The sequence below is a fragment of the Phascolarctos cinereus genome, unplaced genomic scaffold (assembly GCF_003287225.1).
Source record: "Phascolarctos cinereus isolate Bilbo 61053 unplaced genomic scaffold, phaCin_HiC Scaffold_4;HRSCAF=312, whole genome shotgun sequence".
NCBI lineage: Eukaryota > Metazoa > Chordata > Mammalia > Diprotodontia > Phascolarctidae > Phascolarctos > Phascolarctos cinereus.
The window spans coordinates 196,034,457-196,106,545 of record NW_027555847.1 but is presented as its reverse complement, the minus strand read 5'-3'; positions in this window follow the sequence as shown (position 1 = coordinate 196,106,545).

Below are 72,089 nucleotides of genomic sequence, written 5' to 3'. Positions count from 1 at the left end.
AATCCCTTCCTCCCATCTCGTCCCACAATTAAATTGATGTAGTCACAGGATTTAATTACACAGAATAAGGTTTTAATTTGTTAACAACTTCCAGCAGTAGCCATGGTTGTCACTTTAATTCATTGATCCTTACTTTCCTCAACTATAAAATGTAAGCAATGATACTTATACTACCAATCTCACAGAGATTTTTGCAAGGGGTGGAGGGAAGGTATCATAAACTGCAAAGTTCTATGTAAATATGAGTTACTATGCCCCTAACCCTATTATTTTTTCCTGCAAACAAGTAGTTTTTCAGGATGAAGATATATTCTTTCAACAATTGAGGAATATGCAGGGTTTTTTTTCTTTGTCAAAGCCCTGCAAGGTGGAAATTTAAGCTTTTTCTAATGGTATATTTTGATAATTTTGAAGCATTTTTATTAGAAATAGGGGTTAACATTCACAAATTGTAATTTTCACCTAAAAATTTAAAGTACAGACATTTGTGGTTTCTTCTTTCTATACCACTTTTCAAGAAGAATCCTCAACTTGCTCCTCTAGAATTTCACTAACTAAAGAATCACTCCCTTTTCATGAGAAAATATCTCACTGGTGCATCCTTGCCATCGTATATGGCTGTGCAATCTAGTGAACAGGTAGAGGCTGTGGAGGGGAATCACTGCTGAGGAGGGAAACTAGTCCAGGCCTGGCTAATTAACCATTCCTAGTTAATCCAAGATTTAGTCTGAAAGGAAGGTAAAAAGATGTACTGGGCAGTGGAAGCCATATTTTTAAAAAGGTTAGAAGCAAACTGAGGTTGTTCCAGGAACAACTACATGAGGCTTAGTTGACTAAAGAGCAGAGGTGATATCAGAGTCCCTGAGAAAAGTAAGTTGTCATCAGGTGGGCAGGTACCTGTGACTGATTCATCGGATGCTTATGTAACATTGATTCTTGCCTAGGCAGGTTAGGCAGTTTTTTGAAGGACTATCTTATGAAGCTTCTAGAGGCATGACTCCTGATTGGTTGAGAAACCTCTGAGCTGAGGATGAAAGGAGCCTAAAAGAAGCAAGTACAGAACTTTTAAATGCTGAACTGGCAATCTCCCCAGTCATGAATATAAGTAAGCTGGCTCCATGCCCCATGATTCCAAAACTTGTAACCCAAGAAACTACCAAGAGCAGACTCCCTTCAGTAAAAAATCACAATTAGTAGATTTGGTCAAGGCTGAAAAGGGCAGTTTGGGTACCTTTAACTACCACATTAACTGTAGTGTTTTTGTTTTTGTTTTTTTTAAATGTTTGTTTTCTGTTTGCCACTTTCAAGGTAACATTTGGCTATGGTTTAGACAAAGTTTGTGTTTTTATTTTTTTAAAAGGGCAGCTGGGTGGTGCAATGGATAGACCACCAGGCCTGGAGTCAGGAGGACCTGAGTTCAGATCCAGCCTCAGAAACTAGCTGTGTGACCCTGGGCAAGTCACTTACCCCTTTTGCCTCAGTTTCCTCATCCGCAAAATTAACTAGAGAAGGAAATGGCAAACCATTCCAGTATCTTTGCCAAGAAAACCCTAAATGGGGTCATGAAGAGTCAGACATGACAAACAACAACCAATTTTTTTTAATTAATTTACCTGTTGACATAAAAAGACAGGTTACATTGAATATCAGCATCCTCAATTATACAGATGCCAATATAAAATGTGAAATTATGCTATTACGCTATTAAAGACTGCTGAGTTTTTGTATAAAGTAAATGGCTACATGAGAATGTGCCAGAAACAACAGAGGAATGTCAAAAGTACCCTTAGACCAAGAATAGGAAGATTCTGGACTTGGAATTCAAGTCTTGTTCATTTAAATCTAGGCTCTGCCTCTTACTACCTCTGTGACCTTAGGCAAGTCTATAAACTTCCTTGTGCCTCACTCAGTGTCCTCAACCCTAAAATGGGTAGGTTGGTCTAGAAAATCTCTGAGATCTCTTTAAGGTTGAGATCTATGTTTATAATATTTGCCTTTTCTTCCATAGCCATAAAAAGATCTAACAGTAAAGTAATATCAGATTTGGTTTGTAAAATTCACAGTAGTACTCTTAGATGCCTCCCCTGCAATTTAAGATGATGAATTTTGTTTTCAACTCCTGCTTATTAAATTTATCCATATTTTATTCTCTACTAATGTATTACTCAGCTGTATGACAATGAGGTAACCTGGTTCTATCCAATATACAATGCATTGAATAAGCTCTCTGGTTACAGGAAAACATGGGTAACAACAGGAAGGATGAAATATCCAGCAGAGGAGTTGTAATTTATAAGTACTCATAATATGAAGTCATGTATGCACCAACTATAGCTATTTTATATCTAGTTAAATCTACAATTTGTTGTTATTCAGTTGTGTCCCACTCTTTGTGACCTCATTTGGGGTTTTCTTGGCAAAGAAGCTGGAGTGGTTTGCCATTTCCTTCTCCAACTCATTTTATAAATGAGGAAACTGAGGCAAATAGGGTTTAGTGACTTGCCCAGGGTCCCATAGCTAGTAAGTATGTGAGGCTGGATTTGAACTCAGGTCTTCCTGACTCCAGGCCCAGCTTTCTATCCACTGTGCCACCTAGCTGCCCACAAATCTACAACACACACACACACACACACACACACACACACACATACACGTGTGTATGAAGATATATGTATATACATATATACGTACATGTGTATGTATGTGTATATATATATACATATATATACACACACACACACACACACACACACACACACACACACATATATTTATAAGTATACTGACATATATATTATGGGCCTTTCCTTCCCAAGATTTTTTAAAATTAAGCATTAATTCTGCTAGTGCTTTCAAATTTAGTAAAGCCTATGACTTTTGCACATAGCTCCCTGACTACTTGAAGATAAAGTGCCACTCCTTCCTTACTTGCTGCTGACTTAAATGAGCCCTTTGATGGCATGGAGTTTCTCACTCTATTAGCCATGCTCCACTCTTACTCATTCCTATCTGTTTCATTACATGAGCAAGATTATTTGACAGGTCCTATGCAGATTTCTTCTCCACCTAGCTTGTCAACTTGAAAAAAGTAAGACTACAACCAGAGCCCAACAAAGTAGTTTGTACCCTAAGCCAGTTTTAAAATTGAGCCTCACTGAGTTTGAAAATTACACCTACTCTGTTCACTGAAGGTTTTGATATTTTACTATATGTAGCATATGTGACTTGATTTATTGCAGTATGAACACCTATGTGCAAGGGAGAAAGCAATTTTCTGGGATTAAAAATATGTAAATGGGGGCAGCTATGTGGCACAGTGAATAGAGCTCCAGCCTTGGAGTCAGGAGGACCTGAGTCCAAATCCAACCTCAAATACTTGACACTTACTAGCTGTGTGACCCTGAGCAAGTCATTTAACCCCGATTGCCTCACCAAAAAAAAGAAAAAAGAAAAAAGAGAAGAAAAAGGAAAAAATATGTAAATGTCTAAAAAGTCCATTTTAAAAGTATACTTTGTTGCATTACCTATGTATTGAGTCTTAGGAAGTTACTTAGCTTGTCACTGGTCTTGACTTTGTTACATGCTTCACTATACGTGTTTGTCCTTTTCTCAATGAAGACATTTCTTGTCATCTGGTTCTTTCTGGGCTTTGTTTTTCTAATTTGTGAAGAGATTGAACTAGGTAGCTTCTAAGACCCTTTCCAGCTCTAGATGTTTTCCATAGTGTATATAAGTCATTGTGACATGCTGAAAAGAGTGCTTTACATAGAATCAGGATAGAATCTTGTTTTGGATATTATTTCTGACATCTCCTAGTATTGTTACAAAAGACAAAAAAAACTAACCTCTCAAGCCTCTGTTTCCTATCTGTAAAATGAGAATAATCCTACCATTGCTGTTGTCTCAGTTGTTTCTGACTCTCATGACCCCATTTGGGGTTTTCTTGGCAAAGATTCTAGAGTAGTTTGCCATTTCCTTCTCCAGCTGATTTTACAGATGAGGAACTGAGGCAAACAGGATTAAATGACTTGTTCTAGGGACATATAACTAGTGTCTGAGGCCAAATTTGAACTCAGGAAGATGAATCCTCCTCGCTTCAAGCCAAGCTCTCTATCTACTGCCCCACCTAGCCGCCCCACAATCTTACTATTAGTACTAACCTAACAAGAACATTATGACAAACTATGTAATATCCATAAAGTACTTTTTAGATCTTAAAGTTGTATATGTATGTAAGCTAGTGTTATTATAGTATATGTAATATATTAGTATATATAATATGTACATATATATATAGAGAGACCCTACCTACCCCAGAGAGTACTTATACTTGGTTACAGTTGTGAAGAAAGATGATGATTTACTCTGAATACTTTGATTTTATTATTGTCAATTGAGCTATATGTTTATGGGACTGAGGTTTTGGAACAATGATCAAATCTTCTCTTCTCTCTCCCTACTTTCTGGTGCTGGGAGAAAAGAACTGGAATTGAATCATAGGGCCTATCCTGCCATCTACTACCTATGTGACCCTGAATAAGTCACTTCCCATTTTTGAACCTTAGTTTCTTCATCTGCAATAAAGAAGGATTGGCTTAGATGACCTTTCAGGTTCTTTCCTGCTACAAGAGTAGTATAGAAATTTCCAGAAACATTCACTAAATTTATTTAAATAGAAGTCCACAGTATGTGAAGGTGCTTGTGAGAATGAAGCAAGTCGTTTCCCAGAAGTAGAATGTGAGGTCCTCTTTATGAAAGAGGAGGAAAAGGAAAAGGCAAATAGATTAAGATATGGTATTTTGCACTACAAATTTTTGTTATTCCTCTCAAGGATAATTTATAGACCCATATACTGAGTCTTAGGGCAGTCTAAAGCTTTAATAGCTGGGATATTTGGAAACTTGTATTTCTAAATGGGAGTCCAAGGACTTAGCAACAGTAAAAGTGAAGTCCTCTAAACCAAACTTTCTGGTGCTAAATGCAAATTAACTCCTCAAAGGCATAACAAGATGCTTGGGAGATCTCTCCAAGTGATGATTAGTGCTAAAGTCCAACTCTATGACAGAGGATTTTGTTTTATGTACTTCTTCAGTACCTTCTATCATGCTGCAAGCTAGGGGAAAAAATTGACCATGTCTCTAAGTTGGAAGCAATAAGACACTAGGATAGTTCAGACTTAGTATATTTACATAAAGACACCTGCAATATGCAGAGGAGTTGAATTCAAGAGTGGAATAACAGCTAAGAAGAATGGTTTACTTTAATTATTTAGTCAACAAGCCAATGGCCATTTATTGACCTATAAATCTCTTTGTGATTAAGTATTCATCTTACTATGTGTCTGAGGCTGCCCTATTCCGACCAAACCCCATGGGTCCTGGAGACCTAGTTTACTTCTGCTGCCAAAAATTTTAATGAAATTGGGTGAGTTCTTACCTCCTTCCCCAAAAGGGATCTCAGATTCCCCATTTTCTAACAACGAATGCTGTTCAAAAGTAAAAAGGGGATATCCCAAGAGAAGGTGGATTTTCTTTCCTTAGAAGTCTTGAAGCAAAGACTGAATGACCACTTGTCAGAAATATTTTAATAGGATTTCCTTTTGGGAGTTTGATTCAACTAACTAACTCCTGGGGCGGGGGGGGGGGGAACGGACCAGGGAGGATGGCAGTGCCCAAATCAATCTGCTCTCTGAGACTTCCTGAATATTTATGTGATAAGGAAGAATTAACCCAGAAGACTGTATCATCATAGTAATATCATCATTCTCAATAAAGCAACAATATTCCACCACTGTCTTACACAGAATTTTTTAAAATGCAAAAGAAAGTAAAGAGGAAAAACAAATGAGAAGTTAATGATAATAGCTAGCACTCCCATACCATTTTAAGGTTTGCAAAGCACTTCACAAATAACATCTTATTTGAACCTCACAAAAACCCTATGAGGTAAATGCTATTCTTATTCTCATTTTACAGATGGAGAAACTGAGGCTGAAAGAGGTTGCATAAGGGTCATAGTGATACCTGTCTTCCTGACTGCAGAGTCAGCACTCTATCCACTGCACCACTCAGCTGCCTAGTTTATTACAGTTTCTCTACCCAACTCCCTCTACCACTTCACCCAAGTAAGCAGACCATTGTTGAGAATTCATTTTATATCGGGTTTAAGAGCAAGAGAAGGAAGCAGCTTCAAGAAGATATGTGCACTGTGACCCTGCTGTTCAGCAAACTCAGATAAACACCAAACAGAATAGAACTTGACTGGAACCATTTTGGAGATAACAGAAGGCTGGCAGGGATGTTTAGCAATAGCTCCATGGCAATGTTGAGCAGAGGAGACAAATAATGAGGAACTACCATGTCAGAAAGTGTTTCTTCAAAGGAGGTAGAGGTAAACAAAGAATAAACAGGCATTGAGGAAGAAGAGAATGAATGGACTTTTCATAATTCTCTCTCTAGCTCTTGGGGAGGTAAATAACTTCTGAGACAACAGGATCATCTCCCAGTGAGCTAAGGAAAAATTGATTGCTGTATAGATATTTTCCCTAGAAAAAGGCTGGGAAGTTTGATCAAATGGCATAATAATAACTCACATTTATATAATGCTTTTTAAAGTTTACACAACCTACATTCTCTCATATGAACTTCTCAACAACCCTGAAAAGTAGTTGCTATTAATATTCCCATTTTACAAATAAGAAAACTGAAGCTCTGAAAGGTCAGATTAACATGCATTTACTAAGTAAATATTATGTGCCAAGCACTTTGCTAACTGCTAAACATATAAATACAAGCAAAAAGAAAAATGGTTCTTGCCTTCAAGAAGCTTACATTCTAACTGGAACAGACAATACGTAAAAGGAAATTTAAAAAGTGGAGGGGGGGAAATGGTACGTGTGTTGGGGGCATAGAGGAAAAAGAAGTTAAGAGAGTCAGGAGTAGAGAGCCTAGAGGAATGAAGGCTTGAATATGGTTGTCCTGGGCAATTTCCTTAAAATGAGCTTCCAAAAGGAAATGACCAATCAGAGGAAAGGGTTGCTGGAGTGTCACCTTCTAGGGTTGTATCATGGTGGAGGAAGAAGTCAGGAGAGTGACTTGCCCACTATCACAGAGCTACTAATATCAGAGCTAGGATTTGGACCCAGGTTTGCCTGACTCCACATCCAATACTCTTCTAGGAAGTCAAGAAAGGAAGAAATCTCTCTAAGCAGGTTGTCTTCAGAGAAATAACAAGATTTAGGATTGGAAGAGGCCTAAGAGGTAATATAGTCTAATTCCAATCCCTTTACAAATGAGGAGAATGAGGCCTCAAGGAATTTCAGTGGGGAAAAACAAAAAGATCCATATGTACAAAAAATATGTGGCTCTTTTTGTAATAGCAAAGAACTGGAAATGAAGTGGATGCCCAACAATTGGATAATGACTGAATAAGCTGGGGTATGAGAATATAATGGAATATTATTGTGCAGTAAGAAATGACAAAAGGAATGGTTTCAGACAGATCTGGGAACCAGTATGAACCGAGCACATTGAAGTAAGTAGAACCTGGAGAACAATTTATACCATAACAATACTGTAAAGAAAAACCACTTTAAAAGCTTTAAGAACTCTGATCATTACAATGACCAACCATGATTCTAGAGTACCAATGATGGAGCATGCCATTAACCTCTTGACAAAGAGGTGATAAACTTAAACTGAAGAAAGAGAAATTTATTTTTGAACATGGCCAATATAGGGAGCTGTTTTGTTTGGTCGTGTATATTTGATAAAAGGATTTTATTTTACTTTCTTTCAATTTGTAGAGATGAAGGGAATTGAAGGAAGAGGGTCAGCAATGGAGTTACTGAAATGAAAAAGAAATAGTAAGAAAAAAAGAAAGTTGAATGTTGAAGTTAATGTATGCATACAAAGAAAAAGCAAAGCTGTGTATAATGGAGATTGTCAGTTTCTTTTTTTTTTTCCTGTTCTACATTGTATATGGGCATGACAAAGTTCCTTACCAATTCTCAACAGACATTCAGTTCATCTAATGACTCAAGGACTTACATGTTGAGCTAGGTATTTTGTCTTTTGGTCTAAAAGCTTACAATGCATGTGTCTAGACCTTGTTCACACCAAGCTCATATATCTGATCAATTGATTCAGTAGGTGTCTTCTCAGGCAGGTATCAGGGCATAGTACCTTGTCACTTACTTTAAATGGGGCAAAGTGATTTGATTAATTGACTTAATTAACCCCACCCTTAAATTTGTTTGAGGTAAAATCCCTATTCTCTGTCCTTTGTTGTTTTCTTGGCTAACTCTCATGAATAAATTCTGACAAACCATTTATTTACCACATCTGTTCATTGCACAGAGTTAATTCTTCTTGACCTCTCTGCAGTATTTGACACTGTTGACCATCCTTTCTTCCTGGCTGCTCTCTCCTTTATAGATCTTCATGGCACTGCTCTCTCCTGATCCTCCTCCTATGTATCTGACTACTCCTCAGCTTCTTTTGCTCATTCATCATCAATGTTATGCCCACTAATTAGGGCATAACAGGGAGTATACTCCAAGGATCTGCTCTGGGTCATCTTGTCTTTTTTCTCTACACTCTCTCATTCATTTCTCATGAGTTCAATTACTATTTCTATGCCATAGTCTCAGAAATCCCCAAACCTGTCCCTTTTCCAAACTTCCCTATTTCTGTTGACGTTACCTCTATCCTTCTGGTCTCCCAAGTTTATAACTTCATAATTTTATTAAACTCCTCACTCCCCTTCACCCTACATACACAATTGGTTGGTAGATCTTTCCATTCTTCCTTTTCAGTATCTCTCACATCTAACAATTTCTAATTCATGGAGTTAGCATCTTAGTTTATGGCTTCATTACCTTTTTATCTCTAGTATTGGTGCCTGGAACAAATTATATGCTTCATAAATGGTTGTGGAATGACCAATTAACTTTCATCTTGATTACTGAAACAGCTTCCTAAATGATCTCTTTGCCTCAAGTTGCTCCCTATTCCAGTTCATCCTATATACGACTGCCAAAGTGGTTTTCTTAAGTGCACATATAGCCATATAACTCCCCTACTCAATCAACTCCAGTGGCTCCCTAGTGACTGTAGGATAAAATGTGAATTCCTCTTGTTGGCTTTTAATCCCCTTCACAACTTGGCCCCAAACTATCTTTCCAGCCTCCTTGGATATTACCCTTCCTCCCAAATTCTGTGATACAGCCAAACTAACCTGGTACTCTGTTCTGCAGATATGTCACTCCATTGCTTGACTCAAAATCTTTGTACTGTCTAGCCTCTATCCCTGGAATGCACTCACACTTCAGCTTCACCTCTCATTATCCCTGGTTTCTTTTAAGACTCAGCTCAAGTGCTACCTTACATATAAAGCCTTTACTGATTCCTTAGCTACTAGTGGACACCTCCCCTCATTATCTTTTATTCATTTTTATGTATTATGTAGGTATTTATATGTATACATGTATATGTTGTCTCCTCCATTAGAATATAAAATCCTTGAGGATGGAGACTATTTCTCTTTTGCCCTTTTATGCCCGATGCTTTGTAGCATGCTTGTTAAATAGTAGGTGCTTAATAAATGTTTCTTGAATCATTATTATTTATTATTCAAATAACATAATGCTCATATTATTTAGATTAGCTTATGGCCCTGTGTAGATCACTTAATGTTTGCTGGCCTCAATTTCCTTATCTGCAAAATGGGGATAGTAGCACTTATCTCCTAGGGTTGTTGTGAGGAACAAATCAAATAATAACTATAAAGTTCTTAGCACATGTAAATGTTAGTTATTATTATACTATTTACCTGGAAAAACATGTCCCACTACCCCCTAGTATACACTATACAGTCTAGTCAGCTTAGTTCCCCCACCTTCCCACAACCACTCACTGTTTATCTCTCTGCCATAATATTTGTTTTTGCCCTCACCTGGATTGCCCTCCCTAGTCCAGCTCCTTCAAGGCATAAGGGTAGGTCTGGCAAGCATGTTCTAGCTCTGTCAAAAGGCAGCCAGAATAGCCATTCTATGTTTAAAGACACTCTGTCTTCAGAGTGGCATTATTTGAATACCTGTCATTTGTCATAATGGATCTTAAGCACCATGAGGACAGGGACCATACTTTAGTCATCTTACCTTCTTGCAGCTCCATAGTACCCAGCACAAATCTTTGTACATAGTAAATGTGCAATAATTATTTGAATCAAATTAAAACAGCACCATAAGAATAAGAGAGAATCATGATTCTATAAGGTAGAGCTGATTCACCCAGAGAAACATACATGAGTCACAAGAATCTGGGAAGCAAAACTCCAAAGTTATTATCATGCTGTTATTCCGTCTCGAGACAAGTACTCTTAGGAGATAGAGGCCAAAATAACAAATAATGTTTCCAGGCAGGAGACATATGCTGATTCCCTCAAAATACGTAATTTTTGAGATGGAGGACAGTCAGAAATGATTCAAAATGATAGAAGTAGTTGCAAAATTACAAAGAAAAAAATTTGGCCTCAAAGACAAAACATGAGGTGACATTTCTCCTCTGACTCTTTGGTAGTAATGGAGGGTCCATGATGTGGAGTACTACATATGTTGTTGGATATTTTTCAACATACTGATTGGTTTTTATTATTTTTTTTCTTTTATTCATCTTTTTCTCTCTTTTAAAAAAACAAATTCTTTGGTATATGAGATAACTCTGGGAAGGAGAGGGATAGAAAGGAAATTAGGTGATACAAAACCAAAATATTTCAATATAATTGATTTCAAATTTTTTTAAAAGAGTAAGAGAAGTGATAGCAATGATAGGAGGTCTCTCCTAGCTCTCTCCTAGCTACCAACAAATATGTTCACTTCCCCGTTTAAAAAAGAAAAATCCTTGACAATGCCATCTGCTCAAGTGATCTTTATGTCTCTCTCTGCTTTCATGCTAAACTCCTAAAAAGGATAATCTTATATCTACTGCCTCTACTTCCTCACCAACCTGTTTGTATCTCGATGTGTTGCAATACAACTTCTAAGCTCACTATTGTACTGAAATTGCTCTCTCAAGGCTCAGATATTACCTTTAAATTGCTATTAAAAACAAAAACCTGTTCTTAGTACTCTCCTTTTTGATCTTTCTGCAACATTCTACACTATCAACTGGATCTGTTCCTCTACACTTGCTATGATACTGCTCTTTTCCTGATTCTCCTACTATCTGACTATTCAAACTCATCTCCTTTGCTGGTTCATTAAATTTGTCCATCTCTCTGTGGTAATACCAACTAAACTCTGATTGTTAAAGTTTATTCCATAATATCTTGTTTGTATAACCTTGTCCATAATGCACATAAGGATATGTCTATTATTTAGAATTTTTAAAACTTTGAATGTTGTCCTTCCTTTAAGTGAATGAATAGACATTTCTTCCTAGAAACATCTATGAGAGCAGAGGTAAGTACTAAAAGTAAAAGCTCTATTGTCCTTTCATCTAAGTGAATAAGCCTCAAGGCCACAACTAGGAGGATTCCTTGCCAATGGTTAAGTTATTTAGAGGTAAAATAACTGCAGCTGAGTTCCTACAGATGGTTTATTTTGCTTGCCTGTGAAATCTATTGCTTGTCACTATTTTGCCTTACTACACAAAACTACTGAAAGACCATTCTCTAGTGCCAAAATTGCAACAATGTTCATTTCAGCTCAAGTGAAGTACATTTTGTTACGGTAATAGTAATAGTTAACATTTACATAGTGTTTGCAAATATTACTCGGTTTATCCTCATAAAAATTCTATGAGGTAAGTGCCGTTTTACAGAAGAGGCAAACAAGATGAAGTGACTTGCCCAGGGTCATACAGCTAGTAAGTATCAGAGGCCACATTTGAACACACATTTGTCTTGTAATTCCAGCATTCTAACTACTGTGCCACCTAGATGTCATTGTTTTGCAGTGCTCCTGTTCCTAGAACTGGGCAACTAGATAGCACAGTGGATAGAGTGCAGGGCCTGGAGTCAGGAAGACTCATCTTCCTGAGTTCAAATCTGGCTTCAGACACTTACTAGCTGTGTGACTGAGCAGTCACTTAACCATGTTTGCCTCAGTTTTCTCATCTATAAAATGAGCTGGAGAAGGAAATGGCAAACCACTTCAGTATCTTTGCCAAGAAAACCCCAAATGGTCACAAAGAGTCAGACATGGCTGAAATAAATAACAACAACAGCTCCTAAAACTATCTATAGATTTATACACCCTAAGTAAGAAAGATGAGCCTTGCCATCTTGCTACCTCATCTAGCAATCACTGCTCTAGGATCCTTAGGAGCTAGAAAGCTGGCACATTTTTAACATGCATCAAAGGTGGGACCTTGTCAGTATTAAAAGAGAAACTTGGTGAGCCATCCTCAGTGCTGTCACTTCATCCCTAATCTTTGATGTTGCAACCCTCACTAGCCATCTGGGGAATATGCCACCACCACCATCAACCCCAAGCTGATTTGAGACCAAAAACCTCTATGCCTGATAGCTGGTAAATACTCATCTTGGACCTGAGTAATGTCCCGCATCATGATAGTCCTCTCACAATCACCAATGGTTGCAAGAAATATACTTTAATCAAACCTCCTTAAGAATATGTGCTGTGTGCTTGTAATATGTTCCTTTCCTCTCTGAGCATGGTGGTTAGCCTGTCACTAAATAACTCTGTGCAATTGCCACTAAACGTAGGAAGTAATATGAATAGGAGAATCTGATCAATTCCCCAATAAAATTATTTCCTGTGGAGCCCTCCAATTAACTTTAACTCAACTGATAAAAGAAAAAGGATACTAAATCATTTTCTATGTTTGAGTGTCTCTCAAGGCTCTGTTTTAGCTCTCTTGTTATTCTATGCACTCTCATAAGGGTTAAAATAGCAACTTTCTATAGATGGTGCCCAAATCTATATACATTATTTAAACCTAATCTCTCACCTGAAATCCAATTCCATCTCTCTAGCTGTCTACTATATATTTTTACCCTCATATACTACTGGCACCTCAAATTCAATATTTTCAGTCTTGAACTTACACTTTTCCTACGCCTTCCTCTCCTCCCAACTCCTTTATTTTTGTTGATGGAATGACCATATGATACTAGTTGTAGCTTCATAATGACAACTGTGGGTTACAGTTTTTATATTCCAAATGCTAACTTGCATAAAGAGATGACCAATTGACACTCTTATTTTTTTTAAAGTGGATAAAATCATAGAAAACAAATATAGAGAAGGGGGAATTGGGAAGCAGAGCATAAGAGTAAAAAAAACTCAGTAGCTATTGAGGACAGGGAAGGCCTAAGAGACTGGGGAGGAGAGAATGTGATTCTCAGATTGAAAGGGAGTCTGGTTCTTTCTGACTGGAGTATACTAAATTCACTGGAGAAAAGACTAATGAATTCCAGTGTAGCAGAACACTGGAGACCAGTCTCAGCTGGGAGAACAGTTCTCAGCACCTGGCTATATGAACCTCTGAGAGATGTAGGAACTGAGTGAGTCTTCAAGAAGTAGACTTCCCCTTATCCTCAAGGAAATCTCAAAGGAAATGAGGAATGAACTAAGATGCTCCTGCATGCTTGTTCAGAAGGAAAGGAGAACAAGCAATTAAATGAGCAAAGAAGGACAGAGATGAGAGGGAGCCAGGAATATGTAACAAGGTAGTGGTTGAGACACAATTTTGAACTCTGTTGTAGCTGCCACTACCTGTCCTAGACTACAAGGAGAGGTATGTCCAAAACAGCCTGATCATTGCTGGACTGTCCCTTGGAGGTAGGTGATACTTTCCTTCCTTCCTTCCTTCCTTCCTTCCTTCCTTCCTTCCTTCCTTCCTTCCTTCCTTCCTTCCTTCCTTCCTTCTTCCTTTCTTCCTTCCTTCCTTCCTTCCTTCCTTCCTTCCTTCCTTCCTTCCTTCCTTCCTTCCTTCCTTCCTTCCTTCTTTCCTTCTTTCCTTCCTTCCTTTCCTTATTCCTCTATTCCTCCCTTTCCCTATCCTGCTTACAATAAGTCTAAAATTTACCTCTTCTTTAAATTTTTTTATATTTCTATTTAATTAGTATTGAATGTTGGCATAAAATGATCAATTACAGATGCTTCTGGTATGTGTGTTGCATTATTATTAATGAGGACTTGTGGGGGAGAGGAGAGAGGGAGAGGGAAAGGGAGAAGACGGAGGGGAGAGAAGGGAGCTGAGAGAGAGAGAGAGAGAGAGAGAGAGAGAGAGAGAGAGAGAGAGAGAGAGAGAGAGAGAGAGAAGAAAGAAGAGAGAGAGGAACTAGTTCTGTCATATGCAGAGAGGAGACAGAGAACAAACTCTGAATTGTTGAGAACCAACTGAGGGCTCTGGGGTTATATGAGAAGCAAATTGCCTTTATATTTTATAAAACCACAGAAAGCAGGATTTTAAAAAAGGTTTGAATATAGTTTCTATTTTCTCTTAGGCAAAATGTAAAGTCAAAATCACAGTGGCTATGAATGGAGACTGAGTGGCCATCTTCAAGTCATATTGCCTTCCCTATTGTTCTATTCAGTGAATGCTCAGAACTTTCCCTCTGTTCAGTAGAGCTCAGTGCAGTGACTAGTGAGCCTCATGAGGGGAGAAGAATGGCCACACAAAACTGGCAAAAGTAGAGGCAGAAGAGGAGTGAAATTTCTACCCCTCCCTCTAGCAATAGTTTAGCAGGTAAACTTACAATCCCTCACAGACACACTGCCACAGGAGGCAATAAAAAGTTGCAACAGCCAGGTTGAATTTCTGACAAATTGAAACAAAGAAAGATTTCCAAACAACAATTCTTAAAGAAAAAATATGTGGCAGCATGTCTAATGTACAAATATTTGGGGCAGAACAAAAGTAAAATATAACCAGGCTGTGCCTCCCAATCTTGTTTTATTTTCTGGCACACAAATTTCTAAACTTCCCATAGAGAAATGGGAAAGAATCCTATACCTACTGATGAATGCAGAAAAGAAAAACAAAAACCAGAGATTTTTACTTTTTGTCTTTGTATACCCAGTACCTGAAACATAGTAGGCACTTAGTAACTATTGAATGAGTGAATAAACATGTTTGACTATGATAGTAAAGATGAAGAAACTGAAAGGAAATAAGTAGTAACAATCAATCAGAGCTAGTTCAGGGAAATTCAAATTAGATTCAGATTTCTCATGGCTATAGAAATTCTTTAAATGGAATCCTAGTTAGAGAAGGTACAAGATGGACATATTGATAGAAGGGTAGGAGGAATAAAATATGTTTAGGACATAGCATCAGGCTTGGTCCCAGCAGCAAATTATGCAAAGTCTCCGAAAAGCCTGGCAGACTCTACTAATATATCCAGGCCTGATGGTTGGGGCTTCCACACTAAAATGTGTGGTTAATGGAAGAATACTGGAATAACACTCTGCAACACAACACATTGCTTTCCCTTGATCTGGACTAGGCTATTGAGCACTTGAGTATTTTCCTATAACCACTTAAATTAATGGGCAAATCTCCCAAGCTTGGCTATTTTCCCTGTTGATTTTATGTGAATAATATAGAAATGCCAGCACTGTACAGCTGTGCAAAGTGCCTTGCTTTTTGACTGAGTAAACAGGAGAATCTATGGAGCTGAAAATCCTTCACAAACCAGTAACTGTCACAAGGTTTTGTTCCCAGAATTGACTAGAGTCCTTTGCAAAGAAAAACAAGCCTCATTTGAATTGGGAAACTGACTGAGAATAGGTGTTAACTGGAGAAGAAAATAACATGAGAGCTAGGAAAAGCAAGTTTAAAAATTTGAGGAAATATTCTGCCCATTCAATCAATCAGTATATGCATTGGACGAACTGTATCCCTAGACATTACGTGTCTGTGTGTTTCTGTTTAATGTCTATTTAAATGATTCTTTTAAAAAATATTACTGTCATTACCCAATGACTCATAAAACCTACTCATAAAACCCTCCCTTGTAATATAAAAGTACAGTTAAGCAGAATTAAATAATTCAGCAAATCTAATAATGTATGCTTCATCCCTCAGCTAGAGCCCACCACCTCTTTACTGAAACGCAGGCATGTTTCATTGTCAGTCTAATGAAAATCATAATAAGTCACTACATTGATCAAAGTTCTGTTGCTTTTTAGTGTGATTTTCTTTTAAAGAGAATAATAATTGAAAGGCAATGGGTATAGTGGATGCATACATTTTATTTGGATTTGTAACTTCAAGTCCTGCTTAGACACTTAGTTGCTGTATGACTCTTGGCAATTCACTCATTTTCTCTGGGCCTCAGTTTCCTCATCGGTAAAAACAGGAGATGGAACTAGATGAGTGGTGTGGAACAACAGGCACATATTGAGTTAGAAAATCACAAATCAATATTATCTATGTTATACTGTATTTTTATTTATTTCGTTAAACCTTTCCCAATTACATTTCAATCTGGTTTGAGCTACACTCTTAGAATCATGTAAATTATTCTCCTAGTTCTGTTAACATCAGTGTATAACCCCCTCCTTGGGGCTTTCTTACCCAATTCATACCACCTCTGGCTAGCTAAGCCCCCAGAGGGTTAGCTTATCCTCCTCACTGGCTCATGAGCCCCAACCAGTGTACTTCCATTTAATCAGCCTGTAGACTTAGTTCTTTACCAAAGACATTTATTCTAATGGTATAGAAAGGATAATAATTACAAAGCATCTCCCACAAACATCAAGGACATACTCTCTTGACAATACACCAGAAGTCCCAGAGGGAGGAAGAGTAGGCATGACCTTAAAGTAGAAGGTCAGTGAAGCACATATGTAGGAGACATAATGGCCAAGCCATCTCACAACTACAGTACTGCACAGCCTTGATTTCCTTTTTCTCTTTGCAAGTTCTCATATAATTATAAGTCACTTTGCTGTTCAGTGAGGCTGGCTCTTTGCAGGGCATGGTGTTTGTACTGGACTAGAAACTCAGCTGTGTTTGCTCCTTCTTCTAGGGTATAGTATCTCAGTTGGGCAAGCCAATCTGCTGCTCGGCTAAGTTGAGCATGTCAGTTGTTAGCTTTGATATCTCCTTACCAAGTACCATCACTACTGCCTGGGATAGGCAGGCTGCTTGGTCACTGTGCTCTTCTCAAGGTATGTTGTCTCTTCTGGTTAGATTTGTTGGTCTCTTGGACTCAATTTACAGTAAAAAGTTGTAGTCTTGTTTCCACCTTCATCCACTGGCTAGACTGGGGGTACAGTACTTTCTTCAGCTAGAATACTATTGAATTCTTTCAGCTAGGGCAAGGATCTTAGCTTTTCTATAAATTCTTTCTGCAATAGGAGCAGAAGAAAGTACAAAGACAAGTCAGGCATAGTTCTTGCACTCCAGCAATTAAAGCATAAGAGTACTATAATGTGCTAATTATATAGAACAGGCAGTAAATGCAAAAGAAGAATTTTTTAAAAAGAATATGTATAGGAAAGCATGACAAGCAAAGGTTTTAATGGGGAGTCAAGACTTGAAATGCAGTAGGCCTTGAATAATGAGTAAGAAAACAAAACTCTGTTACTTAAAAGAAACATAACGTTTTTTAAAAAACCGGTGTAGAATAAAAATGAGAGACTAGAACAAAATTTGCTGTGCATTAGGTGAATCCAAGAAAGGCAGAAATTGCAATTAGGCTATCAGACAAAATCAGGCTATCACAACATAGACATAAAGAAACTACATTATTTTCAAAGATACCATAGACAATAAATCAGTATTAAACTTATATGCTCAAAATATAAAAGCACCTAAGTTCATAAAGGAAAAATTAACTGAATTACGAAAAAGACATAGAAAGTAACACAGCAATAGTAGGAGATTTTGATATCTCTCTTTGATTTGGACAAATTTATCAAAGACAAAGAAAATGAAAATATAGAATTGAACAAATTAGGGGGGGAAAACTAATGCTTAAAAACTTATGGTATCTTCTGAGACTGCTAAAGGATATACTTATTGTTCCACATGGAATTTTCACAAAAATTGACCTTATATTGTGGATAGAGATGTCAGGGAAGGGGGGAGAGTAAACATATCCTTTAAAGATTATAATGTAATTAAAAATACTAAATCAGTCCAGAGCACGCGCGCGCGCGCGTGCACACACACACACACACACACACACACACAGACTTACGAACGAAACACTAAATGATGTGTGGATCAAAGAACAAAACATAGAAACAAGTAATAATTACATAAAAAACAATAATAATAAGGAAACATACCAAATTTCTGGAATGCAGCTAAAGCAGTCCTCTGAAGAAAAGCATAAATGAAAACATACAATAAAAATTTTAAAGGACAAGAATAATGAACTAAAGATAGAAATTTTAAGAAAATTGGCAAGCTAGTGAATAAGCCCAAAAGAAGAAAAAAAGAGGAGATATTGAAAATTAGAAGAGAAACAGATAAACAGGAAGTTTTAAAAACTGTAGAAATGTTAAACAAAATTGAAAACTGGTTCTTAGAAAAGACAAGGAAAATTGAAAAACTTTTAGCCAGCCTGATTAAAAAGAAAGAAAATCAAGTCAACAAAATAGCAAATGAGCAAGATGAAATCACAACAAAATCAGAAGAAATTAAAAAAAAATCAGAACCTATTGTTGTTAACAAAACTAAGAATAAAAGAAATTGAGAATTAATTTGAAAGATATAAAATAACCAAACTAACAGAAAATTAGAGATCTTAAATAATCCAATCTCAGAAAAGGAAATAGAACTAGCTGTAAAGAATTACAAAAGAAAAAGCTTCCTGGTCCTGATGGACTCACAGTATAAATCTATCAAACTTTTGAAGAACAATTGGTAACAATGTTACATAATATTCTCAAAAATTATAATATTTAGCATTTATAAAAAGCTTTAAAGTTTGCAAAGCCCTGCACATATCTCATTCTATCCTCACATTAAGCCAGTGAGTTAGATAGTATGATTGTCCCTATTTTACAGTAAAAAAAAAAAAAGCTAAGACTGAGAAAAGTTAAGTGCCTTACTCAGAGTCACATAGCTAGAGTTATACAAGCTAGTTTGAGGTGGGATTTTAACTCTAGTCTTCCTGATTCCAAGTTCAACACTCTTAACCTGGCAGCCTCATTTCAAAATTGAGAATGAAAGTATTCTCCAGACTCTGTTTATGAGATAAATATAGGCCTAATACCTAAACCAGCGAGGAATAAAGCAAAGAAGAACTATGGAGTAATGTCATTTAGTGAATGTTAATTCAAAAATTTCAATGAAATTTTGTCTGAGTACAGCAATTCATCAAAGAAATCATTTACCATGACCCCACTGGATATCATGAATGCAAGCATTGGTTAGTGTTAGAAAAACAGTCAACATAATTAATTATATTAAAAACAAAAATATCCCAAATCATGTAATTATGGAAATAGATACAGAAAAAAATCAATTGACAAAGTACAACACTCATTTTTGCTTAAAAATAATACAAAATAAAGGCATAAATAGTTCTTTTTTTAACATGATAAAAAGTATCTAAAGCCAAAAGCAAGCATTATATGCAATGGGAATGTTGTAGAAGTTTTGCTAATAAATACAGGAGTAAATCAAGGATGTCCACTCCACCCACTATTTTTAATATAATTCTAGAAATGGTAGCAATTGCAATAAGACAAAAGAAAGAAATTAAAGGTGTAAAGGCAGTCAAAGATGAGATAAAGCTATTACTGATGACATGATAGTTTACTTAGAAAATTGCAGGGAATCAGTAAAGATACTAACTGAGACAGCTAATAGCTTTAGCAAAGTTTCAAACTACAAAATAAACCTTCAAAAATCAATGGCATTTGTACATAATAAGAAACAAAATCCAAGAAATAATCATAGAAAAGAAACTATTCAAAATAACTAAAGAGTGCATAAAATATTTGAGGATCAATTTGCAATGCACAAAAAATACTTGTATAAATTCTATTACAAAGTATTCCTTAAAGGAATAAACAATCACTTAAACAGATGGAGGACTATTCAGTGTTCATGGATTGGCCATGCCAATATAATAAAAATGGCAAGGTATCAAAAAAATAGTTTGTAGAACTTGATAAAATAACAAAATTCATTTAGAGAAACAAAGATCTAAAATATCACTATAAAGAGTAGGAAAAGAAGATATCACTTTTAGACCTCAAACTGTGCTATAAAGTAGCACTCATCAAAACCACTGAGGATTCATTGAGAAATAGAGTAACAGATTAATAGAACAGGTTACACCAGAAAGAAACAGAAACAATGGAACTCAATAACCCAATGTTTGATAAACTGGAAGATATAAAACTCCTTATTTCTTAAAAACCAAATACAAACAAAACACAACAAAACCAAACAAATAAAAAAACCTTCTGGGAACACTAGAAAGCAGTCTGGCAGAAATTAGGCTTAGGCCAATATCTTAAGCCACATTCTACAATTAATTCAAAATGGGTACGTGATTTTAATATTAAAGTTTATATCACAAAAAGAAGCAGATCATATATATATTTAACAACTATGAGTAAGAGATATATTTTTAACAGCTACAAAGAAAGATTAAGGCAATTGCAAAAGATAAAATAGATAATTTTGATTTCATGAAATTTTAAAGCTTCTGTACAATATCAATGCAACTGATATATCTACATATATACACATAAATGTGTATATATATACATATTAATATAAATGTATGTAAAATCAAAAGTCTTTCTCTAATGGATAAGGCGCCAAAGGGTATAAACAAGTACTTCTCAAAAGAATTGCAATTTGTAAAGAAATTACAAATTAACAACTATAGGAAAGCATGATCTAGATCACAAGTAATAAGAGAAATGTACACTAAAACAACTCTAAAGTTTCGCCTCACATATCAAATGGGCAAAGATGACAAAATTTTGGAATAGTCAGTGTTGGAGGGTTGTGGCAAGATAGGCACACTAGTGCATTATTTGTGGAATTGTGAATTAGTACAACTATTTTGGAAAGGGATTTGGAATTATACAAATAAAATGACTAATATGTCCACATTCTTTGACCCAGAGGTTCTACCCCTAGGAACATACTCCAAAGCAGATCAGTGATAAAAAGAAAGTCCCAATATACACCTAAATATTTATAGCCACATTTTTTTCTGGTAGCAAAGAACTAGAAACAAAACAGATGTTCATTGATTGGGCAATGGCTAAATAAATTGTGGTGTATGAATGTAATGGAATGTCACTATGCTATGAGAAATGACAAATATGATGGCTAGAGAGAAGCATAGAAAGATTTATATGAACTGGTATAGAGTGAAGTAAACAGTAACAGTACCAGGAAAGCAACATACAATGTAAATGGAAAGAACAATTATAAAAAAAAAATTGAAAGTAAATATTGAAGAATTACTAGGAATAAGCATGACAAAGCAGAGAAATGAGAACATATTCCCACCCCATTCCTTTACAAAGATGAGAGATCTACAGGTGTGGAATATGGCATATGTTTTCAGATATTTGGGGATTTTTTTATGTTTTGAATGGTTTTGCTGATTTTTCTCCCTCTTTTTCTTTTTCTCTTTTTCTTTAAAAAAAATCCTTTTTATATAGGATGGCTCTCTTAGGAGCCCCCTTAGGAGGGGAGAAGGAAGGAATAATGAGCTAAGTTTAGGTAATATAAAAACAAAATATAACAATAACATTATTATTTTTTAAATCTTAAAGAACTACTTGCAGTGCCATTATATCATGGGACTCAGACCTGGAAGGTACCTTCTAGAATCTCTCATTCAACCCTCTCATTTAACATTTAAAGAAAGTAAAACCCACAGAAAAGAAGTGCCTCATCTAAGGTCACAAAGGTAGTATAAGTACAAGAACCTTGAACACATATTTTCTGTTTCCAAATCCAATGAATGCCCTTTCTACTACACTGTGATATATTTAGAAAGACTACTACTCCCATCCCATTAATAGCTAGCTATCAGTTAGATACAGCAAGTAAAATTTCAGTACACTTGAACCTCTTCACTCAGAAGGCAAGAATATTTGCTCCAATAATTTTATTTTGTGCACGCTCCAGTGGGGTGCAAATTCCTGAACATCAACCCCTCAGGCTATTTTTTCAGGACACAAAGTGAAGGCAAAATCAGTCAATTTATCCAGCTGATGTGAGCAACATAGGCAAATGGGACAATTGTGGCTTAGAAATTCACTTTGGGTCCTGTCAATATGGATCAAATTTAATTAAGAAATTGCCAAATCTCTGTTTCATTTAGTACTCTTTAGGCATAGCCAAAAAGTAAAAAGATATCAAACTGTTCAAAATATTTATGATCTTTATCCATTCATGTGTGTGTGTGTGTGTGTGTGTGTGTGTGATTGTGTTCAGACATTTTTCAGTCATGTCCAACCCTTCATGACCCCATTTGGAGTTTTCTCAGCAAAAAATACTGGAGTGATTTGCCATTCCCTTCAGATGATGAAACTGAGGCAAACAGAGTTAAATGACTTGCCCAGGGTCACACAGCTAGAAAGTATCTTTGAATTCAGGAAGATGAGTCTTCCTGATTCCAGGCCTGCCACTCTATTTACTGTACCACCTCTCTATTAAAGTGAATCTTTTTTTCCCCAAGGTTATCAATACTCTCTTAATTGTTAAATCCAATTAAACTATTCTACATCTTCATCCTTCTTAATTTCTCAACAGCATCTGACCCTATTAATCAGCATATCATCTTGTATAATCTCTTCTCCATGCATTTTCATGAAATTTTTCTCTTGCTCACAAGGCTGACTTTTTACTCTCAGACTCATTTGCTGGATTATTTTCTGTATTTCCTGCCGCATGACCTTGAAGGTCTTCAAAATCTCTACCCTGTACCCTTTTCTTTCCTCTATCTTTTTGCTTTCTTGGTTGATATTAATTTCTATAAACTAAATTGTTTCCTCTACAGGAAACTCCTAGATCCATTTGTCTAGCCTTGTTTTCCTGTGATTCAGTCCTAATTGCCATCCATCTATTGGATATTTCCACCTGAATGTCATATAGACATCTTAAATTCAATGTGTCCGACATGGAACTCATTACATTCCCTGCTCCAAACTCTCCATTTGCCCCCAGGCTTCACTGCTCTACACTTGATCATGACTCAGAAACTCCTCATCCTGGAAAATCATTTCAGCCATGGAACTCACATCTTCCCCTTTACAACCTACTCTAGTCTTCCCATTGCATCTAGGATAAAATATAAACTCCCCTGTTTAGATTTTAGGCCCCAACCTTTCTTTTTGGCCTCATTGGACATTATTTCCCTTCCTACATTCTGAAATTCATCTAAACTGACCTCTCTTTTCCTCACAGATAATACTCCATCTTCCACTTCTTTGACTTTGCATTAACCATACTCCATGGCTGGAAGGAATTCACTCCTATCACCACCTGATAGAATCCCTCACATCCTTTAAGATGTAGTTCAGGGATCATCTTTTGCATGAACAGTTCTCTGATCACCTCAACTGCTAGTTCCCTTTCTCTCAAACTTATCTTGTATTTGACTGCTTTGTATACATTTGTATTTATTAACTTTATATTTATGCTATATGTATATATGTATATATATATATATATATACACATATATACATATTATATGTATATGATTTCCTTATTGGTATCAAAGCTCATTTTGAGTAGGAATCATTTTATTTGTATATATACCCCCAGTGCCTAATAAGTATAGAGCTGGAATCCCATTGATTATCTCATCTCACTTAAAAGTAACTACCTTTGTTGGTAGGAACTCCTTGATCAAATTAACCATAACAGTATAAACAGGACCTGTATACCTCCTTTGTTGTTGTTACTCAGTTGTTTCAGTCATGTCCAAGTCTTTGTGACCCCATTTGAGGTTTTCTTGGCAAAGATACTAGAGTGATTTGCCATTTCCTTCTCCAGCTCATTTTTACAGATGAGGAACTGAGGCAAACAGGGTTAAGTGACTTGCTCAGAGTCACACCACTAGTATGTGTCTGAGGCCAGATTTGAACTTAGAACGATGAATTTTCCTGACTCGAGGCCCAGCACTCTATTCACTGTACCACCTAACTGCTTCTGATGTTGGCAGACATCTTTAGTGAGCATGCATCTCCCCATTTCAAGTCTTCACTTTAAATTTATAATCTGAGGGTCACCAAAATTATTTCAATTTTTATGCCTTTCAAGGACTCTTGACAGATCATGAAGAACATATTAGAAGGGAAAGAACAAGCTTCACAAGTGCTCTTCCAAAGTAGACCACATCTTTATAATGACACAATTAATTGGAAGATGTTAGAAATAATAGAATCCCCCTGTGCTTATTGCTTGTTGACTATATTTAAAAAAAAAACATTTATTCAGGAGGATAAAGCTTTACCTTAAAGGCTTTCTTTGAACAAGGTGTCTTCTTTGCATATGTCAAAATTTTCAAAGTATATGCAAATTTAATTTGAAAGAGTTTATGAAGTTCTATATAAAATGTCTCTATCATTCTGTGCAACAGATGTTGATGCATAATTTTCAAGGTAATTTTTGCAAATGCTTATTGTGCTTATTGACATACAAGATGACCAAATGTCCCATGAAATGATGTTTCTTATTGCCTCAAAACTCAAGATAAAAATCAACTCCTCTGCCTCTTCAAGGGAAATCTGTGAGCTATCCTTCCTTTCAGCTACAACTTCTTTTGGTCTTTCTGTTTGATTTAACGCAAGAAGGTCAAAATTGATACAATTAAATTTCTCCAGGAGAATGTTCACTCACTGGTCATTGGACCAGTTCATCTTGCATTTAGAAGACTGACAAAGAAGTAAATATTTATAGTCTAGAATCTATGATTCTTAACAACCTCTAATCTCTCTGTAAACACCATTCCAGAAGTGATAGCTGATTCAATAATAACTGAAGGCTATGTCGTATTTTAATTTGTTTCAAGGAAAACATAATTACCATGGCCAAAGAATTCATGGCCAAGTAGCCATCCTGCTTCTGATGATCCACTCTATACTTAGCTAGTGAGGCTGATTCTCTGAGAGGAGAAACAGTGTATTGACCTGACCAAATGAGTTTAAATTTTGTATTTCTCCTAGTCCTTAGCATAGTGCAGGTGCTTAATAAGTATTCACTGAAGTTTCACATTCAATGGATAATGCTGGTAGCACAGATATTGGCAAACCACCCCTAAATTAATGTTCAGTTGATATTAAACAAAGCAAATTACCTAAAGCTCACTATGTTTTGGATTTTAGTTATTTACCTGCTTTGAAGCTTAGCTCAGCACAAGGCCAATGCTTAGCCAAAAACCAAGCTCGTAGTAGTCACATAATAAATGCTGTTGACCTGACAGCTTTAAAACTAGAAAAATTTGAAATGAAAATAAAAGTAAAGTAGAATAGCTTTGTTCATCTTTAATAGTTATACAATATGGAAGTAAAAAAAAAAGATCTGAGGTCCACTTCATTAGAGGCGACCATGGACCCTTTAATAAGGTGCCATTGGCTCAGAGCTTTGCCTCAGTCTATTTTATTGTAGGCTGGATAATTTGAATCCCCACACAAGGATCAAGGAAACAAATACAACTTAATCAGTGATTTTGAGTTAGATCTAGGTACCACAGAAAGAAATGGATACAAAGGTCACAGCTTTTATTCTTTCCTTCTGGGAAAAGAAACCATTTGTTTTGTAATGGTGGAGGGAACAGTATAGATATATTACTGTTTATTTTCATAGATATTTTAAGTAATTATGTGTGTGTGTGTGTGTGTGTGTGTGTGTGTATGAAAGTCAGAATGAGTAGTGAAAGAGAGGATGGATTTTTTTTTAAATAAAAATGCGTGGGGGCAGTGAAGGGGACAATATTTCATACCATATCTTAAAAGACCCAAAAATTTTCCCAGATTGTAGTGGGAGTTTTTCTCCCTCACTCTCTTGTCCTCAATCCTAAATTGTCCATTTCCTCAATCACAAATTTGTGTGTTAAAAATACACTCCATCATTTAGCTCAGAAAACAGACATTAGTTTTCTTTCCAGGCAAATTACAACCTGAGCCAAAGGGAAAGGAGGGGAAAGTCCCTTCACTGGAATTCACTAAAAAAAAAAATGAACACTTTGCTATAGGAATAAAATTCATTAGGTTTGATTCACTATTTGTGTTTCCTTTGATGACTCATTTGGGGCCAGGGTTTTTACATATATATACTTGCTTGTTTTTTGTTGTTGTTTTTGCTGAGGGGTATTTTGAATCCATTTGGCTTCTTAGTTTCAAATTAATTTTTAAACTTTTTCTGAAGGTGGCTTAACTTTTCCTTAAAATTCTGCTTTGCTCAAGTATGAGTCCATTCATTAATTGAAATAGATACAAACTTCAGTTAATCTTTTAATCTGTACTAATTTCCTGCCTTCCTAGTTAGAAAGCTATGGTAAGGCTTTCTTGAAATGGAAATTTATTGCCGTATATTTTGAATCCTCTCTTATGTTCTACTGTGCACATGACATGCTTTTTTTTCTTTCTTATTTTGTATTTAAGTTTCAATACTTAAGTTTATAATATGCTTCTTTTTCTTTTCTTATTGTGTATTTATCAGTAATAAAAAAAAAGCAAAAAAAAGAATGCTATGGTCACTTTTTTTTTCCCACATTTGTTTATGTAACCTAGGTCTTGTCTGGGCATACCCAGATCACCTAACATGGAGACCTCTGTTTCCTTTGCAATGTGGGTATGCAAAATTATTCATATGGCCCCCTGTTCTATTCTAATCAGTATTAATTAATTCTATATGATACCATAGGGGTAGTAATTATAAGTTCTGTATATTTGGTCTGAGAATATTGAGCTGCAGTTTGTAAGTCCAGTTGCTTAATCATTGAAAGCTAACTAGAGGCCTTCCACCCTTGCTTTTCCTTGTTATGGTGACCAAGCCCAGCATGGCAGAATGACTTAATTACATGGAAAGTCCCCCAGCTATTTTTGCTGCCCCTCATCTCTTGTCACCCCTCTATTGCCCAGCATGGAGAGATGAACATGAACACTTGACCAACAAGTGGCCCTACTTACCAGCCTGTGGCCTGCCTTTCTACCAGTCCAGGTCTGTCAAGGTCTGCTCAAGAGCAAGATCTATCAACCAATGAGATTCTGTATTTTACCATGACTCTTTTACATACTGGGGTATGAAATTCTAGAAAAACAAAGTCCTGGGGACCAGGGCCATCTCAGATCCTAAGGAAGCTCTGAGCTCCACTTCATTGGAGGGGACCATAACCCTTTAATAAAACTCTATTGGCTCAGAGCTTTCATTGTAGGCTGGACAATTTTAAGTTTCACAACCCTTTGCTGGGTTGTGCATCCAGAAAGGCTGGGTCTTTAATGCAAATGAGACTGATGTTCACTTTTTTTCAGCTATGCTCTCTCTGGCTCACAAGGTGATCATCACAGTTCATCATAGTTTATCACAGTTCATGGGTACCATGAACTGAACCAGTGGAAGAAAAGGATTTGCTTCCCCTACTCTCCCTCTGTTTTACCCCTGGCTCTGAGAAATGGCCCTGAGGCTGTTTGGTTCTGTTCTGTTTCATTTGTCCTCAATTTTAGACTCCAGTGATCCCCATCAGATCCAGGAGTTTGAGCCATGGAGACTATGGAGCTTTGTAGGTGAGATGTGGTAGCCAGGAAGCCCAGAAAAGTCAGGATGCCTAAGACTCAAGCCCAAGGAGATTATTGGACTTGGAAATGGACCTGTACTCTATAGGAACTGAGGTAAGCTTTGAACCTAATCCTCTTCCCTTCCCCAGAGACTAAAGTACAAGGGGAAAGGATAATTATTCCTCCCTTGTGTTGGGGAAGTAAGTTTGTATATTTGTGATTATATGTTTTGAAATAAATATTAATTGGTAAAAGCTAATGTGACTATTAGTGATTAAGTGGAACTACAGTACAAGGGACCCCCACACATACACTTAGGGGGAAAACATTGGGGGAAACAGTTGCAGAGATGTCTAGGCGCCAGCCTAGACATCCCAAATCCCTTGTGGGTACCACAGAGCCCTGTGTGTGGAGTAAAACTTAACACACCTGGCCTTTAGGGAGTGGGGGCCATTGTGGTCAGTGTTACACTTAAAAGGAAACATTTTCAGTCTACTGTAATTCAACTTGTCCATCAACAATAACAAAAACTTTTATTAAGTGCTTAATAAATGCCTGGCACTATGGTAAGTGATGGGGGTGGGGCCCAAGCCAAGATCTTCGTCCTTTGCCCCAAAGGGAATCTGACTCACAGGCCCCAGACCCTCATCTCCCTTTGAAAGCCTTAGCCTTACCTTTTAATCTTATTCAGATGCGCCCTAAAAGAATCTGGCACCCTTTTGTCTGTAGGCCCCAGAAAGGCCTTCCTTTATCTCCTTTTGAAAGTCCTAGCCCCACCTTGATTTTGTGCAGATGCCTTTCAAACTTCTGCCTTCCTGTTCCTCCATTATCTATTCCCATTGTCTATTCAATCTCTCAGACCTCCCCAATTAGAATTGTTACCTAGACCCTTTACCCAACCCTCTTTTCTGGCCACCCAAAGTTACTTTAGTATTTAAGATCCACCTTGGCCCTCATTCAGATGCTGAGAATCTCAGGCCCATAAGGCTGAGAACCTCTCTTGCCTGCTCGTCCTTAAGGGTGTCACCTGGCCTATATGTTTTACCACTACTAAACTTTTCCTCTGGCTGAAGAAGATTTGAGTTGAATTCTTTCAGGCAGGGCCCGGTACCGCGATCTTGGGGTCCCAGCACCCCAAAACCCCTAGACCTCTTCAGTAAGCACTAGGGATCAAAGAAAGTCCCTGCCCTCAAGGAGCTTACATTCTAATAGGGGGAGGCAACATACAAATACATACAACATATATACATAATAGATGAAAAAAAAATCTGTGAGAGGAGGTACTAGCAGCTAGGCGGAATGGGAAAGAGCCTCTTGCAGAAGGTGAAATTTGATCTGAGTCTTGTAGGAAGACTGGAAAACTAAGGTGAAGGTGCAGGTGAAGAGGCCACATTCCTCCACCTTTGTCACCTCAGAAGGCAGAATGGACATGTCCGAATCATAGACTTAGAGCTAAAAGTGATACTAGAGACCATTTACTTCAAGTTCATTGTTGATCACTTTGGTGGAGACCCATAATTTTCCACCCCTAGAACTAACTAGGCAGAGAGCTTATATTTGTCTTTTTAACACTCCACCAGTCAAGGCCCCTAACGTTAGGTGAACCTTCCTGCTCCAGACTCTTTATACTATTTACCCTCTCCCATATGTCCAAGGCCTCCACATGAATACCCCAGGTGGAACTTGATCTCTCCTTACCCCCCATTAGTACCCTATGTTGTCTCTAGGCTATCCCTGTCCTTTCCCCTACACAAATTTAAACTATCTTGTATTTCATCTCCTTTTGAATTCAAATGTTCCAATTAGCTATTGTGATGAACAAATGTGCCAATTAGATGAGGTAGGTTATACTAACCCAGGGGGAATAGTGCATAAAACAAATTTCCTAAAACTCCCTCTGACTGAGTTTTATTTACCTACCCACCTACTGTGTCAGATAACATAAATGCACATTTAACTGGCTTTTTGGAGAGGGACTTCTGTTGTCTAATCTAAAGAAGGAGTTTAAAAAGTGGGAATTTTAGGGCAGATGAGGCAAGTATTATCAGATACCCTGAGGTACCTGATTTAAGAGCCATTTTCTATCTCTTCATGATTTTTTTTCTTTACTGCCATTTGAAGTGAGTATCTGCATTAAATTTATTCACCCTTGTCATGGGTTCTCAAGTACAAACTGAGGGCCCATTAGATATGTCTTTTAACTTTCAGCTGAACTTTCAAAAAAGTCTATGTGACATTATCACCCCATCTTGAGAACTCATGCTTTGTCAAATATGTTTAGATGTCTGTCATGGGTATACAATTTTAATTTTGTGGTATAATTTACTTGGATCTCCATCAGATTCCTTTAAATCTGTTTCTACCTCTTCTTCTTGCTCTATCTCTCCTCTGTGATATATTCTGTGTCAGTGATCACACAATGTGAAAGCAAAGGCCTATTCTGAGAAATAATGGATAATCTATCAGCAGCCCAAGTGAACAAATTTCACATAATCAGGAGCATACCTGAATAATGCTATTTAAAATACAGAATTTGGAATCTTTTACATTCAAACAAGAAGCATCGCATCCAAGTCTTAGCTAGATATTTCAAGCATAGACAAAGGTCAATACCTAAGCATAAAAGAGAGAAGAAGATGGGATAAACAGCAGAAACAAAACTAGATGATCAGAAGAGAAAAATCAGTCGGATGATCATAGATCTAGAGCTGTAAGGGGCCTCAGAGACAATTAAGTTTTTATTTTACAGAAGAGGAAGCTACAGCCCAGGGAGTTTACATGACTTGCCCAAGGTCACAATCAATCAACAACCATTTATTATTACTTATATGTACTATGTTAAACTCTAAGGCAGAGTCTGTGGACATAGATTTTAGGGGTATGTGAACTTAGATGAGAAAAATGGTACGTTTTTTTCACAAACCTCTGAAAAATATCATTTCATTTTTTAAAAGTATTCTGAAGAGGTGTCCATAGGCTTCACCAGACTGCTAAAGGAGTTTATCTCACACACACACACACACACACACACACACACACACACACACACGAATAAGCATACCTGTTCTAGGGTTAAAAAGACAAAAAAGGAATAGTCCCTGCCTGCAAGAAACTTACCTTCTATGAATTCTAATAAAAGTGTTAGCACTAGCTAACTGAAATATTTTAATTCAAAAGCAAATGAAATATAAGATAGTTTAAATTCTTATGATGGTTAGGAAGTGTATGAGATAGGTGAAGAACTCACAGTCCCAGTATGTACTAATAGGTAACTGTTAGCTGAAGCCTGGAGGCCTCAGTGATGTGATGTTAGATAAGGACTGGGTTGCATACCATTGTCCTAAAAAGGAATTGGAATATATGTGGCCGAGGAACTATACTATTACCTCAGTCACCGTATTCCATTGTCCGAATAAGGAAAGAAAAGTTTATTTAGCCAATCACAATGTATAGAAGGTGGAATTTTCGGGGTTCTTTGTCTAAAATGTATAAAAACTGTACAAGCGCTCAGGGGAGCAGCCCTCCTGCTATGAGCATTTCTGTTGTCCTTTCAGCTCGTAGTGGGACTGCCCACTTCTCATGAGATTCTAATAAATTTTCTGCATCCTACTTGTGATGGGGGCAGGGCCCAAGCCAAGATCTTTGCCCTTTGCCCCAAAAGGGAATCTGACTCACAGCCCTAGCTTACCTTTAGATCTTATTCAGATGCACCTTCAACCCTTGCCCTGAATAGAATCTGGCTCCTGTTTGTCTACAGGACCCAGAAAAACCCTTAAACCTTCAAATTTCCTAATCGACTCCCCTCATCTCCCTTTGAAAGCCTTAGGCTCCCTCTTGTCTATAGGCCCCAGAAAGGCCTTCCTTTATCTCCTTTTGAAAGTCCTAGCCCCACCTTGATTTTGTGCAGATGCCTTTCAAACTTCTGCCTTCCTGTTCCTCCATTATCTATTTCCATTGTCTATTCAATCTCTCTGACCTCCTCAATTAGAATTCTTACCTAGACCCTTTCCCCAACCCCCTTCTCTGGCTGCCCAAAGTTACTTTAGTATTTAAGATCCACCTTGGCCCTCATTCAGATGCTGAGAATCTCAGGCCCACAAGGCTGAGAATCTCTCATGCATGCTCGTCTTTATGGGCGTCACCTGGTCAATGTGATTTATCACTAATAAACTTTTCCTCTGGCTGAAGATTTGAGTTGAATTCATTCAGCAGGGCCTGGTACCGTGATCTTGAGGTCCCAGCACCCCAAAACCCCTAGACCTCTTCACTTGGAGTGGCTCCTGAGTAGTCAATTTGGGTAGGGGTCTTCGCTGTCCCACACAGAAGGAGTAGACTAGAGACAACACAGGGAGCTGATGAGGATAAGGAGAGATCAGGTTCTATCCATGTGGAGGCCTTGGGTACCTGGGACAGGATAGATGGTATAAGAAGTCATAATTATATTCAAAGTATTTGCAAAATAAACCTAAGCTAATTTGTGAATTTAACAGCTAGAATGAATTAGGGGGAAAATGTTCTGGTATAGAAGCTGATCTTTGATCCGAATTTTGAAGGAAATTCAAATAGGATTCTATGAAGAAGTGTGGAGGAAGCATATTCCAGGCATAGAGATCAGTTTATGCAAAAGCAGGCAAATTTTGGAAATGAGACATAGTACAGAGGAAAGAACAATGGATTTGGAATCAAAGGATCCTTGGTCATATCTCAGCTCTGCCATTTACTTAACTTCTGTAGGCCTTATTTAATTCCTTATCTGTAAAATGAGGGGATTGAATTTTATGATTTCTAAGGTTCCTTCTGGCTCAAATGTCCTTTGGTGTCTTTGTCCTGTGTGCCAGTTTTGCTGGACCAAAGAGCATATGAAGAGGTGAGTATGATAAAGCTAGAAATAACATTCAACAGACAAGGTCAGATTACCTTTAAGCATTAGTGGAATGTGGAACCTGAAACACTAAGCTACAGTATTTCTCATTCCTAGGTGTACATTAAACAAAAAATAAGGACAAAAAATTAGTGTTTGCTCCTTTGGTGGAAGCCTAAGATTTAAATGAATTTATTTGCCAGCTAACTGTGAGGCATTTATAATTTGTCCAGAAAAGGCAGATTATCATAAGGGAAAACCTTCCTTGTCTTTCACAGAGTTAATAGATAAATAAGTAAAATTCAGTGGATTTAAACACAAGCCAAGTAGTCCCTGCAATGGAGAAGGTGTAAATGATGAAAATAGCTCCTAAGAATATATGATAAAGATATTCCTCAGTGTGGCAAAATAGAAATTAGGACAGGGTAAGGACTGTTTGGTAAATCTCTCTGAAGACCAAAATGATGCTCTGGTAGAATCTTACCTGACTGAACAACACCAAAAATTTCCCAGAGGTGGAATAAAGAATATGCCCTACATTTTACTGGACTTTGTAATTTGCATATTGATTTCTTATTCATTGGTGTCTGAATAGCCTGATTTATAGGATTAAGTCTGAGTCCAGATGGCATGTGAGAATAATCTACTAAATGCTTTTCCTTTACCCGCAAAAAAATCACCTAATCAATTATTCAACAAAAATTTATTAAGTCCACTCTGTACCAGGCATTGTGCTAGATACTAGGGATAGTTAGAAAGAAAAAAAAATGAATCAATCCTTGCCTTCATGAAGCTTATACTATTAAGGGAAATAATCTATACATAAACATGTTTATACAAAATAAATACAGAGTTTTTTGTGGCTGGCAGGGTGGCAAGTGGGAAGAGGAAAGGTTTCAAGAAGGCATAATTTGAGCATTGTTTTGAAAGAAACAAGAAGTTCTAAGAAATTGAGATAAGGTAAAAGTACCTTCTAGACACAGGGGACAACTAGGTCAAGAATGCAAATGTGGGGAGATGGAGCATCATGTCAATGATCTGTGAAAAATTTCAAGAAGGTTATTTTGGCTGAACTAGATAATACAGCAAGGGGAGCCATATATAATAGGGTAGGAAAGGACCTCAGGGTCGGTTTGTAAAGAAGGACTCTATAAGCTGAACAGAGGAGCTCACATTTGGTCCTAAAGAAAATAAAGATCTATTACAATTTATTGAGTGGAAGAGTAAAGTGGTCATGATGGGGTGTGGCCCAAGCCGATGTCTTTGCCCCTTGCCCTAAAGGGAATCTGGCTCCCCTTTTGTCTACAGGCCCCAGCCCCTCATCTTCCTTTGAAAGCCTTAGCCTACCTTTTAATTTCATTCAGATACCTTTCAGTTCCTTCATTATCTACTCCCATTGTCTATTCAATCTCTTAGACATTCCAGTCTCTGGGAATTCTCACCCAGACCTTTTTCCCAGACCCTTTTCCCAGACCATTTTCCCAGACCCTTCCCTGGTCACCCAAAGTATATAAGATCTACCCTGGCCCTCATTCGGGGCTGAGAATCTCAGGCCCACAAGGCTGAGAATCTCTCATGCCCACTCGTCCTTACGGGACTCACCCGGCCTATATGTTTTACCACTAATAAAGTTTTCATCTGGCTGAAAAAGATTTGAGTTGAATTCTTTCAGGCAGGGCCCAGTACCGTGATCTTGGGGTCCCAGCACCCCAAAACCCCTAGACCTCTTCAGTCAGACATAAACCTTAGAAAAATCACTTTAGTAGCTGTTGGGGAGAAGAGATTAAAAAATGGAGAGCAATTCTGTGGCTACTACAACACTCAAGGTGAGAGCTGATGAGCATCTAAATTAGGGTGGTGGCCATGTGAATAGAGAAAAAGGGAGATCACAGATGTGAAGGTCCTGGTGATCATCTCATTCTCTAGCACTTCATAAATGGAAGGGGAAGGGCTAGAGACTTTGACCATAATTTTTCAACCTCACTTTCCTTAAAGAAAAACAAGCAAAAAAAAATTTTAAGGACATTCCAACTTCATATACTAGGGTATTCTAAATGATTTGGTATCATAGAATCTCAGAGGATAGAAAGGATCTCAGAGGACATTTAATTCAAACCATATCTTAAAAATTAATGTCTTTTTCGACATTCAGCATTCAACATAGTAGTTATCTAGTTTCTATCTCAAAGACCTCTAGTGATAGAAAGCAAGCTATTTCTCAAAATGGCCAATTCTACTTTTAGATAATTAGCACAATTAGAGAATATTTTCCTCATTTTGTACATAAGTCTGTCTTCTTGTAATTCATCCACCCCCACACACAAACACATACACTGATCCTAGTTACGCCCTTCTAGAGGAAAGAGATTATGCCATTTTTCATATTTAAATAGACAGCACCTAGCAGTACCTTAGAGCATGGTGTCTCATCATGAGTAAAGAGCACTGGATTTGGAGTTAAAAGACTTGAATTCTTATCTTGGTTCTAACACCTACTACCTGTGTGAATGTACACAGGCAACCTCATTTGTCTGGACTTCAATCTCCTCATCAGTTAAATGACGGGGCAAATGTTTGCTGAACTGAACTGAATTAGAATAAGTCTGATCCTTCTTCCACATAACCTTTCAAAAACTTGAAGATAACCATCATGACTGAAACTAAGGTTTCTCTTACCTAGTCTAAACACCTCACCTCTGTAAACCTTAGCATCTTCCTTTATCAAATGGGGACATCTGCCCTACTAGTCACAGGATAATTATCTGAATGCTTTTGAAAGAATCAAAATGAACAGTTTTCATATTTTATCGTTCCCCTTTTAGAAAAAGCAAGTAAGATTTGGTACTGGGACCATATGATGAAACAATGGGAATAGAACCAATAACTGTTTTAAACACCAGATGCTAAAACAATAAACCTCATTAAAGATCTAAATTTTGTTGCATTCTACATTTTCTATTAAACAAAAATAGCAACAGGGAAAATAAGGAATATAAATGTGTCACTGTTACTCTTTCCCACCCACTCATGAAACCATGCTTTCTAACCACATGGAGATGACTTGTCTTCTCAGAAGTTCTGGGAACTTTGAGTTTAAACTGTGCCGAGAGTATGCAAAGACTTTATTAAACATAGTCAGTCTGTTATACTCTTCCTTTAAGAAAAGAGATGGGATAATGATGGTGGTAAGAAATGATTAAGTCAAGACCAACCTCTTTAGAATAGGGATTTGTCACTGGGTGTCCATGAACCTAGTTCATTCCAAATTGCTTTCTGGAATGGCTGGACCAATTTGCAACTTCATAACTCTACCAACATGTATAATATTAATCTGTTTTCCAGTCACTGCTTCAGCACTTAATATTCCAATTTTTGGTCATCCTTGCCAATTTGCTGGTTGTGAAATGAAACTTTAAATCTATTTTGATTTGCATTTCTCTAATTAGTAATTAAGTACAATGTTTCACATGGTTGTTCAAACTTCTCAATTCTTCTTTTGAGAACTATTTATTCACATCTTCCTTGTCCTTTGGGGAATAGCTTAGAGTTTTATATATGTGTCTGTTCCATACATATCTTGCATAGTATGCTCTTATCAAAGATGTCTGTTGCAAATTTTTCCCCAATTGACACCTTCCTTTATTATCCTAATTTAAGTTTTATTCATTTGAAAAATATTTGCATTTACAAATCAATTATTAAATTTATCACACTTTTCTATGCTCAAATTTCTTTTCTCTATAAACAAAATCCTCTACTAACATCTTACTCTGATGCCTCATTGTGCCATAAACAGGACTCTGGGTCCTCAAAGGAAATTCCAGTGAAATATTAGCACTTGAAGGTTCTACCGCCAGACACATTTGAAACAACTGAACAATAGACCTAATGATGGACTTTATGTCTATAGATTAATTCAAGGGGAAATAGATCTTTGTGTAGTCATACATATATAAGACAAAGCCCCTATTTCCTACTGTGTGGCTAAATGGATACATGAAATTTGTTGAAGCTCAATTAATTTGCATGGTATTAGTACTAGGAACATGATAGGATTTAAAAGGAATTTTTCTACCCAGAAGAGAAGATAGGTGGAAAGGGTAAATATATTCGGGGAAGAAAAAAACTTGAAGGTTTCTTTTTGATATCAGTTAGTTATGGTTGTGGGCTTTGCTTTATAGCAACCTAACTTCTTTCAAAGCATAGTTCAGGAGCCATCTGTCATACAAGGCCTTTCCTGATCTTCCCAAGTATTAGTATTCTTTCCTTCTTAAAGTCCCTTTCTAAAAACTTTGTATTGATGTTATATCCTCTCAATAGTATGTAATTTCCCTGAGGACGAGGCTCTCATTTTTGTCTTTATATTCCCAGAATCTGCCAGGGCAGTTAGGTGATGTAGTGGATAGTGTCAGGCCTGGAGTCAGGAAGATATCTTCTGGGGTTCAACTCTGGCCTCAGCCACTACTAGCTGTGTGACCCTGGGCAAGTCACTTAACCTGTTTGCCTCAGTTTCCTCATTTATAAAATGAGCTGGAGAAGGAAATGGCAACCACTCCAGTATCTTTGCCAAGAAAACCCCAAATGGTATTAGAAGGAGTCAGATAGACTGAACAACAACAACATAGTAAGTGCTTCATAAACACTGTATTTATTGAATTTAATTGACTAAAGAAAGGAGCTTAAACTGTGCTCTTTTGCACTTTTTTGGGCAAATAGTCTCACAAATGATCATTAACACTAACTACCTTTGATGACAATGAAGATCCTGCAGCGGACGGCAGCTACAACTAAGAAGTAGCAACTTAGCAAGGAAGTTAAACGGCAAAGACAACAGTAGCTCTTCAGAAAAAAAGGAGCTTTGAAGACAGAAACCAATGGAAGTAGAGGAGATCAAACAGAACAGCAGAGAGGCATAGCTAGTGGATAAAAGATAATACCATAAGAGTTGTTCCACGTTGGATGCAACCCTAGGATTGTAGTTATTTGGCAAACATTCCCTCTCTCAACTGTAAGAATCTGTGGGATCCTATATCCCTTCTTACAGTACAGGACTTGTAATCAGGAAGGTCCAACTTCAAAGCCTGCTTCAGATGGCCATTTACTATGGAATGCTAAGCAAAGCTGTTGATCTCTTTGTGTCTTATTTGTAAAATGAGGGAGTTGGGCTTGATGGCCACTAAGGTCCCTTATACGTCTAAATCTATGATCCAATGATACTACATATGTAGGGGAACCTTTTCATTCTTATTTTATTTTATATTTAGCCCCAGTTAAAATCTTTTTTATTTGATTTGTGGTTCATGGTTCAGTTGTAGAAAATACACTGAATAGGAGTTCAAGCTATATTTGCCTAACTAAAATTACCCAAAATGCCTCTCTCTAAATCTTGAGAGAGCAAGGGATCCCAGACTTGTATGATACCTAAAATATGAAGATCAGCCGAACTAAGCTTAGAAAGATATCACCAGGTTGATCACAGCATCATATCAATTCTTGGCAAGTGTTAGTGGCTGACCTTGTAATCAGGAAGAATTGGATTCTTGCACCCAAGTTGCACCCAAGACACATACTACATGACCCTGAGCAAATCATTTAGCCTCTTCTCAGTGTCCCTCCCTCCCCAGGTTATTCTTTAAGACTTTAAGAGGCAGATAAGGGGCCTATATGCAGTAGTAGAAGAAATTTCTCAACCAGAGTTTCACTATACCAGTGAAAACACAAGCCCAGTCTAAAAAGAATGAATTCCCAGAAACCAATCTATTTATTTAATTATAAAACTATTACAATCCAGTCTTTGAAGAATATGGATTGATGAGATTACTGATCCTAGATCTATGCAAGCAAGAGTTTTAATTGTGCCTAATTTTTCTATAAAAAAAGAAACCTTGAAAATGACACATGGATGTATTTGAATAAAGCTATATAGGTTGTTCTGAAGTCACTTTGTAAAATTTTTTGAATCCTGAAAAGCATTTGCTAAAAAAAAATGAACTCTAGTTTAGTCTCTTAAGGAGTAATAGCTTTGAAATTTAAGTTGCAGTTGGTAGTTTCTTCAATTTTGTATGAACTAGCTCTATGTTAGAACTTAGAATTGTTTTAGCAGAATCAGATTGTGAGTGGGGGAGGAGGGTTCCCATGGCTCCTTCCTGTGGAAAGGAGACATGGACCTCAGGACAATAGGGCAGATCTTGGTCTGATCAGGGAGCAGCTCTAATCAGGGGAAGGAAGCCCATATTCTGGAATTTTCCTATTTTAACCAATTAATCTTGATAACTAGCAACTAAATCCAATTGTTTCTATTCTGCTGAAGGACTGCAAATGCCATCAACATGCTCTAAATGTCAGTACCCTGGTAAACACTCCATTTTCCTTATTCTAGTTTCACCTCTGCTTGTACCATCCTTTTGCCTCCCTTCCTCTCCCAATCTACTCCTGTTAATGAGAAATGGATGTCATTAAATACCCAATTAGTTTTCTCAGCAGCAATACTGCCACCCTCATCTGACCTTTGATATGATTTCTTGACCCTAATCTGAGGGCATCTTATATACAAAAAACTCCACTGTCTCCAGAAACTTTTTCCTCACACATCTCTTTTCATCTTGCCAGGAACAGGTTTTCTGCCTTTCTTCTACCTCTTAGAAAAAGGCCAGGAAAACTCTTCTGCATTTGCTTTTTGTTGGCCCTCTTATCTGCCTCTAATTTTATAATGATCTAGGGGATAGTTTTAAGGCTTCAATAATTGTTTAGGAATTTCAAATTGGCACTTAATGAGATTGTATCAAATGTCCTTTTCTCACTTCAGGAGGGAAGAAAAATTGATTATTAAAACTATAAAAACAATGACATCTAATTTGAGTTTACAAAGAATTATTAGGTATTACTTCAGGTCCTTATTACATTAGTAAGGCATTTACTATAAAGAATATAATCTTATTCTGTTTACATAGTATATTCTTTGCAATAAATATGTGCGTTAAATTTAAATTCTTCAGTAGCATTTTAATATAGGACTTGAGCCTGGAAAGCATTGCATAAATAATAATGGTCCTTTTATATGAGCCTTGTCTTTGGGTAAAATCTTAATCTTTTTTTTGGCTTATAACAATTTCTGGACTGATAATTTCAAAATGAACATTTGAATCTTTTTGATAATTAATTATTCACTCCTAATTTGCTCTTCATTGTCACAAAGTTAATGGGATTTATGTTTGGTAAATAGCATGTGCTCTCTCTCCACATTGAAAGTGATTATTTTTCTTTATTGATCATTTAATATTTATGGGATTAAAAGGACATAGCTAGAACTTTTCACAAATGTGATATAGTGGAAAGAGCACTGAATTAAGAATTAGGAGACCTGGGTTCATTCCTGGCTCTGAAACTTATTAGCTATGTGACAGTGGTCAGGTCACTTCACCTCTCTAAGGCTCATCTGTACAATGGAGATAAGCATACTCACCTTTCCTCTCTCACAAGTCTGTTGTCAGGCAAGCACCTTGAAATTCTATGTAAATATTAATTATCATCAGGGAAATAAAGCAATGCCCTCAGCCATGTTGTTGCTTATTTAAAGAATCAAAATGATAGCAAAAAACTTGGGTTTTTTTTACACATTCATTTTTATGCTCTCACACTTTCAACCAATAAACAACTGAAATTAAGCCATCTGATAAGCTGGATAAGACCTACATTCTTATCAGATTACTATTAGGTGAGAATGAGTAAAATGACTCCAACCCTAACTAATATTTTAGAGAGAAAGAGACTTTCCCCCGTAACCTTCCACCCCTGAGATGCCTGATATGAAGAGACACACAAGGAAACAATCTACCAACCCCTTATCAAAGTTTGGTAGGGCCCTGTTTAAAACTGATTTCAAAATAAAAAGATAGTATACTCCTATTACAGGCTTTTCTACTTATGGTGAGAGAGATGTACAATCTTTCACTGGATGTAGTAGACCCACAATATAACAAGCACTTTAATTAGAATTTTATTGCTTTTAGTGATGAGCATGAGCTTGGTGATAGACCAATAAAAATAGCTCAAACTTATATAATATATATATATATATATATATATATATATATATATATATATATATACACATACACATACATACATACATATGTATATGTGTGTAATTTCATTTGATCATTGTGAGGTAGCTGTTACTATTATCCCTATTTTACAGATGAGAAAATTGAGGTTCAGGGAAATTGTTAGAGTTACATAGCTACTAAGTATCAGAGGGATTTTGAATTTGTTCCTTTGGATCTCAGATCCACTGCTCTGTTCACTTGGACCATAGATATGGAAAGAAGGAAGGAAGGAAGGAAGGAAGGAAGGAAGGAAGGAAGGAAGGAAGGAAGGAAGGAAGGGAGGGGGGGAGGGAGGGAGGGAAGAAAGAAGGAAGGATTTATTAAGTACTTATTATGTGCCAGGGACCTAGCTAAGTGATACACACACACACACACACACACACACACACACACACACACACACACACACAGAGAAAGCTCCTAACAAATGCTTGTTGATTGACCAACAATCATTACACTTAAGCACAAGACCTAACTCCCCACCTCCTATATCTCCATTCCTATCACAACCTACTGAGTCCCTTGCCTCCTGCCAAAGCTGAATTGTGTTTTTCATCTGCTACTTTATATCTGGGGAAAATTTATCAGTGGTCTGTGCCATATTTTGGGGATGACTGGATTTTTGAGACTTGAAATTTGGCGTAGACTATTTTGTTTAATCAATCAATAAATAAACATTAAGTACCTACAATGTACCAGGCACTGTGCTAAGCTCTGAGAATACAAAAAGAGGCAAAAAACAATTCCTGCTCTGAAGGAGTTTATAATCTAATTAGGGAGACAACGCAGAGATATGTTAAAAGAAATCTATATGCAAGATAAATAAGAAATAATTGACAGAGGGAAGGTGTTAGAATTAAGGAGGATTGGACAAGGCTTTCTGTAGAAGGTGGGATTTTAGTTGGCACTAAATGCCTACCTGGGAAGCAATGTGCTAGACAAATGATGTTCAGAATTCAATTTATTCAGCTCTAAGGTTTTCCACCCAACTTTTTTTTGGAGGCAATTGACGTTAAGCGACTTGCCAGGATCACATAGCTAGTAAGTGTCTAAGACCAGGTTTGAACCCAGGTCCTCCTGACTCCAGCGCCTGGCTGCCCACAATACAATTTCTTCATGATTGCTTAATCTGAGAACATTCCTCAGTGTTTTTAATTATGAACGTATCCAGCAATGGCCTATCAAACTGGGGCTTCCTACTAGCTCAGTTTTTAAGTCTCTCTATTCTCAGCAAAGGTGCTATATTGAATTTAAAAGCGTACTGCAGCATCACCCCTGGCTGTGCACACTTGTTAGTTTGATGTGAAAGTGATTAAAATGCTATATACTACCCAATGAAGACATTTATTTTTGAATGAATAAAAAAGATCCTATTTTCAGCAATAATTTTTCAATGGAAAGTTGTTATGAATGGATTTGATCTTTTCAGAACAAATGCAAGAGTTACCAGGGGCAGAATATAAGAAAATAACTCTTAGATGTCAACATAAAGATTCCAACTCCAGAGGTGGAAAATGAGACTAGTTAACTGTCTCCTAATAACTAAAATACCTATAGCCAACTGCTGAAATTTCTCAAGTCCATCTATTTAAATTTATTTTGATTAGACACTAGGGGTTATTTTTTTTCCTTATCCACTAAACTAGCAGATTCCATTAATGCAGAACTATAGAGACCACAACCATTGCTTTGTTTTAGTAGTTGGCCATAACGTACTTTTTTTTTCCCAAAGGAAACAATTTAATCTCATGCTCCCTAATGGATAATGATCTTTTAAAGACAATAATTCTAAAACAATGGATATACTTTCTCTGTGACTAAGACACAAATCATGTCAATAACATGACAAAATCTTTGTAGTAGTCTAAAAACAATGCTCTCTTCTTTCTGTTGGGAGAGAAAAATAGCTATTTGGGGTGATTATATATGCCCAGAGAAGCTCTTGTAAGATTATTGAAGAATTCAGTCTTGTGCTTAAGCCTAACGATTATTTCAATATCTATAACCTACACCCCTGATATTTCCTTTTTTAGAACTGGCAAGGTCATTTACAGAACTTTACATATTAATTTTGAATTTAGACAGACAGCTAAACATATGCTGGTAAAAGGCATTAGGTTTTAATAGATTGCGTACTGATTAATGTATTATTTCATTTTTGTCTTTTTTTATCCCCACAAAAGTATTATTGATTAAATTTGAACCCTATACCCAAAGTTCTAAATAGTCTCCCCTTCCTTATAGACAGAGCTCATTAAATTTATGTCTTTGTATCCTCAGCACCTATCAGTGTATATGGCACAAAGTAAGCATTTAATAAATGCTTATTGATTGATCGATTGATCTTCATTTTATTTTCATCAAAATTTGTCCAATATACCATCCATACAATGTAAAAGTAAAGAATCAAAAAATGAAATTACAGAGTAAAATTTAGCTTTAATCTAAAATTGTTTTTCCTATTCCACCCTGGGTCCATTTATTTTTATGGTATCCTTGAGTTTCTAGAAATTGAGTCTGGACATTTTAGGTATATGCTTTTACTGCCATGTGATTGCAGAGTATGTGGCCAGAAGGGAGTTGCACGGAATTAACTGTCCCCTCCCGTACCTAACTCTGAGAAGCAGCTCAAAACAATACTAAAAAATTCACAGCTGGAAAAGAAGAGAGAAGTGAAGGGAGAAGCCATTCCCTTTTGTACATCAACATTGGCTTGCTGGTTCTAATAAGGGGATTGATTTTACAGTATAAGCCTCTTAGCAATGAGTCACATGTGTGAAAGCAGCAAACCCCCACCTCCCAAAACTTCCACATGGTTGGCTAGAACCAGGAATGAGGATCCTGAGTCTGCTCCATTGGCAAAGATGGACCCAGTTACAATAGAATTTGACTATTCCTTCAATGGCTATGTAATTTATTGAAACAATCAAGTAGCAAATATGCCCAAACAAATTCTAAAAAGTAAATTGTAAGATCCATAACAACTCAAATAGACTCCCTCTTTTCGCCACCTCACCTTACATAGGGGGAAGAAATAAAAACAGAAGGATTAGGCAAGTTTTTAGAATTCAATTCAATCCAATAAATATTTAAGAACCTACAAAATCCCAGGCACCATACTATGCACTAGGAATACAATTAATTTTTATTTAAAAACACAGTCCCGGGACAACTACGTGGTACAGTGGATAGAGCTCTGGCCCTGGAGTTGGAAGGACCTGAATTCAAATCTGCCCTCAGACACATGATACTAGCTGTGTGACCTTGGGCTTAACCCTGATTGCCTCGCCAAAAATAAAATAAAATAAAATAAACAAAAAAATAAAAAGACAGTCCCTACCCTCATAAAGCTTACAATCTAAAGGGGAAGCCAACACACAAAGGGAGGCAGGAAACAGGAAGGGAGGGGAACAGGACAACAGGGGGTACCCAGCACAGGGTCATCTTATTTCATGAAGCTAAAACCAGGAAGGGTAGCACACACAGAGTGGAGTGTTCTGAGAGTTCAGTTCCTGCCTTCTATAAAAGAAGACATTGAGAGCAGTTTGGTACTCCATCCTCCAGCCCTCCAGAGAGGGCAGTTGGCTAAGGGAGTTGGAGTCAATCAAAGTTTGAGTAAGCAGAATTCAAGATTTCCACAAAAAAGAGAAAGCACTGGAGTCTACTCTCCTTAATCTCAATATTGATGTTTCACAACAGGCACCTTGTTGTGCCTGGTCAGTCCCAAATTTTGCTATACTTTGACCTCTTCTTAAGTTCTAAATTAACAGGGCTTTTCATGGGGTCCTACAAGCTCTCAGGGTGATAAAATTTCTTTCTTCTCTCTTCCTCACCTTGGGTGCCAAGGCAATACCATTGGGGTTCCCCCTTCCAGCCATCCTGGAGAAGAAAAACTCAAAATGGAATCTTTCGATAGACAAAACAGATAAAGCAACAAAACCCCAAAATAGAATCAACTGAGCAGCAGAACAAAAGTCTGCACAGCCCTCCTTTTCCTCAAGGGAATATAAGGGTGTCCATAGCCAACTCATGATCTGGTTTGATTGGTGGAGTAGTTTGTGAGTTGGATAGGTAGTTTGGGGTTTGATTGTGGAAGACCTTGAAGATTCTATACCTTATACTAAATTTCCTTCCTTTCTTTTTGGCCTTAAGTTTCTGGTTTCTCCTGACTTTTCCTTAGTGTCAGTCCCTGAAGAGTGATAGCTGATGACCTCACTGCTCTTACAGCATATTCCTAAGTGACTTGAATCTGACATCTCTATTTTGCTTTGTGTCTTCTATGAAGCTATGATTTCATTAATGTTGGTACTCCTTCCACTAATGCAAATCAGAGCCTGCCCATTATGTAGCATCTTGTGTGTTTCTCATCCATATCTATAAATCCTTAGCACAGAAAAATAGCTGCATCAGATTGGCCTGCAGTGATGGTCATTTTGAGGAGATGAACCGTGTCAAACAACTATGACATACCTGTGGCTCTGGTGAAACTAGCAAGTTGGAGGCAAGGGGAAAAAAGCTCACTCTCAGTTCAGTGGCAAGACAGTCATGAGATATGGGCTCCTTCAGATCTTTTGCTAGCATATTTGACTTTCAACCATGTTAGAGTGGAAGCGGTTGCTCTAAAATTTCAAACCTTTAGACCTTTTTATTCTACCCCTTAGTGAAAGGCTTAATTAGGAGCACAAAATGTTTTTGCATCATAAACACATTTTAAAAGTTCAGAGGAGTCCCTGCCCCTAGTAAACACTAACCAAAGTGTGTTCAAATCAGCAATTTGATGGTGCCCACAGAGACAGCTGGGGAAGAGGGGGGGAGGTGCATAAATCTCACAGCTGGAGAAACCAGCAGGAAATAACACTATTGGAAGTTTGTGAATAAACAAACAACAACAAAGAAAATGTTGTGAAACTAGACAGTTTGCTGAACTGGTAAGGAGACACAAATTGAAGGACATGACCTGCCTCAAAAAACTGTAATTTACTATGTAAGTGTTTCCTGCTATTTCATTATTATAAATTAAAACTAAAATCACCCAAGTCATTATTGCTATGGTCCCTTGATATGTAGCCATACAAAAATCTTTTTTTAAAAAGGGGGGAGGGGACTCTTCTTAAACACTTGGCCCAAGAATCATTTAAAAAGATAGCCATTCATATATACCAAAATCTGCATAACTGCACTTTTGTAGTAGGAAAAAACCTGGAAATAAAGTGGGTACCTATCAATTAGAGAGTGGTTGAACAAATTGTGATTCATGAATGTAACAGAAAATAATTGTACTATAAGAAACTACAAAATTAAGAAATTCAGAGAAACATGAAACGACTTATTTGAACAGCTTCAAAGTGAAATAAATAGAATCAGGAAGTTATATATACATATATATGTATATATGTGTATATATATATGTACATACACACACACACACATATATATCTATATAATTGGAAAAGGGAAAGAACAATGAACAATGCCAGGTACTGTGTATTTATACTGACCAATTTTGGCCCTGGAGAAGAGATGAGAAAATGTATCTCCTTTTCATGGAAAAGGCAGAAAGCTATGGGTGCAGAATGTTACAAATACTATCAAACACTATAGTTTTGTTAGTTGGTTAATTTTGTTTACCTATATTTCTTCATCATAATGGAAAGTACACTGGGATGGATAAGGAATGGTATATTTGAAAACGACTATGATGCTATTCAACAAAAATTGCCTGGATAACTGGAATGCAGACTTTCATAAATTAGGTATAGAACATCTCATATCATACACCAAGATAAGTTCCTACTGGATATATTATTCAGCTATGAAAGATCAAATCATAAACAAATAGAGGAACAATGAAGAAAATGCCTTTCACATCTAGGGGAGGAGTTCAAAACAGACATGGGAAAGAGGGGATCACAAAAAATAAAATGTCAATTTTTAGTATATCTATTTTAAACATTTATACACAAACAAAACCAATGCTTTTAAAATTAGAAAGGAATCCTTTAACTATGTAAAATATCTTTACATAATTTCTCTTATAAAGGTCTCATTTCCAAGATATATAAGGAACTAATAAAAATTTATTAGAATGAATCATTTCCCAATTGATAAATGGTCAAAGGACATGAACAGGCAGTTTTCAAAGGAAGAAATATAAGCTATCAACAGACATATAAAAAGTTCCAAATCACTACTAATTAGAGAAATGCAAATAAAAAAACTCTGAGGTTCCACTTCATACCCATCAAGTTGCCACATTTAACAAAAAGGGAAAATGACAAATATGAGGAGCTGTGGGGAAACAAGCATATTAATGCACTGTTGGTAGAGCTGTGAATTGGTACAGTCATTCTGGAAAGCAGTTTGGAAATGTATCTCAAAAGCCACCAAACCACATACCTTTGACCTAGCAATACCACTGGTATGTCTGTACCCCCAAAGAGATCAAATAAGAAAAGTATCCATCCATATGTATAAAAAAAATTTACAGCAGCTGTTTATATTCCAACTTAAAAGCTGGAAACTAAGGGGGAGCTCTTCAGTCAGGGAATGGCTAAGCAAATTATGGTATATGGCTGGAATGGAATACTATTGTGCTATAAGAAATGAAGAAAAATACAGAAAGAATCACAGACAAGCAGGACAGCTTTGAAAGTTATACATTGAATTTACTATATGTTTAAAAAGAAAAGCAAGATGTACATTATAGAAAACTGTAGTTTTAAGTATAGTACCCTTTCTTTTTCTCTGTATATGGGTTTGTTATCCTATGGTCAGGATAAAAATAAATTTATTTTTTAAATGACTGATGTAAAATAGGGCATCAATAAAACTTTCAAAAAATTAATTAAAAATAAGATACTGAAAAAAGAAAAAATAGCTTCCAAGGTCACTAAATCATAGAACATATTAATAAGTACCTTGAAGCAAATGTCAATTCCTGAGAAGCGCTAATTAGATTCCTGATTTTCTCCATCAGTTAACTGGCTACCAACACCTTTCCACCGGAAACTGTTAACAAAGCTGCAACACATCAAAAGTGTTAATGGCCAATATTCTTTTCACCTAGGGATCTTTGCTGGAGATGACCAACAGATCCCCTGGAAGGCCAAGGCACACAGAACAAATGCTCATAATATATTTGAGATTGGTATTTAATTGGGACATCATATACAAGGCATCATCAAGGGACATTTCTACTAAGTATAAACGTAAATCTATGAAAAAATTATTCACAATAAGAATAAGAACCCTTAATAATAGTCCTAAAATAAAAGGTGCATAATTTTTCTGAAAAGAAGACAGCCAGGGGTACCTCTGCTAGATCCAGTTGGGTCTACCTATCTATGAGATCCTACAGAATTCCCAACTTCTAACAGAGTAAAGGAGAAAAAGACTGTGGGTTTTTTCACTTCTGGCTTCTGTGGAAAGAGCAGAATAAAGAATTTGAGCCAAATGGGAGGAAGAAAATAATAAAGGTAACTTAAAAACGATTGTCCTAATGAAGTAAATCAGAGGTTGATATTGGGAGGAAAAATCTGGTGGATTTTGGGAGAAGTTGAGGAAAAATTGATGGAGAAAAAGCCCAGATATTGGTCCAAATTCTATTTCAAAGTTGAAAGGACAGTAGGATAAAAGATGCTAAAGGAAATTTTAAATAATTAAGGAGGATCATGGAAGATTATAGAATAGAATTTGATTCAAAAGATAAAGGGAATCTAAATCTGGTAGTTGGCAAGATAAGGCAAGATAAGTGGGGGGGGGACAAAGTGAAGGGGGATATGAAGAATGACTTTGCAGGATCAGGATTGGTAGGAAGAATGAAGTGTTCCTACAGGGAAAGAAAAAGAATTGAGACTTCAATGGGAGAAAAGATGAAAGAGATGGAAGAAGGGAGAGTTAACTCTTTTCGGGATGTGGAAAATGGAAGAGTATTACACAGAAGAGGAAAAGAAAAGAAAAAGGGCAACTGGACAATTACAGCTCAGGTGCTTCCCGAAGGAGAAGAAGCTAGATGTTTTAAGTTGGAAGAAGTTGTTTGTCTTTTAAAAGATAAGTGATATATTAGAGCTATAGAAGGTGCAAAGTGAGAGTTTACACAGTAAGAATTAGAGGAAAAAGAGAAAAACAGTAATAGCTAGTGAGTGTCTGCTCAAGGATAATAAGACAACAATTTGTACATCTGATAATAATAGTGGTCTGTTGGTTTTCCCAGGCAATGTATCCAAAACATAATGGACTTGCTAAAATGGATGACAACGACACATTTTTCATTATTCATATCAACACAAATGATGTTATTAGAAAGAACTGAGAAAGAATCACCAATGATTATTAAGTCTTAGGCAAGAAACTTAAAACTACAAGGGCACAGACCATATCTTCCTCACTGTTACCCAGAAAAGGCAAGAATGCAGGACAGAAAAACTAATTGTGGAAACAAATAACTAGCTAAGGAATTGGTGCCCAAGAATGGGTTTTGGATTTCTGGTCATTAGATTAAAATCTAGGGGTGTCAGAATCGGAATACACCTAACAAAGTCTGCTAATGTATTTGCTGGGTTTCTTTCAGATTTAACCAAAAGGGCTTTAAACTAGAAAGGACAATCATAAGGTCCTTTTGACAATGTTAATACTACCCTCTTGTCTTCTACTGTGTCCACCCTCCAAGGAGAAGAAAACTGGCCCACCTAGTCTGTTGTGACCACTTAGTCGTCCCTAAACTTCCCTCCTCTCCTCTTTTTTATTATTTTTTATTTTATTTTAAGTTCCAAATTCTCTTCTCTCCACTAACTCCCCCACCTATTAAGTCAAGAAACATAAACCCATTACAAATATGAAGTCATAAGTAAAATTTTCACATTAGCTATGTTAAAAAAAAAAAAGGAAGGAAGAGGAAAAAATATGCTTCAATCTGTACTCTGAGTCTATCAGCTCTCTGTCTGGAAGTGGAGAACATTTTTCATCATGAGTCCTTTGAAATTGTGGTGCATCTTGTGTTGATAAGTTACTAAGTCTTTCACAGTTGATTAGCTTTACAATATTTATGTTACTGTGTAAATTGTTCTCCCAGTTCTCCTCACTTCACTTTGTATCAGTTCGTATAAATCTTCCCAGGTTTTTCTGGAAACAATCTCCTCCATCATTTCTTTCAGCACAATAGAATTCCATCACATTCATATATGATAATTTGTTCAGTCATTTCCCCAATTGATAGGCATCACATCAATTTCCAATCCTCTGCCACAAAAAAAAAATGTTGCTATAAATGTTTTTGCACATATGAGTCCTTTTCCTTTTTCTTTGATCTCTTTGGAGTAAAAACTTAGTAGCAATATATATCAATGGATATATACAGTTTTACAGCCCTTTGGGCATAGTTCCAAATTACTTTCCAGAATTGTTGGGCTATCCTTTTTCCCCAGGATCTATGCTAATACTACTACTTGAGAGCAGCGGCTACTCACTTTTCTCTGATCCAGTTGGTAAATCCTGATAATTCTGTCTCCATAAAATCTCAAGTTCTTCTCACTACATACAATGCTAAAATTCTTGCTCATATCCTCTTCACCTCATGCCTGAACTGTTGTAATAACCTCTTAATTCGATGCCTTCTTTCCAGTCTCTACCCTCCAATCAGGCCTTCACACACCTGTGAAAAGAACCTTCCCAGGTCACAAGCTTGACCCAAAGTCACTCCCCTATTCAAAGATGTCCAACAGCTCCTTATTAACACTAGGGTAAAATATAAATTCCTCAGAATGGTATTTAAGGCCTTGATAAACTGGATCCAAGCTACTTTTCCAAACTTATTTCACAATACTCCCCTTCATAGATTCTATGTTCCAGCCAAATTAGACTACTGGTCGTTACCCAAATTTGACATCCCATGTCACAGACTACTCATTTAAATAAAAGGGAAAAAATAAAAGTCTCTACCAGGTTGAGGTTAAATTCAGAGTACCCTAGTTCAGAGCAGAAAGTTGATGCTTTGCATTTCCTTAGAGCACCAAGTAGAGAGTGAGTACTCTGTGCATATAAAGAAACCATATGTAAATACAGATAAACTCCTGATAGCTTTTAACCATCCTTTACAGAGAAGGAAGAAAAATCAGTGAGACTTCCTGGCAGGTACACTAATGCATACAATCTGAACAACTATTGGAGATATAAAAAAGAAAACTATTACTTAACAGTCAGATGAGGCGGAAGGCTGAATCTTACTGATTACATTACACTTTTCATACCTCCTTGTTGATGCAAAGAGCAAAAAAAAAAATTCTTCTCTATTGGAATAGAAGCCATTTCTGTTCTGAGGAGTTTTCTCTGCATTTTCTGTTTCAATGAAAAGCATGCTGAAATAAACTGAGCTAGTAATATCAGGTGGTACCACATTTGAGAACCCTATGTTCCTCTCCCACTCTCCTTATTCCGTAACACACACTCCCTCCTCAATCATCTCCTCTTCCAGCAAGAAATGATGAGCAAAGTAGTTTGAGCTTCTAGGGAACTCATTGTCAATTGTCAGGGCTTAACTAAGTAATTCAAATACCATCTATTTGCACAACATGCTATGGTGTAAAAGTAGAATAAAAATCTAAGCCACAAGAGATATTTGGTGTAAAAGTAGAATAAAAATCTAAGCCACAAGAGATATTTGGTGTTGCTTGTGTCAACATGTTTACACAATCTATTGTCTTATGTAAACTATAGATAGCTTTAACAGGCATGCTTATTCCTTTTTGTTTATCAGCACTTAACTGATAATGTCATTTTATGTGTAAAGCATGCTTAAAGAAGTTATGATGAAATTATGAACCACTGCTGTGTGGTCCTCTGCTGCAATAAAATTGATTTTATAATAACATTAAGATATTAGATAATCTTTTACCAAGAACCTCAAATATCCAGTTAAGATTACTGCCTCTATATGGATAAAAGAGGGAAAGATCATAGTATAGTTGGGGTACATGAGAGAATAATATTAGCTGATATTAATACAGCACTTTAAGGCTTTCACAGTGATTTAAATATTATCTTATGCCATCCTCATAACAACCCTATGAGGTAGGTGCTATTATTCTACCCATTTTACAGGTGAGAAAACTGAGGTCAAGAGCAGCTAAGTGATTTGCCTAGCGTTGCATAGCTATTTGATGTCAGGATTTGAATTCAGGTCTTATTAATGCCAAATCCAGTAAGTGCTCCACTGTGCCACCTAGCTGCCTTAAGAGATGATCTAGTACAGAAGTTTCAAACTCAGAAAGTGATCCCTAAGGGCCACATATTGACTTAAAAAACCACAAATTAACATTATCTATGTTGTTTCATATTTTAATTTATTTTGTTAAACATTTCCCAATTACATTTTAATCTGGTTCCACCTGGGAGTTTTGCTGGTCAGCTGTGCATAGAATTTGATACCTGACACTCCCTTATTTTACTGATGAAGATGCCTCTCTGAGGCATCAAGGAGATGAGGTATCTTTTCCAAGGTCTCGGAGAGCTGGGGCTAAAATTTAGGTCCTCAGAGTAATTAAATAACACATATTATTCATTTTTTCATCCCAGCAACTATTTTACTCCTAAAGTAACTAAACACTAATGTATGTTGCTGAGGATACCCATCAATGATTGGGAAGGACTTCCACATGGTTCACTTTCCTTCAACAAATAACTGAATATCTAGCTAGGTTCAACTCTTGTTTCTGACAACTCCTGGATGTTTATAGTGTCTTAGTCAACTATTGTTAAGATTATAAGTCACAGAGCAGCAGTTAGTTGCCAATTTACCTTGATAGAGAAACTTTCTTCACTGTGACTTCTCTACATCAAAGAAATCACAGATATGGATCCCTACTTTTCCCCTATCCCCACCAAAAAAGATAAAAATCTCCCATAGTCAGTATAGGATAGAAGAGAAACAATAGATTTAGTTCCCATTATTAGGGAAATTAAAATCTAGAGACAACTCAGGAAATAGGTTGTTTAAGAAATTCACGATTATGTCCCAAAATTACTAGAACAAGTTGTACCCAACAGCTGGGGGATGCTGCTATTTACATTAAGAAGTTTGTCTCTTGACCAACCACTACAGATATAGAAAAGGGAAAAAACCTGACCTATAATTTCCCATCCATGTAACACCTCCACAACAAAATGAAAAAAGTTTGCTGATATTGCATTGAATATGTAAATTAGTTTAAGTAGTAGTATAATTTTTTTCTTATATTGCCTTGGGGTATAAAAGGACTAATCAAGAGGATGAGTTCAGTTAAACAGCTAGTGGTAGCTGGTAATCTCATGACAAAGAGATGATGGAATAATATGCAGGGTAAAAAATGCATTTTTGGATATGGTCAATATGAGAGTTGGGGAGCAGCTTGGTGGAGATGTGGATAGAGTGCCAGGCCTGGAGTCAGGAAAACTCCACTTCCTGAGTTCAAATCTGGCCTCAGACACTACTTAGCTGTGTGACCTGCGGCAAGTCACTTAAGCCTGTTTGCCTCAGGTCCTCATCCGTAAAATAAGCTGGAGAAAGAAATGGCAAACCACTCCTTATCTTTGCCAAGAAAACCCCAAGCAGGGTCAGAAAGAGTCAGAGACAACTGAAAAATGACTGAACAACAACAAAAATATGAGAATTTGTTTTGCTTGACTATGCTTATATAAGAGAGGATTCTGTGTTTCTTTTCAGTGAGTAAGGGATGTGGGAGAGAGAAAAAAAAGTCGAAAAAACTGAGTTCCTAAAAAAAGAAAAAGAAAAAGAGATTACTAAATCAGTTGTTTATCTGAGTTAGCAGCGAGAGCAATAGAAAACTGTGAGCTCCATTTTAGCAAGAATGGAAGGAGAGGAAAATATTCTAGTGATCTGCCAAGTTTTTGCTATTCTTGTGTTTATGTCAATACTAAGTAACATGTACATAAAATAAAATGCACAGCCTACTTAGTCATGAAAGCAAAGTTACAGCTTGGGAATTGAATTTTTAAAAAATTATCTTAAGGGTTTGCTCTATCCCCCAACCTAATTAACTGAGACAGAAACAAAGACCGGGGGGGGGGGAGAGAGAGAGAGAGAGAGAGAGAGAGAAGGAGAGAGAGAGAGAGAGAGAGAGAGAGAGAGAGAGAGAGAAAGAGAGAGAATGCGCGCACTAACTTATAACTTTGCAACATGTTGACAAGCCCTTAATGAATTTGCAAAGACAATAATTTGATCCATTGGATGAAAGGCAGATAACACTAGTGCTGTCCCTTCTCTGAAGCTGCTCACATTCTAATGAGAGAAACAACATACATGGAAGGTTTCAACTGCAAGTCAGATGAAAAGATCCCAGGGTCGTTAGAGTGAAGTGGCAAAGCAGATGGTAATGTCTCTTCTCTAATGTCATTTCCACTTATAAAATCATATGAGTTTCTGATATTGAACTAGTTGATAGTGCCAAGCACTTTGGTAGCAAGAACTTTCTTTTCTGAGTTTTCAGTAGCTGTGGCTGTAGCTCCTGCAGGAGCAGGTCCCATGTACCAAGTATCACTACTGTTTCTCAATCTCTTCCTCCTCTGATTCCAGTACTTTCCACTATATCAGTTATTCATCTTATACTTTGAATAATCACCAACAGAGACATTAATTTGTACAATTATTATACTGTATCTTGATTATTCACATTTGTCCATCTATTCTATGAGGACAGAGGGTTTGACAATTTAATGGATGATAGTTCATTAAAACAAATGCCTTTATTACTCTCATTTTTTTTCTAGTAAAGGAGACTAGACATGATGATCAAGCTAGATGGGAAAAATCTAATTAGTCTAAAAGTAAAGATACTTTCCTAGACAACATTTTTACCACCATTTCTAAAGAACATTTGTCCTGCCTCTTGATGTCTTTAAAAAAAACAACTATGTGGAATTGCTAGCCCTTCCACAACCACTGCAGGGATCATTGCCTGACTCACTATGCTATATCATTTGGTCCTAGATTCATTGAACTTAAATTTAATTTGTTAAGGGTGACTCAGGTACAAAGCAGATGGAAAAATCTGTTATTTCTACTCTGAAGAAGTTACCAGAAGAGCACAGAATCATACTCACAGTATGAAAATTTATCAATGCTATCCGTGGGTATTTTCCTATGTGACTTAAGAACTATAAAATGCATTCTGTAAGACTTAGAACTCTTAAGGTTTCCTCTAAGCAAATTTCTAACTTCTGTCCTCACTATGAGATCAGGAATTTTAACTGATCTTGCTCTAACAAAATATGATTTTTTTTTCCTTAGGCAAAAGTTATTTGAATTCCTCATGAAGCTCCTCAAGTTTCACACAGCTCTTAGAAAACATTCAAAAGAACAAAATGTAAATGAAACAAACCAAATTTTCCTCAAAAATACAATTGAGAATAAAAATAACAGAAATGATAAATCATTTAGGTATGCTTCTTGAATCTTTTCTAAGAATGACTAATTATTTCCCTTGTTTTAAAAGCAGGACTTCAAAGGAGTCAATGGTAGCATAAAGATATCTACAGATATGCATATAATATAATCCACCATATATAAACATAAAAATATGGTATATAAATACATATTTAAGTGTTATATAAACTTATATTCACATAAGTATAGAAGATATAAATGCAAAATACATGCCTGCATATGTGTTTCTGAACATATGTAAATATGTATATATAAATACATATATAGACACACTTAGAGACAGATGATATAATTGACATGGAGATACCTGACTTGTGATTTCATTGTCTAGTGAACCCTAAGTTAAGAAACTCCTTTTATCAATCAGATCAAAAGTTCTTCACAGTTTATGGTCTTAGAGTGTCACCTAAAAAATTTCTAGGTTGAAAGACTCACTCAAGATTACATAATCAATATGTGTTAGAGGCAGGCCTTGAATCAACTATGCTTTCCTAAACAATTAGGGTAGCTCTTTATGCGTTACATGACATTGTTACACAACAATAACAACAATGAATGTTTATATATAATGTTAAGGTTTGGAAAGCACTTTATTAAAATCATATTATTAATCTATTTACTACCCTGTGAGAGAATAACTTTTTTTTTTGCACTGGGACTCTGATGCATACCAACAACTGCTCTACAACTTATAGTCTTAGAGAGCTGAAGGCATCAGAAGTTACATAACTTGTCCAGGGTCCCAAAATCAGCATGTATTAGAGGCAGGACCTAAACACATGTGTTCTTGATTCCAAAACCAGACTGATTCTTTATGCAGACTCCAGGCTTCCTCATAACAACAGTAACAACAAACAACAACAACTGGCATTTCTATCACTTTAAGGTTTGTAAAACATTTTACACATATTACAGGCATACTTTGGAGATATCTCAAGTTCAGTTCCAGAAGACCACTATAAAGCAAATATCACAATAAAGCAAGCCACATTAATTTTTTTGGTTTTATAGTACATATAAAAGTTATGTTTACAGTATACTATAATCTATTAAGTGTGCAATAATATTACGTCTAAAAAACGTACATACCTTAATTTAAAAATACTTTATTGCTAAAAAAAATGCTAATCATCATCTGAGCCTTCAGCGAGTCATAATCTTTTTGCTGGCAGGCAGGTCTTGCCTCGATGTTGATGGCTGCTGACTATTCAAAGTGATGGTTGCTGAAGGCTGGGATGGCTGTGACAATTTCTTAAAATAAGACAACAATGAAGTTTGCTGTATTGATTCACTCTTCCTTTCACTTGAACACTTAGAGATCATTAACTGGCCAAATTTTCAATATTTTTGTGTCTCAGGGGTTAAGGAGGCCTGAAGAGAGGGAGATAAACAGGGAAATAGCTGGTCAGCAGAGCAGTCAGAACACACACAACATTTACTGATTAAGTTTGCCGTCTTTTATGGGTGTGGGTCATGGTGCCCCAAAACAAATGCAATAGTAATATCAAAGATCACTGATCACAGATCATCACAGCAGATACAATAATTATAAAATGTTTGAAATATTGTGAGAATTACCAAAATGTGACAGAGACACAATGTAAGCACATGCTGTTGGAAAAATGGTGTCACAAATCTTCAATTGTAAAAAACACAATATCTGCAAAGCACAAGAAAGTGAAGCATAATAAAACAAGGGATGCCTGTATTTTATTTAATCTACTCAATCCCTTGTGAGAAAAGAACTGCTGTTATTATAATCCTCACTTCACAGATAAAGAAACTGAGCCTCAGAGAGTTTAAGTGATTTGCCCATAATGACATAGCTAAGCATCAGAGAGGGAATTTGAACCTAATAAGTCTAGTAATCCTTCTACTGTATACTAGTTGCCATGTTCTACTGAATAGAATGGCTATCTCTGAGCAATTTTCTCTGATGCCAAAACATCAGATTGAATCTGTCAACTCAATGAAAGATAAAACTTACTTGTCAGATATTTTGTAGACCAAAGGCACCAAACCTAACTCCCCAGTGCTGCCAAATCACGGAATTGGAAAATATTTAACAAAATAAATAAAAATACAACAGAATATAAGTAATGCTAACATGTGGTTTTCTAAGTCAATATGCAGTCCAAAGGAATCTATATGTTTGGTGACCCCCATTTCTGTTTGAGTTTGACACCACTGACATAAAACAAAAAGACCCATTTTTAGGATTTGAATTTATGTTTTAACTAGCTGCTGGAGGAGGGTTAGTAAGCATAGTTTCAGTGATAACAAAAAGGAATACTACAATCTCAGTAGCATCCCCATTTGTGGTTGCTTTACAGTAAAGTGAAGTTTCATATAGTGACCCTGATTTTCTCAAGGCTCTACCTTTGTCTCCCTAAACCTCAAGGCTTTCATTGTCTACACACACAGAAGAACCACTTTTAAAAACAACCAGTTGCCAACCAGCTGTTTAAGTGAACTCACCCTCCTGATACAGGAAATACAGAGAGGGATGCTTAATAACTATTATTTCATAGGTACATTGATTTTTTTTCTTTATGAGAACTGCATTGTTGCAGGTTATGTGGTAACAGAAGGTTTTGTGCCCCAGCTCCATTTAGCCAAGTGGACAAAATCATTCTGGTTGGTATCCTGCAATGCTAAATCGTGAAGGACCCCAGGGCATGATGTACTTTGATCCTTTCAGGGGCCTTCATTTTCTTTGGATAGTCATTGCACTTCGTCCCCATACCAAAATAATAAGACGGTCAGAGTAGTGCACCCACACTATTACAAGTGACAGACTATGTGAGGAATTGCAATTGGGTTCCTTCTCTTTCATGACAATGATGGTAACGAGAACTGAAAATGACAGAATACAAATCCATTCTTGTGACAAAGATCATAATAAAAAAAAATGGAAATTGTACAGAAGTTGTTATTCTTAGCACAGGTTTTACATTATAATCCTGTGGTTTGTTGGATGACCAGCCCGGCTTGTGTGCAAATCTTGGTGTTGACATTTGATAAAGACTGTCAGCCACAAAGAAAGCAATCATTTTCATCCAGCCTTAAAGTTATAAAGTTATGTTATACACACAAAGCCAAGAAAACACCAAAGATAAATTTCCTGTTACAAAAATTTACCTTTTCCTTTTGCACATACTACAAGTTAAGGAATATGTCAGACTCTAGTTCTTGATTTTACATCTTGTGGTAAGATAATGCTGCTGAGAGAATATTATTTACTTTTTGCTTCTTTAAATCTATCACCTTAACAAATCATTAACAAATGCTTTGTATCTCATTTCTTTAGGGTTTATTTAAAAAAAGGAGGGAAGGAGAAAGAAGGAAAATTGTAACATAGGAAACAGGAAAAAAAATCCCAAATTATAGAAAGCAGAAAGCCCAGGCAACAGTATTAACTAAATAGTAGTTGCAGATTATATGTTTCTAACACTGCCAAGAATGTTTGTAGTAACTAATTTTTGCATTGTGTGTAATATACCTGAAAACAGAATCTCTTTTTGAGTCTTATGGGTAGGTTTATTCTATTTCAAGTATGTTTTTTCTTCAAGATTATCAGGATGTTTTTTCTAAAGTAGAATTAGAAAACAAATTTTTTTCACCTGGAAAGACTTGTATGGTCTGATGCTGAGTGAAATGAACAGAACCAGGAGAGCATTATACACAGTAACAGCCACGTTGTGCGATGACTAATATTGATAGACTTAACTCTTCTCAGCAATACAAGGATCTAAAAGATCTCCAAAGGCCTCATGATGGAAACCGCTATCCACATTCAAAGAAAGAACTATGGAGTTTGAATGCAGATCGAAGCATACTATTTGCTATTTTTTTTCTTCTGTTGTGTTTTGTTTCCTCTTTCTGGTGGTTCCTCCCATTGGTTCTAATTCTTACAACATCACTAATGTGAAAATATGTTTAACAGGAATATATATGTATAGCCTATATCAGATTGCATGCCATCTTGGGGAGGAAGGTGGTGAGGAAGGTAGAGAAAAATTTAAAATTCAAAAGCTTATGGAAGTGATAGTTGACAATTCAAAATAAATTAATTAAATTTCTAAAGGAAAATATAACAAATTTTTCCTTTTACATAATTGAAGGAGGGCGAGGAGGAGGAGAGAAGAGTAGAGGGAATGGAGACAGAAAAGGATCAGAAATAAAATAATCTCAAAAGCTGTGTGAAAGGAAAAATGACTCACTCATCTCCCTTGAAATGAAATGATGATGTTGGCCTTTCCTTACATGTCTCTGAAAAAAGATCAACATACTTTTCTTCAATCTTCCAACAAAGCATCTTGGAGCTGAGACCAAGGCACAAGTGCAAATTAATGAGAAAGTTGTGAGCAATTGGACAAAGGAATTTAAAATGGAAATGTATGTGGTACCATCTTTAGGTCAGGAACTGACTAGTTTAAGCCAGAAAGCTCTAGAAGGTGGAGGGGAAACAATAACACAACTGTGGCCCCATCACAAAGCTCTTAAGACCAAAAGCCACTTAGCCTATCCATTTACCATTGATTTTATTTTGACACATAATATGCCTCTTGGTGCTGCAATAAAAGAAGCCATGAAATATCAATGGTTAGTTCCAGAGGATGCACATACAAAGCCAGAGCAATGGTGATTAAAGATAAACCTCTCTTTAGGGTGGCTTGTTCATTGATAGCCTGACACTTGTGTGCATGTGTTGTCTGACCTGGTAAATATTTAAGGAACTGATTTTGAGCCAGTTCAGAGCTTCTAGTGAATGGGAGTTATTATAAAGTGAAGATATAGAGGCTGATCTAATTTCACTTGTGTGTTTCGTTACAGAGCATTGCAAGTATGATGAGGGATCATTTGATTGTATTATGGCCTATTAGAGAGCCCCATTTCTATTAGGCACTGTCTCATCTAATTTGATTCAAAACATAAAGTATCTGTTGGGTTTCAGGGCTTCCAGAGGGATTGCCAGCCCTGGAACTTTCAGGATACATTTGATGCCAGGACACCCCAGAGTGATTTGATTGAGGATTTGAAACAAGATGCAGAGAAACTGAACAGAGTTTGGAAGAGAATAAGGAGGAAAATAACATAGAGAGACACAAGAGCAAAAGAGAAATACAGTAGTTTAGTTGGGTCTGTGGGTCTGGTCCTCTTTCCTGGTTCTAGAATCACAAAGGCAGTAATCTCTTCTTCATCATGAGAGGCAGTGAATGAGCTAGGTAAGTAACTGTTTCTACAGGGTACAGTGGAATAAACACTGGCTTGGGAATGATCGGACCTGAGTTGAAATCCTTTCCCTGGTGCTTTCTATGTTGCTTAACTTCCCTATGGCTCACTTTCCCTTCCTACAAAATGAAGAGATTAGCATTTGATGAAAATGATCAGTAACAAAGAAAATCATCATTAAGGTTATATTGCACACACAAAGTCAGAAAACATCAAAGATACATTTCCTGTTATAAAATTAACCCTCTCCCTTTATGCATACTACATGTTAAAGAATACATTCCACTCGATTAATGAGGGTGTACCTTGCGACAAAAATAATACTGTGAGGTATATATCTATTATTTGCTTTGCTTCTTTCTTTAAAACTATTTCCTTAAGACTTCATGAATAAACACCTGGCTGGAGAGAAGAAGTATAACAAGCAGGTGAACTTTCTGATTTCTCCCTCTGCAATTCAGAGGGAGACAAGAGTGGAATTAAGATATACCACAATTTTTGCTATTACTGATATTACTACATATTCTCCTGAACCTAATTAAACTGTTTTTTTAACCACCCTAAGAGGCAGAGGTATCATAGACTCTAAATTTTGAAGGAGTTCCTTAGGGGAACAGGGGCAAAAATAAGAGCAGTAAGGAGGGAAGAAAACAAATATTTATTAAGTGCTTAGTTTCCAGGCCCTCTACTGAGCACTTCACAAATATAATCTCACAACAATCGTGGGAGGTAGGTTCTATTATTATCTTTCTTTTATAGATAAGGAAACTGAGGCAGACAGAGATTAATTCATTTTTCCAGGGTCACACAGCTAATAAGTCTGAGGCCGGATTTAAACTCAGGCTTTCCTGACTCCAGGCCCAATGCTTTATCCACTGCATAATGTAGATGCTTTGGGTAACATTGATATGGTACATGTTGGCTTAGTCTATTCCCATAGCCAAGTGAAGATTCTGACTAAAACTAATCCATCTTTAAACCAATAAATATAGCTGTGACCAGAGACAATTGATGCTTTTGGTGATAGCTCTCAACATTTATTTACCTTCTTCATTCTCTTTGAACTACTGTAGCATTTAACACTATTGATCATATCCTCTATATTCTTTTTTTCTTAATGTCTGAGACACTACACCTACAGGTTCTCTTTCAATTTCCATAGCTGCTCCTCTCTCTCCTTAACTGGTTCCTCAGTTTCTTCCTAATTCTTTATGATGCTCCCAATGGTTCTGTTTTCCCTTGGACTACTAATTTCTGACCCTTGTCGACCTCACTCATCTCATTCACAACTCAATTTCTAGATAGAAGACTCCTAAATCCACACCTCCAGCCCTGCCCTCTCTCCCAGATTATTAAAAGCCACACCTTTCTCATAAAGTCGTTATTCTTTTGTTTTACCCAATTATGTTAGTCAATGACACCACCTTGTCTACAATGTTCAAAAAATGAGTTTTATCTTTGACTTTTTTCCTTTCTCTTATTTTTATATCCCATTACCAAGGCATGCCAATTTTATTTCCATAGTATCCCTCACACACAGCCTCCCCTTCTCTATTTCTCTTGCTACCACCCTAGTACAAGGTCATGCCTAGGCTATCACAATAGCCTTCTAACAGATCTTTCTCATTCATTCTCCTTTCCCTCCATTTCATTCATGGTTCAAGGCACTAGAACTAGTGAGTTACAACATTAAAGTAAGTTTAAGCCTGAAACAGGAAGTATATTCTTTCTTTCTTTCTTTTTCTTCCTTCCTTTCTTTCTTTCTTTCTTTCTTTCTTTCTTTCTTTCTTTCTTTCTTTCTTTCTTTCTTTCTTTCTTTCATATACATTTCTTGCTGGCTCTGGCCAACTTCAACGCATGATTATAGAATTGAGGCCTTTTTTTGTTTTTGTTTTTTATATAAATTTATTTATTTTTAGTTTTCAATATTCACTTCCACAAGTTTTTGAGTTCCAAATTTCTCACCCCTTCCCCCATCCCAAGATGGTATGCATTCTGAATACCCCTTCCCCTGGTCTGCCTTCTCTTCTATCTCTCCCCCCTCCCTTCTCTTATCCCCTTCCCCTTCTATTTTCCTGTAGAGCAGGATAGACTTCTGCACCCCATTTCCTGTATTTCTTACTTCCCAGTTGCATGTGAAAACATTTTTTTTAAAACATCTGTTTTTAAAACTTTGAGTTCCAAATTTTCTCCCTTCCTCCCTCCCCACCCACCCTCATTCAAAAGGCAAGCAACTCAATATAGGTTATACATGTGTAGTTATGCAAAACACTTCCATAGTAGTCATGTTGTGAAAAACTAACTCTATTTCCCTTAATCCTATCCTGCCCTCCCATTTATTCTGTTCTTTCTTTTGACCCTGACCCTCCTCAGAAGTATTTGCTTCTGATTACCCCCTTTCCCAATCTGCCCTCCTCTCTATCACCCCCCTGCTCTCTTGTCCCCTTCTCTCCCTATTTTCCTGTAGGGTAAGACAGATTTCCATACCCAATTGAATGTGTATGTTATTCTCTCCTTAAGCCAAATCCTATGAGAATAAGATTCCCTCATTCCCTCTCACCTTCCCCTGTTTCCCCTCCACTGTGAGAGACTTTTCTCTTTTTTTTGTGAGATAATTTACCCCATTCTACCTCTCCCTTTCTTTTCCAAGTATCATCCTCTCTCATCCCTTAATTTTATTCTCCAGATATGACCCCTTAATCTTCAACTCACCCTGTGCCCTCTCTCTCTCTCTCTCTCTCTCTCTCTCTCTCTCTCTCTCTCTCTCTCTCTCTCTCTCTCTCTATACATACATACATACAATTTTTTTCCTTCAACTACCCTAATATTGACAAAGTTCTCATGAGTTACAAATATCATCTTTCCATGCAGGAATGTAAACAGTTCAATCTTAATAAGTCTCTTATGATTTCTCTTTCCTGTTTACCTCTTCATGTTCCACTGGAGTCCTATATTTGAAAGTCAAATTTTCTGTTTAGCTCTGGTCTTTTCATCAGGAATGCTTGAAAGTCCTCTATTTCACTGAATTACCATTTTTCCCTTGAAGGATTATACTCAGTTTTGCTGGGTAGGTGAGTCTTAGTTGTAATCCTATGTCCTTTGCCCTCTGGAATATTATATTCCATGCCCTGCGTCCTTTAATGTAGAAGCTGCTAAATCTTGTGTTATCCTGATTGTGTTTCCACAGTACTTCTGGCAGCTTGTAATATTTTCTCCTTGACCTGGGAACTCTGGAATTTGGCTACAATATTCCTAGGAGTTTTCCTTTGGGGATCTCTTTCAGGAGGAGATCTGTGGATTCTTTCAATTTCTATTTTGCCCTCTGGTTCTAATATATCAGGGCAGTTTTCCTTGATAATTTCTTGAAAGATGATGTCTAGGCTCTTTTTTTGATCATGGCTTTCAGATAGTCCAATAATTTTTAAATTCTCTCTCCTGGATCTATTTTCCAGGTCAGTTGTTTTTCCAATGAGATATTTCACATTGTTTTCTAATTTTTCATTCTTTTGGATTTGTTTTACAGTGTCTTGATTTCTCATAAAGTCACTGTCTTCCAATTGCTCTATTCTAATTTTTAAGGAAGTATTTTCTTCAGTAATCTTTTGGACTTCCTTTTCCATTTGGCCAATTTTTTTTTAGGGCATTTTTCTCCTCATTGGCTTTTTGGACCTCTTTTGCCATTTGGGTTAGGCTGTTTTTTAAGGTGTTATTTTCTTCAGTATTTTTTTGGGTCTCCTTTAGCAAGCTGTTGACTTGTTTTTCATGATTTTCTTGCATCACTCTCATTTCTCTTCCCAGTTTTTCCTCTACTTCCCTTACTTGCTTCTCAAAATCCCTTTTGAGCTCTTCCAAGGCCTGGGACTGATTCATATTTTTCTTGGAGGCTTTGGATGTAGGAGCTTTGATTTGTTGTCTTCTTCTGGTTGTATATTTTGATCTTCTTTTTCACCAAAGTAAGATAATATAGTCTGACTCTTTTTGCGCTGCTTGCTCATGATCCCAGCCAATTACTTCAGTTTTAAACTCTTTGTTAAGGTAAGAGTCTGCTTCCAATGTGGAGAGTGTAGTGTCCCAAGCTTCAGGGGTTTGTAGCTGTTTTCAGAGATACTTGTAGGGACCTGTAAATTTTCAGTTCTTCCAAGGTGGTATGATAAGGGGCAAGGTGTTTACTCCTTTCCTGGCCTGTGACCACAGGTATTCCTTTCTGTCCTGTAACTGTGAGGAGGGATTCCTCTCCACAGCCACTACAAGCTCCATCACACCAGCGCTCCTCCTCACCCCAGCACTGCTGCCCAGAACTGTGACCCAGATCCACACATGGGCAAAGCAAGAGATTCCTGCCTCAGCACTGGCAAAGAGATCCCTGCAGTCCCTCTCTGATCAGCCACTGGATTCCCCCTCAGTCTGTGGGCCGAAGCTCGGGGAAGCAACTGCCCCCCCCCCCGGCCATGCTCTTGGGGAATGGAGCTGAAACCCCGCCTTCCTCTCTGGCCACTGACAGAAACAGACTTTTCCCACTGACCTTCTAAGTTGTCTTTGGCATTGGTGGATTGAGGAGTCTGGAAACCTCCACAGCTGCCCACGATTCAGTCCTCTGAGGCCTGCTCCAGGTTTGCTGCAGCCTGTGCGCCCACGCTGCGCTGCGCTCCCAGCCCAGCGCAATACACGTTTCTGATCAATCATCCAGGTTGTCTTGGGCTGGAAATGTGTTTCCCTCTCTCTTTTTGTGGGTTCTGCTGCTTCAGAATTTGTTTAGAGCCATTTTTATGAGTATTTGGAGGGATTTGGGGGAGAGCTCAAGCAAGTGACTGCTTTCACTCTGCCATCTTGGCTCCACTCGAATTGAGGACTTTTGCAGGCCATTTAGGTCATATACCTTACCTGAGAGAGTGAGGAATTTCACCTGCAGATAGAAGCATTCTGAGGGAATTCTAACCTGTCTAGCCTTGTCTGACTTTTTTGAAATTGGTAGATTTGTAAAAAAAAACCTCCAATTCCCTTTGTCTGATTCACTATAAAACCACACAAGTCCTAGAATCTGCAAGCCATCTATGATTATTGACTGGATAGACCTTACCCTCTGAAAAGAGTTACATGTACATCCTCATTTTCCCAGGCCACACAAAGTTGACTACTTAGAGGGTGGCAGTAAGATGTCCCAAGAGTGTGTATTTCTGCATTTCCCAAGTTTGGGCTTTCTACTTTTAAACTCAACATGAATTTAGCATTATCAAGGTTTTTCTTCTTGAAGACTTATTCTGACAGTCACACGATTTATATTTATTTGTTCGAATCCTCCAAAGGAGATGGACCTTGTCACCAAATGACAAGGATGAATGGCTCTATGGAAAACAGCGTAAGCTATTACAAATGGCCATGGAAACAGGAACTAAAAACAATATCCACGGAATTAGCAGAAGGAACTATCAGCAAACCTGTGCCATATCACTTATGTATGAAAACCATCATGGTATAGTAGAGAGAATACAGGATGATGATTCAGAAGACCTGAGATCAAGACCACTTCTACCATTTATTAGACAGTGATTAAATAATTAAGCTCTCTGTTCAACTACCATAGGATATAGTACTAGATTTAAGTCCATCATTTTGTGAATGAAAATACTAAGGTCCAGAACAGTGAGTTTTATTCATGGTCACCCAGGTAGAAAATAGCAATTATGGGATTCAAAGCTACTGATCTTCCTACTCTAAAGTTGGTGTTCTTTCCACTATAGAATATTGCTACAACAGGAAAGCAAGCTGGGATTTCTATCATTTGACTTAAGGAAACATTCCCAATCTTGAAAACTCAAGGTATGTTTTCAACATTAATTTTCTTTGAACCTGAGTTTATTCTGATGCTATCTTAGAGCTCAATAAGAAATCCTTCAATCACCAATCAATCAACAAACACTGAATGCCTATTATATGACAGGCACTGAATTAAAGACTGAAAAGAAAGTATTAGCAAAGCAGGCTGGCAGCCATATTTAGCAGTGTTTTTGTGGAAGCCTATTTGTAGGAGGAAACTGTAAGTTCTTGGAATGCCCAGCCAATCACTGAGAGTTACAAAGAGTGAGACATATTCCCTATTCTTGTGAAGTATTTAGCTAAGAAGATAGAACATATATATGTTACAACTAGAGAGTTGCCATATTTGACCAAATGCAAATGCAAAACAAGACTTCTTTCAAAGGAAAAATATGTATATAGAAAGTAAGTTCAATGTGTTAAAAGTATGTTATAGGAGCCAAGAAAACTGTCATCTTTAACTGAATTAAGATAACCATGGTATCCATGATAAGGGAATTGATAGTGCCCTTGCATTCTGTCCTAGTTAGACCACCTAAGGAGTACTGTGTTCAGTTGTTTTATCATATTTTGTCATATCTTATATTCATCATATTTTATTATATTTTAGATGTCATATTTTAGAAAGAGCAGTGACAAGGTAGAGTGAATCCAGGGAAGGATGACCAGGATGATCAAGGGGCATACTATAAGGATCAGTTGAAGGAACTCGGGATGGGTAGCCTAAAAAGGTAAAAACATGACGGGAGGAAGGATAGGATATCTGTCTTCAAGTATGTGAGGGTGTGTAATATGGAACAAAGAATAGACTTCTGCTTGCCCCTAGAGGACAGAACTAGGAGTAATGAGTAGAAGTTGCCAAGAAGTAGATTTTTGCTCCATATAAGGAAAAAAATTCTTAGCAATTCGAGCTGTCAAAAGTGGAATGGGCTCCCTGAGGAGGTTCCTCTTCATTAGAAGCCTTCAAGCAAAACCTGATTACCACTTGTCAGAAATGTTATAGAAGGGATGCTTGGTCATATATGGCTCAGAATAAATGATCTCTGAAGATCCCTCTGACTCTGAGATTCTGTGTGAAGATGGAGATTTTAATATCTGACCTGCCATCCCCCAACTTGTAAGGTTCAATATAGAAAGCCTTTCGTAACTGAAATGCACTACTCAAATATAAGGTGTTACTTTAAAATATTAGATGAGATTGGAAATAATTTTATACAAGTGGGACAACAGACTGTCAAGCTGACTTGGAGCCAGATTACAGAACAGGTGGAAAGGAACATGAAAGTCATGGGCCATATCCCTGCTACCCTCTAGGTCCCTGTCCTCATCTGGCTTGGGGAAATTAGGCTACACATGTAACTGCCTCAGAAGGTCAGTTCTATCTAGACAACAACCAACAGATTGCTTTGACTATCAATCATTCTAGCCTCTGTGGCCATATCATTTCCTCCCTCAAGTCCAAACATGTATGAATCATAGCAAAGAATCAGTGAAGCATTTACCTTGGCCTGCCTACCCCTAATTTGTCTCTACCATGTGCAGACTTGGAAGTGGTGGAAAAGAGAGAAGAGAATAGAAGAGCTTGGAGCTAGAGATTCAGGGCTTGCAAGGTCGCACATCAGTCAACAAATACAGCTGCTCTGGTCCTAACTTACACTGTCATAACCTTACCTCTTTGGAAATTGAACAGAAAGGCTTTTCTCCTACTGCCCTCCAAATCGCAGCTGCATAAATTAAACTTGTTTTGGAGATAGAGCAACTCTGATGTTTCCTTAACCAGCACTTCATTACAGCACTGTGTAGTATGCCAGCTATGTTTTCCCTGGGGCGATCTGGATGAGATCCAAGTGAGGATACCAGACACACACATGCATAATTATACAGGCAAGGAAACAAACCTCATTATCTTCCCAAGGCACAATTTTACCTGCTTTAGTTAATTGTTATGTTTGTGCAGGGAGGAGAGTTGCTTTGTAAAAGACAGGTTTTCAGCAGACTTGTGAAGTAACCATATTCTGTGATCCAGGGTGGACATCAGAGGCTCATGACCTAGCTTAATACAAAGGCATTCACAGTAAGTTGGAGCAGTTTTGACATTACTTTTCCTGAGATGATTAAGCAAATTCTGCATCAGTGCAGAGGTGACCTGTGTTCATACAAATGAAGGTCATAGAAACCTGTGCTATTTGGGAGCTATTTGTCCTCTTGGAATTGGGTTGAATTTTGAATTTTACTTTTGTTTAAAATCAGTACAAGAGTCACTTAAAAACCATGTAGCTGATTCCACTGCCTTCAAACAGTATCCAAACTAAATGTTCTGAAACCAGTGAGATCCAATATAGTTGTTAAAGATTTGGTTACATGATGACATTCACAAGAGCATGGTTGCTAGCACAGCCAACGGACTGTATTCCATTCTCTATTTGAACAGTCTCAAATTTGTGTCTTTCTTCCTAGAATGTGCTATACTTCCTGTCTTCATATACTAAAAAGTAATGAAATAATAATAATTAGACAAATTGAACAACTACCTCACATTGTTATCATGATTTAAAATTTACCTTTCATATAGGTAATAACAGCTAATGACAATAGCTAGTATTACTGTCATTATATATAATATAGTATATATTATAGCTAGCATGTTAAGGTTTGCAAAGTACTTAGCAAATATTATCTCATTTGTTCTTCACCACAACCCTGGGAGTTAGATAATATTAATATTCTCATTTTACAGATGAGGAAATGAAGTCAGACAAAGATTAATTGACTTGGCCAGGGTCACACAGATAATGTGTCTGAAGCAAAATCTGAATGCAAGTCATCCTGACTCCAGGTCCACTGGGCCAGATTCAGCAATTAGGTCTGACACAAACTAGCTATGTGCCCTGGGCAAGTCAATTAATCTCATTGAGTCTCATCAATAAAATTGGCATATAATCTATTTTACAGTGTCACTGCAATGTTTATTTATAAAGAGCTCTGGATTTGGTGTCAGAGAATCCAGGGTTGAATTCCATACTTTGTGACCTTGAGCAAATCCCCTGAGCTCTCTTGGTTTCTGCTTCCTACAAAATGAGAGTGGGAACAATTAACTCTAAGGCCTCTTCCCATTCTAAATCTATGATCCTTTATAAATTAAAGTATTATATAAATATAAGCTGTAATGAAAGTGATCTTGATATCCAGGAACTTTGGATCATACTTCAGGATAATTCAGTGTCTTACACCATTTACACTGTGCATGAATGAATGAACGAGCTGTAACCATTTGTGTATTAACGATATGCCACAGCATGAGTCTGTTTCTTTCTCTCTTTCTCTCTTCACAAAGAAACAGAGCTACTGTTTAGTTTCCTTTTCCCTTCCTCAGAGGGTCTCAGTGGCTTTGACTAGTAGTATACCAATGGGACTATTAGGCTGCAGTCTGATGCCTGCAGAAAGACAAATCCTGTGTCAGTCTCTATACTTCAAAGGTGCACTGGGCTGTTTTAATTCACAGGAATTATCCATTCTGCCAAGGGAGCTGTCCTCATAGAGAGAGAGGCAGTTTGTTATTGCCACATCATTTCCTCAAGGAAGAGCTGATGAGCTGCTCTTTTCACACCATTAATGGGCTGTTTACACCAAAGAGCACAGCTTGCTATGCTATGATTCCATTAAGGAACTCTGTGAAGAGCTCTGGGACTGAACTATCAAGGAGGCCATGTGAAGTGTTAGTTGGGATCCTGTCAAGTCTTCAGGGAATCCTTAATTTATGGGCCACTTTTGACTACAACTGTACCTCTGACAAAGTGAGGCACTTCTACATTTTTTGCACTTCTGTCTAATTGGATGCTAGTACTGGTTTCTGAATTCTTTTCCCAACAAACCATGTATAATGTCTTCCCTATGCAGGTGGCTAAGGTGTCAATGACACATTTGAGAATCAAAACTTGAACATTTCAGAAAATGCTAGTGTTTTGAAAGTGTCTTTTCCTACACACACACACACACACACACACACACACACACACATACACACATACACACACAAATGAAAATTAAAATTGTGACTTCTTTTGTCCTTCTTGCGAAATTTCTAATTTTATGGAGAATGTACCGATATCTATTTCCTTCCTGAGTGGTACTTTTCTTAGGCTGATTTACTACATTAGTTACTTTTTTTCTGCTCAGGACTTCTCTAAAAATCATCATTTATCAAGAACACTGAAATCCTTAGCATATTTTCAAGGCAAAAACACATATAGCAAGATCAATGTTTGGTATATGAGGATGTGAGACTGCAAAAAAGATAAATGATTGGTCCTATATACCCATAAAGACAGTCCCTAACACAGCATGAAATAGATGTCTGGAATCACTGTCGAAATCCAGGAAGATGCACAGCAAAGGTAGACATAGATTTGGGGGAAAGAAGTAAAAAAGGCCAGGGAAAGAAAGGGAACAAGACTTGGGGTTGAGACAGAAATGTATGGTATAATGGGAAGAGGACTATAACCTAGAGTCAGAAGATCTAATTTTGAATCCTGCCTCTGCCAATCCCTAGCTGTCTCTTCAAATAAGTGACTTATGCCCTCTAAGCCTCATCTTCTTCATCTACAAAACAGGAATGACCATAGTAACACTATCTCATTGGGTTATTGTAAGGAAAGTTCTTTGTAAATAGTTTTTAAAACAACTATGCAAAAAGAGACACAGACAAGACCAGGGCTAGGTATTGACTGTAATTTCTCTGACATAGGGAACTCCCAGATGAGAAAATTCCCTTTACCAATCCAAGTCAGCAATTTATCTGCAACTTATAGTCTTACACAGAGCACCAAAAAGTGACTTACCTAGGATAACACAGCTAGTATATGTCAGAGGCAAGCTCTGAAGCTCCCTCTTGCTGTCTTCAAGGCCAGATCTTGATCTACTATGCTATGCAGCCTCTCACTATGTAAATGAGGTGGTGGTAATGATAATGCTAACACTGATACTGGTGGTGCTGCTGGTGGTAGCAGCAGCTTGAATGTCAGCATGCCATGGGCTTGGAATTGTTTTTCTCATAGGAGAAGTGTATTTTAATAATAGCTAGCATTTAAATTGTACCTGAAGGTTTGTAAAATATTTCATTTTATCTCTACAATATCTCTGGGAAATTGATATTATTATCTCCATTTTTCAGATGAAAAATCTGGGGCAGACAGAGATTATGTCTTATGTCACCAAGGTCATACAAACTACTAATTGTCTTGAATTCAGGTCTTCCCAACTCCAGGTTTAGCATTCTACTGTAACACCTATTTTCACTAATCTATCCATACTCTCTTGAGCACTCCTTTTGTAGAGAAAAGTACAACATTTGCAAGGCTTTTAGCCAGGGTCAAAGATGAGTTCTATGGCCGTGGAACATAATAAATAGAAGAGCTAGTTCAAAAATTCTGACACCTTAGCTGTAGCCAAAAATTAATAATATGAATTTTTTAACTTTATAAATCAAGCATTTTTGTACAAGGACTATGGCTCTGCTAGCACTGCAGACTCCCAAGTCTCTGACAGACCCTTTCTAAATGAAGACTTCATTCATTAATAATTATGTTACTTCACTATTTTGTTCATGAAGAAATCCAAGGAAAAAGAAGGAGATATCACTAAGAGCTAAGGATATGTTAATCAATTGGCTACAAATCCAGTTACCATTTTTTTCTGACCTCCCTGGTCACTACTCCCCTATTTGTGTCATCTTTTCCTATTAAAAAGGCTCTTTGAGAGCAAGAACTCTCTTGCTTGCTTATATTTGTATTTTAGCACTTAGCACACAGTAATAAATACTTTTAATAAATACTTCCATTTGCAGATTTTTTTGCAAATTTCCAAAAACTATTTAATAAATACTTTTTCATTCATTCAAGTTTATCCAAAGAAACAAGTTTTGAAAATTCATACTACTGAATCTCATTCA